Consider the following 72,089-nt stretch of genomic DNA (forward strand, 5'->3'; position numbering starts at 1 on the left):
ATATAATGCACTTATAGGCCGTCATTGTCCATCTTTAGTCGACTGAGAAGAACCCTAATCGGTTGTGGGCATCTAGAGCAAGATTGAAGGCCATTGGTGACCTTGAAGAAATTGTTGTGCAAGGAGGAGAGGAGTTTTGGCTAAAGGAACAACAAGGGAATCGAGTTCTGAGGATTGGGGACACAGAGAGTGCATTATTCAGGTAATATTTCGGATCATTTCTGCGATGTTGATGTGTGCATGGATTTAGGGTTTATGGAACCCTTTTGGTGATTAGATTGATTGTTACCTTGTTACCCAAACGACTATAACCATGTATTAGGACCTTTAGAGGTCCAGAAGGTCCCATGCCTGTGTATTTCGGGACAATACTTATCTCAGGAAGCAGTTTGATCAACTGCATGGCGTGGACTCGCCGAGTCCAATGAGCAGACTCGGTGAGTAGCTTGGAGATTGACTGGGACTCGTCGAGCTGTTCTTCAGACTCGACGAGTGGAGTCGGGGTGGCCCCGCGATTCTTCCATGAAGATCTCGTCGAGCCAAGAGGGATACTCGACGAGTAGAAAGGGAACATCAGGGAATTGGGGAGGACGTCTAGACTCCCCGAGTCGCCTTTGCACTCGCCGAGTCCGGTCAAGTTGACCGTTGACCGTTGACCAGAGTTGACCTACATGTAATTTCTTAGGGTCAGTTGTCTTGAAAGATAAAAGTATTAATAAGGGATATATGATATTATAGGGAGTCTGTAGCTCGGCGGATCGAGTGCGAGTGATTTCAGGAGTCGCTAGCTTTTATTACCCGCGAGGTGAGTCTTCTCACTATACCGTACCCAGAAGGGTTTGACTGTGTGACCGGAAGGTCGGATATGATTTGTGTTATACGTGCTATAAATGGTAAGGTATTTGCGATGCGTGCTATGTATGATTATACACGCCGGAAGGCAATATGTTATGTGACTGAAAGGTCGGATATGATATATGATATATGTGCTATATGTGTTAGGATTAATGTATTAATTATTGTGTATGTTTATGGGCCGGAAGGCAATATGTTATGGGCCGGAAGGCAATATGTTATGGGCCGGAAGGCAATATGTTATGGGCCGGAAGGCGATTATCTCAAGGCCTGGAAAGGCGTATATGCGTAAGTAGTATACTGGGGAACTCACTAAGCATTTATGCTTACAGTTGTCATGTATGTGTTTCAGGTACTAGCGAGGACCGTGGGAAGGCGCCGGCATGACGCGTACACACTGTTGACGTTGAGATCTTGGGTATTTTATGATTGTATTTTGATATGAAATTTGGAATAATTATATTTGGTTGAAATAATTCACTTTATTTTAAATGAAAAAAATTGTTTGAAAATTTGCGTTGTTACATTCATATTCATGTTCTTGTTCTTATGATGTTTTAGATGATCATAGGAATTATTTGTAACCTATGTGGTAGATTAATTCTTGATCATAATGTGTTTTAATGGAGTCCATAACTTGTCCTCAAGTTATCGAAAACCAAGAGTCACACTTGAATTAAAACCATTAAAACAAACACAAGAGTTAGAAAAATGAAGAGTCTTCATTTTATTACTCTATTAAACTCATAAGTTACAAGAAATGAAAAGTTTTGAAAGTTACAAAACTTGCCCTCAAGTTTTGGAACTAGTAAAGTTAAGTTAAAACTTTAAGTTCCAACCCCTAGAATTTTAAAAGTTAAAATTCAACCCTTATACTTATATTATGATGATTTAATAATTATATATATATATATATATATATATATATATATATATATATATATATATATATATATATATATATATGTATGTATAAGAATAAAGTCGTCTTACCGCTAGTACGCCTCATTCACGAAGCTGGTCTATAAGGTGGGTATAAGGTTGTTGCCTATAAAATGGTGACTTAATGGGTGTCTACTCTCACCTACCGCTTGCTTGACTGGTGGAGGGTCGTTAGCCGAACAGGTAAGACAAGGACTTATAAACTCTCATTCAAAGTATGATGTATATTGTAAAGTAACTAAATGTTTTATTAAATTCCCAATCTTAGTTACTTTAGGAAAATGTGAATAAGGTGCTAATCCATGAAATTACATTTTAAACTTTGTCTAAGTCGTTGGTGGAGCGTGTGTGGTTAACCGGCACACTAACTTGGACTTAACAAGGTAGGTAAAGGGTGACTTAAGGTTTATTATAGTATCAGTGGAGCGTGTGTGGTTTATCGGCACATCAATTGAGTGATAAACTTTAAGGGTACCAAGTGATTTGCATGGTTACTTCACACCTCGTTTTGTGATCCTCGGTATCCCAGTCACAAAACTTGGAGGGCACTCTCGAGATTGAAACATGCCTTTGAAAAGTTCATTGAATCTCAAAGAATCTAGGAATTTCTAAAAACCAATAAAACCTAATATCTAATATTTCGGTTTTCGTGGTGGAAATTGGTGAATCGTCATTCACCTACCTTTCAAATATGGTATAGCTTAGATTACGGCATACCTCTTCTAAGTTATATTATATTGTGATTGGATCCTAGCCTTAATATTACATTTGGGTGTTTTATTAAGGACTCTCTTAAATCTATACTAAACTTGTTCTCCTCTTTCAGATGTCTTCAAATAATGCTTCTGGCTTAAATCCTAATGGCTCCTTTACTCTTATGAGTTTGTGTGGCAAAGTCACCTTTGATGGATCCAACTTCAATGAATGGATCAGAAACATCAGGATGATTACCCGCTACGAGGACAAAGAATATGTCCTTGACAAGGAGCTTAAGGAGATTGATGAGACCACTGCAACTCCTCAGGAGATCGCTGACTTTCAGGCACATGAAAGGGATGCTACGAAAGTAGCATGCATCATGATGGCCTCAATGACAGCAGAACTCCAAAAGTCCTATGAGGATTTCTACCCTTATGAAATGCACCAAGATTTGATGGAAAGATACCATCAAAGTGCACGACAAGAGAGGTACGAAATCATCTGCTCCATGATAACAACCAGGATGAAGGACGGGGATTCCGTCACGAGCCACATGCAGAAAATGCAAAGGTATGTGGATCGATTGCTGAAACTTAATGTGAACCTCCCTGAGGAGCTAGCAATAGATATAATTTTGCGCTCCTTACCATCGTGCTATGATCAATTCCGCATGACATATCACATGAATAAGGAAGAGGTCACTCTCAGCAAACTTCAGGGACTTCTCAAGACTGCAGAAACAGGTCTTAAGGGGAAGTCAGTTGCTATCACTCCTACTCCAAACTCAACTCCGGTTTTGGCAATCGGGAAAAGTCGAGGGAAGAAGAGAAAGAGATCTTCAAAGGGTACCAAGGCTCGGACCCTTGATGGCTCTTCTTCAAGTGGAACCAAGAAAGGTTTCATTACTCCTTCTTCTGACCCAAAAGAGGCTGAATGCTTCTATTGCCATGAAAAAGCTCATTGGAAGCAGAACTGCCCAAAGTACCAGCAGGATGTGAAGGATGGGAAAGTCAAACCCAACCATGCAGGTATTTACACTATCATTTCTAATAACTCACCCCATTCGAAATCTTGGGTCCTTGATATCGATTGTGGTATTCATATTTGTTGTGACTTGCAGGGACTAAGAAGACGTGAGGATGTGGAGCAAGGAAGAATAAACTTGATCATGGGGAACAGGAAAGCTTCACCTGTCACCAAGATTGGAGTTTATACTTTATCGCTAAGTAGTGGGTTTAGTTTAGATTTGGATAAGTGTTGTTACTCGCCAGGAATGGCAAGAAATATTATTTCCTTTCATGCTTTGTACAAACAAGGGTTTACCTTTTCGTTTAATAATGAAGTTGGTTCTATTGATGCTTTCTTTAATAATGTTCTTTATTTTAAAGCATTACCTTGTGATGGTGTGTATGAAGCTGTGTCTGTTGTAGATAACATAGGAAATAATGTTTTGTGTATTGATTCTACTAATAATAATAACTTGGATAAAGCATCATTATGGCATTGTCGTCTTGGACATATAAGCAAGAAACGCATAGGCCAACTCCAAAAGGATGGAGTCTTGGAGTCGTTTGACCTAAAGTCAAATGATAGTTCCGAATCATGCTTACTTGGAAAAATGACAAAGTCACCCTTCACAGGCTCGTGTGAAAGGGGTGAAGGTTTGTTGGACCTTATACACACGGATGTGTGTGGACCATTCAAACATGCCACAAGGGATGCTAATCGTTGTTATTTGACTTTTATTGATGATTACCGTAGATATGGATATGTCTACTTAATCAAGCATAAGTCAGAGACTTTCGAGAAGTTTAAGGAATTTAAACAGGAAGTCGAGAATCAATTGGGCAGGAACATTAAGATGCTTCGATCCGATCGGGGTGGTGAGTATCTTAGTTCAGAGTTCCTCGACTATCTAAGGGAATGTGGGATTGTCTCACAATTGACACCTCCCAGGACACCGCAGTTGAATGGTGTGGCTGAGAGGCATAATCGAACCTTGTTGGACATGGTTCGTTCCATGATGAGTCGAGCTTCGCTACCAATCTCATTATGGGGTTATGCCTTAGAGACTGCCGCCCATATCCTTAATCTAGTCCCTACAAAGAAAGTTGCCAAAACTCCTCACGAGATGTGGACTGGTAAAGTACCTAAACTAGACCACATCAAGATTTGGGGTTGCGAGGCTTTCGTGAGACGCGAGACTCATGATAAGCTCGAACCTCGAAGCGAGAGGTGTATTTTCATCGGCTACCCACAACAATCCTTTGGTTACCTCTTCTACAGACCTAGTAACAATGTGGTCTTTGTAGCAAGAAGAGGAGTCTTTCGAGAAAGAGAGTTTATAAGCCAAGGAGACAGTGGGAGGCAAATTGATCTTGAAGAAATTCAAGAGTCAAGTGGTGATGGAACTTCAAACTCTAGCCCTCAACTTGAGGAGGAAACTCCTGTTGAGCCAATTGACGAATCTGTACCTCTGAGGCGTTCCACGAGAGTTAGGAGTGCACCTGAGCATTACTATGGATTCCATATTACTGTAGAAGGTGAGACACTTATTAGTGATGGAACACTAGTAAGTCAAGATGACCCTAACAGCTACGAGGAAGCCATGGCAGGCCCCGAGTCTGCTAAATGGAAAGAGGCTATGGATAGCGAGATACAATCCATGTATGACAATCAAGTTTGGAACTTGGTTGAGAATGTACCAGGTCGAAAGACTGTAGGGTGCAAATGGGTCTTCAAGAAGAAGACTGACATGGATGGTAAAGTACACACTTATAAGGCTAGACTGGTTGCAAAGGGCTTCTCTCAAATTCCTGGAGTGGATTATGATGAGACCTTTTCTCTGGTAGCCAAGATTAAGTCTATTCGGGTTCTGTTAGCCATAGCCGCATTTCATGACTATGAAATTTGGCAAATGGATGTCAAAACTGCTTTCCTTAATGGAAAGTTGGCTGAAGATGTTTACATGAGTCAGCCAGAGAGTTTTGTCAGCAACAAGTACCCCAATAGAGTGTGTAAGCTTGAGAAATCCATTTATGGGTTAAAGCAAGCACCTCGCAGATGGAATCTTTGCTTTGATGAAAAGGTCAAGGAATTTGGCTTTTCTAGGAGTGAAGATGAATCTTGTGTGTATGTCAAGGCTAGTGGGAGTATAGTTAGCTTCTTGGTATTGTATGTGGATGACATACTACTCATAGGAAACGACATTCCAACCCTGCAGGAAGTAAAGTCCTAGCTTGGAAAGTGTTTCGCTATGAAGGATCTTGGTGAAGCTGCCTATATTTTAGGGATAAGGATCTTGAGAGATCGGAGTAAAAGACTAATTGGACTTAGTCAAAGTACCTACTTGGATAAGGTGCTGAAAAGATTCAGAATGCAAGACTCCAAGAAAGGAGAGTTGCCCATCCAGAGTAACGCCAAACTGAGTAAGACACAAAGCCCTAGCACTGAGGCTGAGATAGCACAAATGAGTCGAGTACCTTATGCTTCAGTTGTAGGATCGATCATGTATGCTATGACGTGTACCCGACCTGATGTAGCTTTTGCCCTGAGCATGGTTAGCAGGTTTCAGGGGAACCCTGGCAAGGCACACTAGACTGCGGTAAAGAATATTCTCAAGTACCTACGAAGGACTAAGGACTGGGTCCTTACCCTCGGTGGGAGTGATGACTTGAGAGTTGTAGGGTATAGTGATGCTAGCTTCCAGACTGATAGGGATAATTTCCGCTCTCAGTCGGGCTGGGTCTTTACCCTAAATGGAGGAGAAATTTCTTGGAAGAGTTCCAAGCAAGAGACAGTGGCAAATTCTACTTGTGAATCAGAGTATATTGCAGCTAGCAAGGCGACAAAGGAGGCGTTATGGCTGAGGAAATTCATTGGAGACCTTGGAGTTGTATCAGCTATTAAAGAGCCAATGGAAATTTTCTGTGATAGTGAAAGTGCTGTTGCCTTAGCCAAGGAACCAAGGGATCACGGGAGATCCAGACACATCGACAGAAAATACCATTTCATCAGACATCGGATCGAAGAAGGACTCCTCGTGGCATAGAGGGTATCATCAGATGAGAATCCGGAAGATCCCCTCACGAAGGGACTGACTCGGGTTAAGCATCTCCAGCATGCTCGGAGCATAGGGCTGAAGGATGATATTAGATTTAGTAGTTAGATAACCTCGAAATTTGTAAAGTGTATGTAACAGCCCGGAAATTCAGGTATTACTTTAAATTATTTTTGGGCACATTTAAGAGGGAACTCGGCGAGTAGGTGCATGACTCGCCGAGTAGGGCCATGTCTCGGTCACAGTCGCAGATACGCGACTGGACTCGACGAGTCCAAGTAAGGACTCGGCGAGTCGACGCTGTTTCAGCTGAACCCTAGCCGTTTCATTTCTGATCGTATATAACGATCTTATAGTCGTCATGTCGCGTCTTTTGGCCGGTTGACGATTCTCTGGGAGTGTGTGAGCATCTAAGGCAATAGAGGGGACTTGAGAAGGCTTAAAGGGATTGTTAAGCAAGGAGGAGCAAGGTGGTGATCAAAGGAATCGAGTACTGGAGGTTTGGAGACACAGGGAGCACGTTTCCAGGTAATCTTCGGATCGAAATTCTGTAACTTTTACGTTGTATGCGGGTTTAGGGTTTAGGAAACCCATTTAAGGATTTGTTGGATTATATTGTTGTGTAAGTGTTAAAAACCCCTGTATTAGTATATGTGAAAGTCCAGAAAGCCTTGTATCTATATACTTCGATATCATGCGAAATACAGGAGGCAGCGGATTGACTGCATGGCGAGGACTCGCCGAGTCCTATGATCAGACTCGGCGAGTAGCTTGAAGATTCATTAGAACTCGCCGAGTTGTTCTTCAGACTCGGCGAGTAGCTTGAAGGTTCACTAGGACTCGTCGAGTTGTTCTTCAGACTCGGCGAGTAGTTGAAGATCTACTGGAACTCGTCGAGTCGTTCTTCAGACTCGGCGAGTGGTGTCAGGGTGTCCATACTCGTCGAGTTACCCTTTGCACTCGACGAGTCTGGTCAAGATGGACCGTTGACTTATATAACTTAGTAGGGTCAGTTGTCCTGTTTGATAAGATTATTAACACAGGATGTGGTATTATAGGGAACCTGCGGATTAGCGGATCGTGTGCGAGTAGCTCGAAGGGTTTATAACTTGCACACTACGAGGTGAGTCTTCTCACTATACTTCACCCGGAAGGGGTTTGACTGTGAGACCGTAAGGTCGTATGTGTTATATTTATGCTATGTCTAGAGAGGTAAATGCGTTATATGTGTTGTGTGCTTATACGTGATGTATGTTTATACGGGCCGGAAGGCGGGACTCTATGTGATAGAAAGAATGGTATGATGTATGATTTATGTGTTTGTGTATTACGTTACATGTATTATGTTTTATACTGTCATGGGCCGGAAGGCAAAATACTATGGGCCGGAAGGCAATCTAATACGGGCCGGAAGGCGATATATATTATGGGCCGGAAGGCGATTATACTATGGGCCGGAAGGCAATGTTATGTGGACCGCAAGGTCCGGGCCGGAAGGCGTATGTGGGTAAGTCGTATACTGGGGAACTCACTAAGCATTTATGCTTACTAGTTGTGGTTATGTTTTCAGGTACTAGTGATGACCGCGGAAAGGCACCGGCGTGACACGTACACACTGCCACTGTTGAAGATCCTGAAGATTTATTATCTATATTTTGAATTAAACTTGGAATAAACCCTTTTGTTGAATAACGATGATTTGTTTTTAATGAAAAATTTATTTGAAAATTTGAGCTGTTACAATTGGTATCAGAGCCTTGGTTTGAGGGATTCGGGTGTACTTTCGGGTGCAACTGAACTCAGACCGGGGATTTGAGGAAAACTTTTTCTTAAAAATAATAAAGACATAACATTTCATAAAGGGTAAGGCGGTAAGAACAAGGGTGGAACAGTGTGTACGAGCAGCCAGCATCCGAACGGTAAAGATCCCCAGAATACCTTACGATGTTAAGTTATGCACTGAATTATGAATTGTTATGCATGCTAGAAGACTAGGTATACATGATAGGTCTAGAATTGCCTGTTTTGTGATGCCTTAGTCTAGAGAGATTATTTATATGAGATATTTGGTAGCGTGCAAGTAGATAGTGCATATTAGAGGTAGAGTACTCATTATCCGGGATTTGGGGAGGAAGATTTGGGACGAATACTGATACGGTGTGGTCGGTAGTATTGGGCCCGTACTATCGAAGGCACCGGATCAGTGGAAGACTCAAATAAGAATCCCTGGAAATCGGAGACTGGGTAGGGCGCGTATCGAGTACAATTGTACTTGGTGGAGTCTCTGATGATTTTATGTTGTATTTCAGAGACATCATGGCTATCACACGCAATGGGGCGAGTTCGAGCGGTGCGAGTGACGAGGAGATTCGTCGGATTATTCAGGAGGAGGTAGCTGCGGCGGTCCGGGCTGAGATCCCGGAGATGTTTGGGTCTATTAAGACCACGTTGATGGAGGAGTTTGAGGAGCGGTACGCCGCACTTACGGAAGCTGCAGTTGCTGCCGCTACCGCAGCGGTGGCTGCTGCCAGGCCGCAAGGGGGTGATTCATTGCTATTCAGGGAATTCAGCAACACGAAACCCCCTGAATTTGATGGGACGCAGGATCCGATTGCAGCTATGAGGTGGATCGCCGACATCGAGGGATGTTTCTATACTTGCTCATGCCCAGAGCACTTGAGGGTACGGTTCGCCTTGAACCAGCTCCGTCTGGGAGCGAAGGATTGGTGGAAGTTCGTGACAGCGAACTTCACTCAGACAGAGATTTCGGCGGTGACATGGGAGAGGTTTACGGGGATGTTCAGGGATGAGTACGTTCCCCCGGTAGAGAGGGAGCGATTGATTCAGGAGTTCTTGACCCTTAAGCAGGGTACTGATTCCGTGGCGGTGATCACACGGAAATTTCATGAGAGGGCAATGTTCTGTCCCGAGCTGGTATCTACGGAGCAGTCGCGGATGAGCCGCTATTTGGGTGTCTTGAAGAGGGAGATCCGGGAGTTTGTGTCAAACTCCACCTATCGTACTTTCACAGAGCTTCAGGCGAACGCCAGGAAGCGCGAGATTGAGTTGGAGACTCAAGCGAGGGAGGAGGCTGAGATTCGGCAGGTGGACCGACGGCCGGCCCAGTCTCAGCCGGCAGCCAAGGGGACTAAGTTCGCTGATTCGAGGACGGGAGGTTCGAAGGGTCGCACTTGCGCGAAGTGCGGCAAGAGTCACGAGGGGGTGTGTCGAGCTGGTGGTTGCTACAAGTGTGGCAAAGAGGGACATATTGCCAGGGATTGCCCTAAGGGGTTTATGGTTTGCTTTCACTGCAACCAGACAGGCCATCGGAAGGCCGAGTGCCCGCAACTTCGTCAGGGAGCTACACCTACTACCCGGACTACTGAGACCCGACCGGCGAAGGTCGAGGCCCCGAGGGCTCGCGGGAGAGCCTTTCAGCTGACTGCGGAGGAGGTCCGCGCTGCGCCCGATGTTGTGGCAGGTATGTTATCATTCACGTATTTAATTAAAGGTCGAAATGTTATGCTTATGTTAATGTATGTGTAGGTACTTTCCTTGTGAACTCTATGCCTGCTCTAGTATTATTTGATTCGGGTGCGAGTAGATCGTTTGTATCGTTAGCTTTTAGCCAGCACATCGGCATTAGTCGTGAGCCGTTAAGTCGGCCCTTGAGCGTTTCTATTGCGGCTGAGAGGGTGGTTTGTGCTACGGAGGTCCTTAGGGGATGCGTGCTAGAGATCTTCGGGGTCGCATTTCCGATTGACCTAATTCCTATTGCAATGGGTGATGTCTGTGTCATCGTAGGCATGGACTGGTTGAGCCGATTCAGCGCTGTCATCGACTGCGAGCGTCAGCTGGTGACTATACAAGACCCTAATGGGGGAGTTCTTACGGTATACGGGGAGGGTACCCGTTCGGGATCAGCTTTTTGTTCGGCCGCTAGGGCGAGGCAATGCCTACAGCAGGGATGTAACGGTTTTGTGGCGTACGTGATGGATACGCGGGAGAGTTCCGAGAGACCGAAGACATTGAAGGAGGTTCCAGTGGTGCGCGAGTTCCCAGATGTTTTTCCCGAGGATTTGCCGGGAATACCTCCTGCGAGGCAAGTGGAGTTTGGTATCGATCTAGTTCCAGGGGCTGCGCCTATTGCGAAGGTGCCTTATCGTCTTGCACCTCCAGAGATGCAAGAATTGTCCTCGCAACTTCAGGAGTTGTTGGGAAAGGGATTTATTCGGCCGAGTAGCTCGCCGTGGGGAGCACCGATTCTGTTCGTCAAGAAGAAGGATGGTTCACACCGGATGTGTATCGATTACCGGGAGTTGAACAAGGTGACAGTGAAGAACCGCTATCCGTTACCGAGGATCGATGATCTTTTTGATCAGTTGCAAGGGGCATCTTGGTTTTCCAAGATTGATTTGAGATCAGGGTACCATCAGGTAAGAGTGCAGGATGAGGACGTCCAGAAGACAGCCTTTAGGACGCGGTATGGGCATTACGAGTTCGTGGTGATGCCTTTTGGGCTCACCAATGCCCCAGCAGTGTTCATGGATCTCATGAACAGGGTATGCAGGCCGATGCTGGATCGGTCTGTGATTGTATTCATCGACGACATTCTGGTGTATTCGCGGTCTAGGGAGCAGCATGAGGGACATTTGAGGGAGGTCCTTGAGGTACTGAGGTCGGAGAAGCTATATGCAAAATTCTCCAAATGTGACTTCTGGTTACGGGAGGTTCAATTTCTGGGGCACGTTGTAAATCAGGCAGGGATATTGGTCGATCCGGCCAAGGTGGAAGCGGTGATGAGATGGGAGGCACCGAAGTCACCTTCGGAGATCAGGAGTTTCCTTGGGTTGGCGGGGTATTATCGAAGGTTCATTAGGGACTTCTCCAAGATCGCGGTACCACTTACCAAATTGACCCGAAAGGGTGTTACATTCTCATGGGGACCCGAGCAGCAGACTTCGTTCGAGACACTTCGTCAGAAACTGTGCGAAGCACCAGTGTTAGCTCTTCCGGAGGGGATGGAGGACTTTGTCGTATACTGCGACGCGTCGATTTCCGGACTGGGTGCAGTGTTGATGCAGAGGGGCCATGTGATAGCCTATGCATCGAGGCAGCTGAAGCCTCACGAAGCGAGATATCCCACGCATGACCTAGAGTTGGGGGCAGTAGTGTTCGCCCTCAAAATTTGGCGTCACTACTTGTACGGGGTTCTTAGTACCATATACACGGACCATAAGAGTTTGAAGTATTTGATGGATCAACCTAACCTAAACATGCGTCAGAGGAGATGGTTAGACGTGGTTAAGGATTATGACTGTGAGATCCTATACCACCCAGGCAAGGCTAATGTGGTAGCCGATGCATTGAGTCGTAGGGCGGAGGGTACTCCGTTGCGGGACGTATGTTTGAGATTGACGGTGATGACTCTGGTATTAGACACTATTCGTGGGGCACAGGCCGAGGTGGTGAAGTCTGGGATGCAGAAACAGGAGCGGGTCGTCGGGTTGATTTCAGAGTTCGTTATGGATGGGCGGGGACTTCTGACATTTCAGGGTCGGATCTGGGTGCCATTCGTGGGCGGTACGCGTGTTATTTTGATGGAGGAGGCACATAGATCGAAATTCTCGATCCATCCCGGTGCTACGAAAATGTATCTGGATTTGAAAAAGGAGTACTGGTGGCCTTGCATGAAGAGAGACGTTGCCTGGTTCGTGGAGAGGTGTTTGACCTGCCGTAAAGTTAAGGCCGAGCACCAGAGACCGCACGGTAAGTTGCAACCCTTGGAGATCCCTGAGTGGAAGTGGGATCAGATCACGATGGATTTCATCACCAAATTGCCGAAAATTGCCAGGGGAGTCGATGCGATTTGGGTGATTGTGGATAGGCTAACAAAGAGTGCACATTTTCTCGCCATTAGTGAAAGTTCATCAGCAGAGAAGTTGGCGGAGTTGTACGTGAAAGAGATAGTATCTCGGCATGGAGTGCCGACTTCGATTGTTTCGGATCGCGATGTACGTTTCACTTCCAGGTTCTGGAAGAAATTTCATGAGGAGTTGGGTACTAAGCTGCATTTTAGTACCGCATACCATCCCCAGACCGACGGTCAGAGCGAGCGAACGATTCAGACATTGGAAGACATGCTTAGAGCGTGTGTGTTAGACTTCGGGGGTAGCTGGGACGCGCATCTTCCGTTGGCTGAGTTTTCCTACAACAACAGCCATCATTCGAGCATTGGTATGCCACCTTTTGAGTTGTTGTATGGTAGGAGGTGTCGGACTCCCATTTGCTGGGGAGAAGTGGGACAGAGAGTGATGGGCAGTACAGAGATTGTACTTCAGACGACCGAGCAGATTCAGCGAGTGAGGCAGAGGTTATTGACCGCCCAGAGCCGACAGAAAAGTTACGCGGACAGACGCCGATCCGAGCTCGAATTCCAGGTCGGCGACTTTGTACTCCTAAAGGTTTCTCCTTGGAAAGGGGTAATTCGGTTCAGGAAGAGGGGCAAATTGGGGCCCCGGTTCATAGGTCCATTTTGGGTAATTGCAAGGGTAGGTCGGGTAGCTTATCGGTTGGAGTTACCGGTGGAGCTGAGTCAGATTCACAATACCTTCCACGTATCGCAGTTGAGGAAGTGTATAGCCGATGAGGCAGCAGTGGTTCCATTAGAAGACATTCAGGTGGATGCGGGCTTGAATTACGCCGAGAGACCAGTAGCTATCAGGGATCGGAAGATCAAGGTTCTACGGAACAAGGAGATACCTCTGGTGTTGGTTCAGTGGCAACATCGGAAAGGATCGGAGATGACTTGGGAGCCGGAAAGAGAAATGCGGGAACAACATCCGGAGTTGTTCGCAGAATGAGAGACTTCGAGGGCGAAGTCTAGTTCTAGTGGGGGAGAGTTGTAACAGCCCGGAAATTCAGGTATTACTTTAAATTATTTTTGGGCACATTTAAGAGGGAACTCGGCGAGTAGGTGCATGACTCGCCGAGTAGGGCCATGTCTCGGTCACAGTCGCAGATACGCGACTGGACTCGACGAGTCCAAGTAAGGACTCGGCGAGTCGACGCTGTTTCAGCTGAACCCTAGCCGTTTCATTTCTGATCGTATATAACGATCTTATAGCCGTCATGTCGCGTCTTTTGGCCGGTTGACGATTCTCTGGGAGTGTGTGAGCATCTAAGGCAATAGAGGGGACTTGAGAAGGCTTAAAGGGATTGTTAAGCAAGGAGGAGCAAGGTGGTGATCAAAGGAATCGAGTACTGGAGGTTTGGAGACACAGGGAGCACGTTTCCAGGTAATCTTCGGATCGAAATTCTGTAACTTTTACGTTGTATGCGGGTTTAGGGTTTAGGAAACCCATTTAAGGATTTGTTGGATTATATTGTTGTGTAAGTGTTAAAAACCCCTGTATTAGTATATGTGAAAGTCCAGAAAGCCTTGTATCTATATACTTCGATATCATGCGAAATACAGGAGGCAACGGATTGACTGCATGGCGAGGACTCGCCGAGTCCTATGATCAGACTCGGCGAGTAGCTTGAAGATTCATTAGAACTCGCCGAGTTGTTCTTCAGACTCGGCGAGTAGCTTGAAGGTTCACTAGGACTCGTCGAGTTGTTCTTCAGACTCGGCGAGTAGTTGAAGATCTACTGGAACTCGTCGAGTCGTTCTTCAGACTCGGCGAGTGGTGTCAGGGTGTCCATACTCGTCGAGTTACCCTTTGCACTCGACGAGTCTGGTCAAGATGGACCGTTGACTTATATAACTTAGTAGGGTCAGTTGTCCTGTTTGATAAGATTATTAACACAGGATGTGGTATTATAGGGAACCTGCGGATTAGCGGATCGTGTGCGAGTAGCTCGAAGGGTTTATAACTTGCACACTACGAGGTAAGTCTTCTCACTATACTTCACCCGGAAGGGGTTTGACTGTGAGACCGTAAGGTCGTATGTGTTATATTTATGCTATGTCTAGAGAGGTAAATGCGTTATATGTGTTGTGTGCTTATACGTGATGTATGTTTATACGGGCCGGAAGGCGGGACTCTATGTGATAGAAAGAATGGTATGATGTATGATTTATGTGTTTGTGTATTACGTTACATGTATTATGTTTTATACTGTCATGGGCCGGAAGGCAAAATACTATGGGCCGGAAGGCAATCTAATACGGGCCGGAAGGCGATATATATTATGGGCCGGAAGGCGATTATACTATGGGCCGGAAGGCAATGTTATGTGGACCGCAAGGTCCGGGCCGGAAGGCGTATGTGGGTAAGTCGTATACTGGGGAACTCACTAAGCATTTATGCTTACTAGTTGTGGTTATGTTTTCAGGTACTAGTGATGACCGCGGAAAGGCGCCGGCGTGACACGTACACACTGCCACTGTTGAAGATCCTGAAGATTTATTATCTATATTTTGAATTAAACTTGGAATAAACCCTTTTGTTGAATAACGATGATTTGTTTTTAATGAAAAATTTATTTGAAAATTTGAGCTGTTACAGTGTAATTGACATCTGAGGATGAATAAAAATGTTTTATTTATGAGTAAAGTGTTGCTATCTCTTGTCGATCATTTACTATATTTCTTTTGCATGTTTTGACTTCCAGAATAATTTTTGTTTGGTATAACATATTATTCAAACCTCCACAGTCGGTCATATGTCGGAAGTAGGTATGAATCAAGACTATCATGTTTGGTTGTAGAGGTCTTGGACAAGGCTACAGCAATCATGAGTGCTCATAAGTTCTGAGCATTGGACTCAACCCATGCTCACTGGAATCACTTCATGGAATTCAATCTCGAGTGATCGTGAGACGGTAATATCGTATAAGTCTTCAAACCTAGAGATATGATTTGTTACTTACAAGTTGGTTCTGCATTGATTGTACGAAAAATGCATTGGTAACTCGATGTTATAAATCGCGCTCTTGTGTGTAATTCAATGAGTGGTAGAACAAACATATGAGTCGAAGTTTATCTGTTCCTTCTTGGATTAGAAGCTGATATCTGGGCCCCTCGATGACTTTGTTTTGACCTATGTACCGGGCCCGGTCAGAACTAAATTGATGTGTTCAATGAAGTTCTTTGTCAAACAAATCGGAAATCGGGAAACAAACTGTTGGACAATAAGTAAGACATTGTTCCGTGTATTTGTCCGACTGATATCTAGAACAGAGGTTTATATGATCACTTATCTTAAATGGCTTACCATCATCTTCTCAGTTCCGAGAAACCTTGTAAAGAGCTACGATTGCCGATCGGTTCCTGAAGTCATACTTGCAGTAATAGTTATGAGACTTATCCAAGTTGGAGACTGTTGGATAAGGTGTCTAAGTCCATAACTATTTCTGGTATGTACTTGACCCGACCCGGCATGGTCCATTTGGGTTGCATGGCACCGTGCAATTGGATAGACTAAATGAGAGAAATAACACTTGGAGATTATTAATATATTATAAGTTCTAATATATTAATAATATCATTTGATTAGTTTGATCAAGAATTAATTTAGAATTAATTATGTGATCAATAGATAACTAATTAAATATATGGGTTGATTATGTAAATCATCCATATCTTGTATAGTGGGCTAAGAGGCTCCATGGATTATCAAGTTGGGTTCCACCCATAGGATGCTCCATGGATGCTCCATGGGAGTTACAAACCCATGGGTCATGGAAATGAAGAGTCATGACACATTAGGGTTTAACCCTAGATGTGTCAACACTATATAAGAAACATGTTCTCCACCTAAAATCGGCTACACTACGAAACAAGAGGGCTTGGCCGATTTTTGAGAAGTGTGTGTTCTCTCATAAGTTCTACCAAGAGCATTTGGTGTTGTGTGAAGCATTTGAGGCATCACACTTGGGGTGCTAGGCTCACAAGGTTTCAAGGAACACAAACAACAACAAGGTAAGTTATTCTATCTATACTTTAAGTTAAAATTGTTCCCCATGTATGCTAGATAGGAATATAACCTTAGAATTCAACTTTGCATGATAATTACACAAACATAGATCCAAGGTTATTAGGGTTGCATGTACACTTAGGAAATGTTAGAATGCTCAAAACCCATCAATATTTTGGTGTATTCGAGGTCTAGGGAGCAGCATGAGGAACATTTGAGGGAAATTCTTGGGGTATTGGGATCGGAGAGGCTCTATGCCAAATTCTCCAAGTGTGATTTCTGGTTACGAGAGGTCCAGTTCCTCGGGCATCTTGTTAACCAAAAAGGGATATTGGTCGACCCGGCCGAGATTGAGGCGGTGTTGAGGTGGGAGGTGTCGAGATCACCCACTAAGATCAGGAGTTTTCTGGGTTTGGCTGTATATTATCACACGTTTATCAAGGATTTCTCCAAGATTGTCGTGCCACTTACTAGGATCACCTGGAAGGGTGCTGCGTTTTCATGGGGACCGGAGCAGCAGTCATCATTCAAGATGCTTCGTCAGAAATTGTGTGAGGCTCCGGTGCTTGCCCTCTCGGAAGGGATGGAGGATTTTGTGGTGTACTGTGATGCATCTATATCGGGTTTGGGGGCGATGCTTATGCAGAGGGGTCATGTGATAGCGTATGCTTCGAGGCAGTTGAAGCCTCATGAGTCGAGATATCCCACCCACGACCTGGAATTAGGGGCTGTGGTGTTTGCCCTCAAGATCTGGTGGCATTATCTTTATGGGGTTCGGTGTACCATCTACACGGACCACAAGAGCCTGAAGTACTTGATGGATCAGCCAAATCTGAATATGCGATAGAGGAGGTGGTTGGATGTGGTGAAGGATTACGATTGTGAGATCCTGTACCACCCGCGCAAGGCTAATGTGGTAGCCGACGCGTTGAGCCGTAGGGCGGAAAGCACCCCGATCCGAGATATTTGTATGAGGTTGACGGTAATGATCCCGATTTTGGATACTATTCGTGGAGCTCAGGCTGAGGCTGCGAAAGCAGAAAACCAGAAGACGGAGCGGGTTGTAGGTCAGGTATCAGGATTCATCACGGATGGTCGAGGGCTTATGAATTTTCAAGGTCAGATTTAGGTACCGTTTGTGGGCGGTGCGCGTGCTATTTTGATGGAGGAAGCACATCGATCGAAATTCTCGATTCATCCCGGGGGTACGAAAATGTATTTGGATCTAAGGAAGGAGTATTGGTGGCCCTGTATGAAAAGGGATGTTGCATGGTTTGTTGAGAGATGGTTGACTTGCCAACAGGTTAAGGCCGAGCACCAGCGACCGCGCGGTAAATTGCAGCCGCTAGATATTCCCGAATGGAAGTGGGAACAGATTACCATGGATTTTATCACCAAATTGCTACGGACTGCGAGGGGAGTCAATGCGATTTGGGTGATCGTGGATAGATTGACGAAGAGCGCTCATTTTCTAGCCATCAGCGAGAGCTCTTCTGCGGAGAAGTTGGCGGAATTATACATGAGGGAGGTGGTATCGTGGCATGGGGTGCCGATCTCGATGGTTTCAAACTGTGATATGCGTTTCACTTCCAGGTTCTGGAAGACGTTTCATGAGGATTTGGGTACTAGACTGCATTTTAGTACCACATATCATCCCCAGACAGACGGTCAGAGTGAGCGGACGATTCAGACGCTCGAGGACATGCTCCAGGCATGTGTGTTGGATTTCGGGGGTAGCTGGGATGCATATTTACCCTTGGCAGAGTTTTCCTACAACAACAGCCATCATTCGAGCATTGGTATACCACCCTTTGAGTTGTTGTATGGGAGGAGGTGTCGGACCCCCATTTGTTGGGGAGAGGTTGGACAGAGGGTGATGGGCAGTACAGAGATAGTGCTTCAGACGACAGAGCAGATCTAGCTGGTCAGACAGAGGTTGTTGACCGCTCAGAGCCGACAGAAGAGTTATGCAGACAGACGCCGGTCCGAGCTTGAGTTTCAGGTCGGCGACCTTGTACTCCTGAAGGTCTCTCCTTGGAAAGGAATGATTCGATTCAGGAAGAGGGGAAAGTTGGGGCCCCGATATATTGGTCATTTTCCGTGTGCTCGTGAGGGTAGGCCAACTAGCCTATCGTTTGGATTTGCCAACAGAGTTGGGGAAGATTCACGACACTTTTCATGTGTCGCAGCTGAGGAAGTGTATAGCCGACGAAACGGCAGTGGTTCCCTTAGAGTATATTCAGGTAGATGCGAGCTTGGATTATTGTAACAGCCCAAAATCTCAAGTGTTGTTAAAGTGCATTTTGGGGTGTTTTAAAGGGGAGACTCGGCGAGTTGGAGCTAGACTCGCCGAGTAGGGTCGCAGACTTGGTCGCGGGTTCGCGACTGGACTCGACGAGTCCAGATATGGACTCGGCGAGTCGACGCTGTTCAGCGAAAAACCCTAGCCGTTCAGTTTTGGGTCGTATATAAGGGATCTTATGCCGTCATTGCTCGTCTTTTGGTCGATTGAGAAGAACCCTAAGCGGCTGTGGCATCTAGAGCAAGCTTGTAGGCCATTGGTGACCTTGGAGGAATTGTTGTGCAAGGAGGAGAAGGGTTTTGGCTAAAGTAACTGCAAGGAATTCGAGTTTTGAAGTTTGGGGACACAGAAGGTACAGCATTCAGGTAATAGCTCGGATTACATTCTTCTGTGATTGATGTGTATATGGATTTAGGGTTTATGAAACCCATTTGATGAGTAGATGGATTATTACCTTGTTACCCAAACGAATATAACCCTGTATTAGGACCCTTAGAGGTCCAGAAGGTCCCATGTTTGTGTATTCGGAAAAATACGTATCTCAGGAAGCAGTTTGATCGACTGCATGGCATGGACTCGCCGAGTCCGATGAGCAGACTCGGCTAGTAGCTTGAAGAATAACTGGGACTCGTCGAGTTGTTCTTCAGACTCGACGAGTGGAGTCGGGGTGGCCCCGCGATTCTTCCAGGAGTAACTCATCGAGTCAAGGAGGATACTCGACGAGTAGAAGGGGAAACTTAGAGGATTGGAGGACGACTAGACTCGCCGAGTCGCCAGAGTACTCGACGAGTCCGGCCGAGTTGACTGTGGACTGTTGACCAGAGTTGACCTGTGTGACTTCTTAGGGTCAGTTAACGTGGAAGATAAAAGTATTAATAAGAGATATATTGTTATAGGGAGCTTGTAGCTCGGTGGATCAGGTGCAAGTGATTTCAGGGGTTGCTAACTTCCAGCATCCACGAGGTGAGTCTTCTCACTATACTGTACCCGGAAGGGTTTGACTGTGTGACCGGAAGGTCGAATATGTTATGTGTTATGTATATATGCTATAAATGGAAAGTTAGTTGCTACGCGTGATATGCATGTTTATATGGGCCGGAAGGCAAAGTATTATGTGACAGAAAGGTCAGGTATGATATATGATATATGTGCTTTATATGTTAGAGTAAATGTATTATGTGCCGTATATGTTTTTGGGCCGGAAGGCAATATGTTATGGGCCGGAAGGCAATATGTTATGGGCCGGAAGGCAATGTACTATGGGCCGGAAGGCAACACGTTATGGGCCGGAAGGCAACACGTTATGGGCCGGAAGGCATTGTGCAGTGGACCGGAAGGTCAGAGCCTGGAAAGGCGTATGTGCGTAAGGTGTATATTGGGGAACTCACTAAGCTTCGTGCTTACAGTGTTTTATGTATGTTGTTTCAGGTTCTTTCAGTAACGCGGGATGGCACCGGCTTGATTGTACACACCAAAGAAAGAGTTGTATTCTGGAGGATCCTGGTTTTCTACTAAGTGAAAATGGAACTATGTTTTTGTAATTCAAATGTGTATAAGATTTTAAACAAGTGATTTAATATTAATTTGATTAATTAAATGAAAATTTTGCCTTGAAAATCATGTTGTTACAAATTGGTATCAGAGCCTTGGTTTGAGGGATTCGGATGCGCCTTCGGGTAAATCTGGACTCAAACTGAGGAAATAAGAAAAAGATTTCAAATAAATAGTTTTCTAAAAGTGGATAAGAGTTCAAAGAGAAAGCAAGAAAGAACAGTGTGTACAATCAGCCAGAGCCAAACGGTGATTTCCTAAAATACCCTTACTTTTGTGTTATGAAATATCTATTATGCACTTTATGAGATATTATTGCATGCTAGAGACAGGCTAGGTGTTTCATATCTTAGGACTAGAATGGCCTGATTTGTGATGCCTTAGCCTAGGATTTGTTGTCATATGTGCGTTATGCTTTTGAATATGTGATGAGCGAGAATATCCAGTTAGGAGGCACGAGGGGTAGAGCTACAGAGTTCAGTGGTACTTCCGAGGATGAGCCGAGAAGGTGGAGCTATCACAGATAAGGAGTCCTATATATTCTTCGATGCTCGAATGCTGCTTGCTTTGTGCTTTGTGGAATTCTCGATGATGGGAGTCAGCTACTACGTTAGTATGACGATACTCAGGAGGTAGATGGTTGGCATCATTAGGAGCTCTTCAGCAGCTGATAGCAAAGAAGTGGGAGGACGGCGTAAGGGACTAGGGAGTAAACCTAGCCAGATGAGTGCACTGGTAGAGTAGAGGATTTCGCTGGTGAGCGAGTATACACGATGGATTGGTAAAAGAGGAGGTCGATCAGCTACTTAGGAACTCTGGGATGGTCCGTGTGGAAAGTATGGGTAGATGTGGAAGGTAGTATGGGCCCGTACTACTGAAAGCAGAGGACCCATACTTGATACAAGGAGCATTCTGAAGATCCTAAGGAACGGAATGCGGAGTGATGTTATGGTCAGGGTACCATACATCGGAACAGATTGAGGATAGATGCTGTGGTTCGAGTACCATACATCGGAGCGGATTGCGGAGTGATGTTATGGTCAGGGTACCATACATCAGAACAGCTTGAGGATAGATGTTATGGTTCGAGTATCATACATCGGAGTAGATTGAGGAGTGATGTTATGGTTCGGGTACCATACACTCGAACAGATTGAGAAGGGACGTCATGGGATGAGTACCGGGGTTTGTAGCGGATGATGCTTGTGACTATCTTGCTATCGGGTCATGATCGATGAGGTAGAGATCGGATGCTATGGGTTTTAGGCCTGTAGACCATGGTTGAGTATGGGGAGGCGTTCCCTGAGAGGAAAGGCGAGTGCCCATCGGAGTATTTTGGTAAGAAGTTAAAAACAAAGGAAAATTTCGGTTGAGTCAAACAATCAGGCGATAAGGGGGAGGCCATCTTCTAGAAGGGTGGTGCCATTTATGTTTGTGAGCAATACACAAGGGGCTTGATGTTTCAGTGGTGGATTTGGGAGTACACCCTACAGGTAGTTATCGACAATGTTTTCCCTCAGAGTATCAGGTAGCAGGTGTGCCGTGAGGCAGAGACTTATCGTGAGCAGACAGTCAGTTGGGACTGAGGTAGTCGAAAACTACACTACACCTAAGTAAGGGTAGTAGGATACGTCATAGTGGTAGCAGCGGAGAGTTCAGTCGAGCTTTGCAGTGCAGAGAGTTTTCGTCTATGTTGGGAGTGGGTCCTTGTCCTTGGGACAATTCCGGTGTTGGGACATTGGTTGATGAGTTGAGGTGAGAGGAACGATGATTTGGCGGTGCATTATATGAGCCAGGGATGTCATTGGATAGTTTAGATGCTTAGTGCCAGTTTGGCATGGGATTTGGATCGATTAGAGGCGGTTGTGATGAGAAGTTCTTGGAGAGTTAATCAGAGGTTCAGAGTATAGAGGGTTGATTGATTTCCTTAAGGGGGAATTACCGGGCGTTGCGTAGCACTTTCCTGGAGCAGATGCGATTTCACTGGTGAAAAATAGTTGTGGGTTGGGTGTGTGCTAATTGGTGATGGTTCGAACCCTAGTGGGGGAGAACCGGGTGCAGTATGTAGGAAAGCAAGGATTTTCCAAGAGTGGTTATAAGTGATGTATAGAGATATGCTATAAGAAATCATGAGACCAGAGGTGTCAGTGATTGAGGAAGAGGGTCAGAGTGAGTTAATGCAGGAAGTACTCGAGGAGGAGAACGAATGTATCCATGGCAGGTGTCTGGTGTCGTTACAAGTAGATAGAGAATGTTTGGGTCAGTATGCGCATCCTTGTTTGGATTTTGAACGTCGGAAGAAGGGTTTCGGGGAATTATCAGCATATTTCGTAGCGTCAGCGTTTTCTCGTATTCCAATCGGGAAATTATATGCATCGGAGTTGTAATGTGGGAAAATGTAGATCTATTTATGGGATTCCGAGGAGATGTATTATTGTATATACGTGATGTTTGGGGCAAGAGATCAGTGGTTGTGGCAGTATTCTGGGCTATTCCGGTATGATATTTCTATTTCGGAGTTACTCGTGAATCATGAATTGAATCGACGTGTGGCATATCAAGTATCTGTGGATCTAGTGGGAGCCCTTCGAGTATGGGTATTCAGGGAGATTATTTGAGAGAGTGGATATTCGCAGAGATGGACAGTTGTTATGTTGATTGTCTCCATAGTCTGTGGTGGATATTCGAGTCGCAGTACTCACTATTCAGAAGATGTTGTGATACCGCGTGGAGTCGCAGTACTCATTAAATGGCAAGAGAATACGATGTTGGAATGTTTTCCGAGCAGTTTATGGTGTGGAAGAGTTTTGGGTTTGAGTAGTCCTATTATTGAGTTTTGGAGCCTAGATGTTGAGTCGGGGGCAAGACGGGGGTATCCGTCCCTGTCGTGAGATGCGGAAGAAATACGCGACGAATATGCGCAGCAGAACCCAGAGATTAGAGTTGAGACGATCCTCGGTTGGATTGTATTGCTCGCTCGAGGAAAAGAGAATTTTGTGACTTGCGCGTCACTGGGTCGGGATAGTGGTTACGGGGAGAAAGTTAGTGGAATATTTGGGTCATGAGATGGGTGACAGTTGGGGGCTCAGATGTGAAGCCAAAAGCTGATCCAGTACTCAGTCTTGAGGAGGAATATGGGAAAGCAGCTTAGCATGATGATATCTGAGGACACTTTAGAGAGAGTAAACGATCCAGACGCTCGAAGACATGCTTCGGGCATGTGCATTAGATTTTTGAGAAAGCCGCGGTACGTATTGATCCTTGGTTGAGTTGTCTCATATCAACAGCCATCATTAGTGCATTAGTATGCCGCCCTATGAGCTGTTGCATAGGAGGTGGTGTCGGATTCTCATTTGCTGAGGAAAGGTAACGCATGGACCCGAGAGTCCTTGCGAGCAGATCCAGAGCATGTGCGATACATGGAGTAGTGACAAGGTCGTCAAGCGGATTTCCCTAAGTAAGGGAAGAGGAAGGTATGTTGGGGGCTAGTGCAGCATGTGTATACGATTGCAAGCGGAGAACTCGTGAGAGTTGCTCTGAGAGTGAGAATGGGTCTCTCAGTCGTTCCGAAATGGATAAAGTGGGCTTTGGATCGGGGACCCGGTGATTCAGGGTTTCACAACCCTTATGGGTCGAGTGATCATTGAGATTTAGAGCAAAGTTGCATCTTGGGTAATCCTCGGTTGCAGGTAGTGGCGGACAGTACAGAGATCATGCTTTAGTCGACAGAGCAGATGCGGCAGGTTAATCAGAGAGTAATGATCGTCTAGAGTTGACAGGAAGGTTAAGCAGACAAACGCCGTTACGAGCATGTGTTTCAGGTCGGCGACTTCATACTTCTAACGGTCTCTCCTTGGGAAGGGGTGATTCGGTTCAGGAAGAGGGGCAAGTTGGGGCCCCGATATGTTGGGTTTTTTTTTCGTGAGAATGCGAGGGTAGGACGGGTGGCCTACCGTTTGGAGCCGCCAACGGAATTAGGATGGATCCATGACAATTTTTATGTGTCGCAATTGAAGAAGTGTATAGCAGATGAGTCAGCAGTGGTTCCACTAGAGAACAATTAGGTGGATGCGAGCTTGTGTTACGCCGAGAGGCCAGTGGCCATAAGGGATCGGAAGATTAAGGTTCTGAGGAACAAGGAGGTACCTCTGGTATTGATTCAGTGGCAACCTCGGAAGAGATCGGAAGTGACTAGGGAAGCCGAAACGTGAGATTATTTTCAGAGTGAGACTTCGAGGGCGAAGTCTGATTCTAGTGGGGGAGAATTGTAACAGCCCAAAATCTCAAGTATTGTTAAAGTGCATTTTGGGGTGTTTTAAAGGGGAGACTCGGCGAGTTGGAGCCAGACTCGCCGAGTAGGGTCACAGACTTGGTCGCGGGTTCGCGACTGGACTCGACGAGACCAGATATGGACTCGGCGAGTCGACGTTGTTCAGCGAAAAACCCTAGCCATTCAGTTTTGGGTCGTATATAAGGGATCTTATGCCGTCATTGCTCATCTTTTGGTCGATTGAGAAGAACCCTAAGCGGCTGTGGCATCTAAAGCAAGCTTGTAGGCCATTGGTGACCTTGGAGGAATTGTTGTGCAAGGAGGAGAAGGGTTTTGGCTAAAGTAACTGCAAGGGATTCGAGTTCTGAAGTTTGGGGACACAGAAGGTACAACATTCAGGTAATAGCTCGGATTACATTCTTCTGTGATTGATGTGTATATGGATTTAGGGTTTATGAAACCCATTTGATGAGTATATGGATTATTACCTTGTTACCCAAATGAATATAACCCTGTATTAGGACCCTTAGAGGTCCAGAAGGTCCCATGTTTGTGTATTCGGAAAAATACGTATCTCAGGAAGCAGTTTGATCGACTGCATGGCATGGACTCGCCGAGTCCGATGAGCAGACTCGGCGAGTAGCTTGAAGAATAACTGGGACTCGTCGAGTTGTTCTTCAGACTCGACGAGTGGAGTCGGGGTGGCCCCGCGATTCTTCCAGGAGTAACTCGTCGAGTCAAGGAGGATACTCGACGAGTAGAAGGGGAAACTTAGAGGATTGGAGGACGACTAGACTCGCCGAGTCGCCAGAGTACTCGACGAGTCCGGCCGAGTTGACCGTGGACTGTTGACCAGAGTTGACCTGTGTGACTTCTTAGGGTCAGTTAACGTGGAAGATAAAAGTATTAATAAGAGATATATTGTTATGGGGAGCTTGTAGCTCGGCGGATCAGGTGCAAGTGATTTCAGGGGTTGCTAACTTCCAGCATCCACGAGGTGAGTCTTCTCACTATACTGTACCCGGAAGGGTTTGACTGTGTGACCGGAAGGTCGAATATGTTATGTGTTATGTATATATGCTATAAATGGAAAGTTAGTTGCTACGCGTGATATGCATGTTTATATGGGCCGGAAGGCAAAGTATTATGTGACAGAAAGGTCAGGTATGATATATGATATATGTGCTTTATATGTTAGAGTAAATGTATTATGTGCCGTATATGTTTTTGGGCCGGAAGGCAATATGTTATGGGCCAGAAGGCAATATGTTATGGGCCGGAAGGCAATATGTTATGGGCCGGAAGGCAATGTACTATGGGCCGGAAGGCAACACGTTATGGGCCGGAAGGCGATTATCTCATGGGCCGGAAGGCATTGTGCAGTGGACCGGAAGGTCAGGGCCTGGAAAGGCGTATGTGCGTAAGGTGTATATTGGGGAACTCACTAAGCTTCGTGCTTACAGTGTTTTATGTATGTTGTTTCAGGTTCTTTCGGTAACGCGAGATGGCACCGGCTTGATTGTACACACCAAAGAAAGAGTTGTATTCTGGAGGATCCTGGTTTTCTACTAAGTGAAAATGGAACTATGTTTTTGTAATTCAAATGTGTATGAGATTTTAAACAAGTGATTTAATATTAGTTTGATTAATTAAATGAAAATTTTGCCTTGAAAATCATGGTGTTACAATTATGCCAAGAGACCAGTGGCCATCAGAGATCGGAAGATCAAGGTTTTGAGGAACAAGGAGGTACCCCTGGTGTTGGTTCAGTGGCAGCATCGGAAGAGATCAAAGATGACCTGGGAGCCGGGGCGTGCGATGCGTAAGACTTCGAGGGTGAAGTCTAGTTCTAGTGGGGGAGAATTTTAACAGCCCGGATTTCCAGGTATCTTTTATTCATATATTTTTTTTGGTGTTTTGTGAGGGGACTCGGCAAGTTGGAGCTTAAACTCGCCGAGTAGGATCGCGGTTTTGGATGCGGGTTCACGCCTGGACTCAGCGAGTCCAAGGAATGGACTCGACGAGTCCGCACTGTTTATTGAAACGCTAATTTCCTGGTCCTAAGCCCTATCTAAAGGACCTGATGGCCCTTCATTGCGGCTACCTTGATCCTTGAGAGCACCAAAGCAGCTAAGGGTTCCTGTGAGTTAGATAAGAGGCCATTGTTCACCAAATTTGTGTGTATTTGCAATAAAGGAAGGGGAAAGTCAAGCTAGAAGAGTTGAGGAGCTTGGATCTACTTCCATTTCGCCAGGGGAAGCTTCTTGAGGTATCATTCAGAGCTTATTTCCGTATTCTTGTTGATATGGTCAAATCTAGGGTTTCTTCTTGCCTTGTTTGCTTTGTAATTGAAGTGTGAGAGGTCCCATGGGGATATGGTACCTAGATTTGGACCTTAGCAGGTCCAGAAAATCCCTAATGCTATGCTTTATGTCCTTCCTTTTGGGTTGGAGACTAGGGTTGCCATCTTAGAGGTCATTTCTCCAAAAAAGAGCCTTGTAGGTGTTGCATGGTAGCCAAGACTGTGACTTTACGTGATGAATGAGCTTAGGAGGGCCAGATCTATGAGTGGATGGAGCGGATCTGACCTCCGAAGTGAGATTGAGTTGATGCATGGCATGGACTCGCCGAGTCTAAAGAACAGACTCGGCGAGTAGCATGAAGATTGTCCTTAACCACTCAGTGAGTGGTCCTGCCGAGTTATGGTTGACTCAGTGAGTCATGGAGAGTTAGAGAGGGTTGACAGGTGGACTGAGTCGAGCTGGAACTCACTAAGTTGTCCTTGTGACTCGGCGAGTTGAGTCGTCGTGGCCCCGCGATTCAAGGCAGGTGGAACTCGTCGAGTCAGGGGAGTACTCGACGTATCAAAAGAGAATCCTAGAGAGTTGGTGAAAACGCTTAGACTCGCCGAGTCGCTCTAGTGCACTCGCCGAGTCCGGTCAAGTTGACCGTTGACCAGAGTTGACCAATGTTGACTTGATAGGGGTAGTCAACCTTACTGCTAAAAGTATTAATTAGAGATATATGATGTTATAGGAGGACTATAGCTCGGGGGATCGAGCACGAGTGATTTCCAGGATTTGCGAGTTATCGAGATATACGAGGTGAGTCTTCTCACTATACTGTACCCGGAAGGGTTTGACTGTGTAACCGGAAGGTCGAATATGATATGAGATATGTGTATTATGTGTGATAAGTTAATCGTTATATGTGTCATGTATGATATGCTTGATATGGGCCGGAAGGCATTATGTTATGGGCCGGAAGGCGAATATGTTATGGGCCGGAAAGCGTTGTAATATGGACCGTAAGATTGGCGTGGGTAGGACCGGAAGGTTTACCCAGTCGGGACGGAAGTCCCCTGAGACAAATGGACCATAAGGTCAGGGCCTGGAAAGGCGTATGTGCGTAGGTTGTATTTTTGGGGAACTTACTAAGGAATTATGCTTACAGTTGTTGTGCTATGTGTTTCAGGTACTAGTGAGGACCGTGGTAAGGCGCCGGCGTGATCGTACACATTATTGGGGAAAACTATTTTTATGATCTTTCTGATGTATTCGGTTGTGACAATACTATTTACATTTGAATTTAAAATATTAATCGATGTTTTGATGTTAGCAAAAATGAAAAATTGGTTTCAAAATTTACGTCGTTACAACCCGTTACTTGAGTATGCTTACCCAACACTATGGTACCTTTTCAAAGATGTAGGAGGCTACAAGAGGGTGTGAGATTGAGATTGATTTATAGACAAGGGGGCTAAGACCGCCCCAACACAGTCGCAACATGTATCAAATCAGTTTAAGGCCATTGATTCTAGGTCGGGGAGTTACAGAGGACGTACTTGTGGGAAGTGAGGTAAGGTGCGTGATGGAGCTTGTCGATATTCTTCGGGATGCCAAAAATAAGGGAATCACGGCCACATTCCGAGGGACTGTTGTAACACCCCGTTCTTCAAGTGTGTAATTATAAGTCCCTGAAGTTTAAGTGAAAGGTAATTCTGGTCCTTTTTGGGAAATGAGTTTCATCCGAGAAGGGTTCGGACGAGTGTATGTGTTAGAAGTGTTGGGCTTCTTGTCACCCTCGTATGAAAGTAAGTTATTTGGGAGTCGGTTTAGATCAGAGGACTTGCGGTACCTCGAAGTTGATAATTCTTTATAGTCCTTTGCGGAATAAGAAGGAAAGGGTCCCATGCATGCATGGCATGCATGCATGCTTTCAGATTTTTAAAGGTGGCTGGGTACGCCCAGCGTAATGGCTTGAATAGTTGCGGGTGGCCGGAGAGTACACCCCGCGTACTCACAGGAATCCCAAACCCTATTTTTAGGGTCAGCCACTATATAAGGAAGATGATGGTTCACCCCTCAACCCCCTTATGCTCATCTTCAACCTCAGAGAAACCCTAATCTCATATTCCCTCCATATTTGAGGGTGTTTGACCTTTAAAAGCTTGGATTGGCAAAAGAAAGGCTTGAAGGAGAAAAGGGAAGTTGTCAAAGAAGAAGAAGAACGTGTGGAGCTTGTAGATCTATTGAAATATCACCCCTTTGGAACTGGTTTAAGGTATAAAGCTTCTTTCTTGACCATCATATGGCATAGATCTATGTATTTTGAAGCTTTGTTATCATTCTTGTCCCAAAGTCTTCACCTTGTTGCATAGTTCGATTTGGTCAAGTGTATCTGTCCTTTCAGGCCTTTGGAGAGGTCTTGAGTGATAAAAATGAGGTCCCAAGGGGTGTAGTTATCCCATGTATGAGTTATGTGGGTCTTAATGGATTAAGACCTTGGATTAAGAGCTTAAGGACGTCCCAAGTGATAAAGTCTGAGACTTTATGATTTCTAATCATATTTGGCCTATGGATCTAATGTTTGGGCTTAAGAGCTTAAGCCATTAAGTTGTAAGAAAGACTTTTTGAGTAGCGAAGATACGCCTCGCGTAGCGGGCCAGTGGTCCGTTTCAGTTTAGCGATCATGGCATTACGCCCCATGTACCAAGGAGAGTACCCCCAGCGTACTCCTCCTGTGGACTTCCTTTTGGGCCTTTGTGTTGGGTCATTTGTGGGTTGTTGGTGTTTGGGCCAAGTCTGGAAATTATGAATAGAGTGTTTTGGGCCCAATTAATATTATGAATATTGGATCTAGGCCCATTTGGTGAGGTGGGCCCAATTTGGTAAATTGGGCCAATGTTGGACTTTGTGTGAGATTGGGACTTTGGTCTTGGCCCAATAAGTGGAAGTATGTTGACCTAATGCTTATGCTTGTTATGTTGGTTAGTTCGGGATTTGCGGCGAGTTGGTGGTTCGGGAGTCTGCTTCTTCCATTCAGAGTATCGGCATTCGCGAGGTGAGTTATCCTTACTATATCGATAGGGTCTACGGCACCAAGGCTGACCCTTTTACCGGATGGAAATCCGGGTAGTTGTTTGTTATGGTATTGCTTGATGTGGGCTGGAAGGCATTATGATATGGGCCGGAAGGCATTATGATATTGGCCGGAAGGCATTCTACGTTATGTGGACCGGAAGGTCATGGCCTGGAAAGGCGTATGTGTGTAAGTAGTATTTTGACTAAGACGTAGGGTGATATATGCTCGTGATCGGCTAGGTCGGTATCCTGGTTACGGTGATGATATGTTATGTGATCTGTTTGATCGATTGTTGACTGTGAACTGTTATATGATTGAATGTTATGTGCACAGGGTTGTTTAGACTGGAGATTGACCTGTTATGCATGACTGTTCTATGTTCTGTTATGTTATGTATGCTTTATATGTTATGGGCCGGAAGGCAATATGTTATGGGCCGGAAGGCAATACGTCATGGGCCGGAAGGCGATATGTTATGGGCCGGAAGGCAATATGTTTTTGGACCGGAAGGTCGTGGCCTGGAAGGGCGCATATGTGGTTGGTATTTTGGGGGTATCTCACTAAGATTTCGGGCTTACAGTTGTAGTTTAATGTTTTTCAGGTTCTTCCGGAGACTGTGGCAAGGCAAAGGCGTGATCGTACCGTTCCTCGCATTTATGTTTTATGAAATGAACCTGGGAATACTCTGATAAATAATGTATTGAAAACATTTTTGTAATAATGTTATTAAAATGGATTGTTTTGAAAAGTTTAAATTATGTTGAAATTTTTGGTCGTTACAAGTTGGTATCAGAGCCTTGGTTTGAGTGAATTGGAGGAACACTCGTGTGACTCCAGTCTCAAATCGAGGAGGGTTTAAAAAAAAGGAGAAATTTAAAATGGTTCTCAAAATTAAGTAAAAGGAGGACGTGGAGGTATGATTAGTCGGAGCCAGTAAGTAACCCCAAAATACCCTGCATGATATTTGTTTTATTGAGCTTGATAGAACAGCATGCTAGAGTTAGGCTAGGGATCTTCAGGATTTCATGATGATGTTGCCTGTTTTATGATTCCTGCTAGCCTAGGGTTTTCCTCTATTGAGATTTCCAGTGTTCCTCTAGGAGTGGGGATCGAGCGCTTGCTCTGTATATTTGTCGCTAGGGTGTTGTGCTAGTACTACATACAAATATGGGTAGGTGTAGAAGGTAGTATGGGCCCGTACTACTGAAAGCACAGGACCCATACGCGTATCAGGGAAACCATGACCTCTAGTGTTGGGTTGAGAGTTGGTTCCAGGGATAGTTGGAAGTGTCCGAGGTTTTGTGGTTTATTTTCAGTATGGATATTTCGAGGCATGCTGGGAGTGGATCCGGGTCAGGATCGGGTGCAGGAGAAGGAGTTGCGTACGGATCAGTACCGCCCGAGGTTATCGGTTAGATTAGTACGCACGAGTTGGATGCGAGGATTCAGGAAATCCTGCATGATGAGGTTGCTGCATTGCTCCGGGCTGAGCTGCCGAAACTGTTTGGGTCGATCAAGACCGCCATGGTGGAGTATTTTGATAAGCGTTATGCGGCTCTCACGGAGACGGCTACCGCGGTGGCTACAACGGCTGTAGCAGCGGCAGGGGGAGGAGCTAGTAGGGATTTTCAGTATCAGGACTACGATAATACGGAGCCTCCCACCTTTAATGGAATTCAGGATCCGATCGTTGCTAAGAGATGGTTATCAGACGTGGAGGGGTGCTACTTCACATGTTCATGCCCTGCTGATCAGAGGGTGAGGTGTGCTCTAAACCTGTTAATGCTCGGGGCAAAGGATTGGTGGAGATTAACCACGGGGTCATACTTGGATGAGCAGAGGGCTGTGATTTCATGGGATCAGTTCAGAGAGATGTTCAGCACTCGCTATGTTCCGCAGGTCGAGAGGGAGAGGTTGGCTCGGGAGTTCCTGGAGCTGAAGCAGGATACGGAGCCGGTGATGGAAATCACCAGATTGTTTACTGAGAGGGCGATGTTTTCCCCTGAGTTTGCTTCATAGTAGGCTCAGACGTCCCGATATCTGAGTATGCTAAAGGAAGATATCAGACAATTTGTGTCCACGCAGAGGTGCGAGACCTTGTTGGAGTTGTAGGAGGCCGCCATGCGACGTGAGTTAGAGATTGAGTTGTAGTTGCGTGAGCTGAGGCAAGCTCCGGTTCAGTCGCGGCTAGCAACGAAATGGTCTAAGATCGTTGATTCCAGGATGGGAGATCAGGGTAGCCACGTCTGTGGAAAGTATGGGAGGGGTCACGCCGGAGTTTGTCGGTCCGGTGGTGCATGCAGCAAGTCCTAAAAGGAGGGGCACTATGCGAGGGATTGTCGGCAGTCAGTGCCGGTTCGGGATTTGAGGATCTGTTATCATTGTCATCAGGTTGGGCACTTAAGGGTCAACTGCCCACAGCTTGTTGCAACACCGGTGCAGGCTCCAGCACTGGCCATTTTGAGGATCACAGGTAGAGGTTAGGGTGGAGCGGAGCCCCAAGGGCTTAGGGTCTTGCTTTTCAGCTTGCAGCGGAGGAGGTTAGAGCAGTGTCGGATGCAGCTACGGGTATGTTTCGTCCTTGTTGTCTTGTTTAATTATGATTATTGTGGAGTATCGTCTATCTGCTAGTCTCGATGGTTGGATGTGGATTTGTTTTTGGTTTTCGCTTGGTATCCGTTGTTTCTTGAGGGTTTGGCATGTGTATGGATTTGTGTTTCGGGTTTTCGCTTGGTATCCATTGTTCCTTGAGGGTTTGGCATGGTTATGGATTGTGATTCGGGTTCTCATTTTGGTATCCGTTGTTCCCTGAAGGTTGGTATGGTTATATTTTAGTGTTTCGTGCTATCATTGGTTATCATTCGTGAGAGTTATTAATGTAGATGCAGCGTTGGTTTGATTGTCAGATAGCATTTTCAGTCTGAGGAGTGGTTAGCTGAGGAATGAGTACTTTTGGAACGGATTGATCAGTGTGGAAATGTGTTTTGTGAAGGTTGCTAGTGTTAGTGGGAATGAGTTGCGTGTAAGCGTTGGGTTTTGTGCATGGTTACTTTGGGAGGCTAGTGTTAGCGGCCGGGGGTTGATAGTCAGTGCCCTAAGTGGGGGAGAATTGGAAATTCTCTGGGTGATCGATAGACTTGAGAGGTTGTTTAGCTGCTTGGGTTTCGGCGGTATTCCTTTCAGCCGAGGGTAGGCTGGTTTAGGTAAGTAGTAGGCGTACGGGGCGGATTACAGACCTATGGCATTGATTGTGTAGAACCTGGGATCAGGTTGGGTTCGAGTATGTATGATAGAGATAGAGTTCGGAACCCCTGAGGGGCTACAACAGTATGCAGGGGAGGATTCCCCGGAGGGATAACTCGGAATGATGAATGCTAGTTGAGCGGTTAGATAGACTGAAGGCTGGAAGGCGGTCCAGCCAGACGAAAAGCCCTGTAAGGTGGCCCAGATTGGCTGAAGGTTTTGAGAGTGGTCCAGCTTGACTGAAGACCTGGTGAGGTGGACCAATCGTGCTGAAGACTCTGTAGGTATTCTCGGATCGGTTCGAGGAAATGGGTTGGGTATGTTGTGATGTGCTAGCATTTGAAGGTCTGGCCCCGGGTATTGATCTTGATTAATGGAGATGGCGCATGGACTCGAGAGTCCCTGTAAGTAGATTCAGAGCATGTGTCTTGCATGGATAGCGGTTATGCTATATCGGGGTGGTGCAGCGTTAGGTGAGCACCATGCCACTTGTCGTGGTGACAAGGCAGCCAAGTGGATTTCCTTGGAAAGGAAGGAGAGAGAGGAGTGTAGCTCCGAGAGTGAAAGTAAATTCACAGAAGTGAAGGCGGAAATGTAGAGTTATGATCGGAGTGGTCCGACGGTGGTCACTGAGCAGCATGGTTGCGGTGGTGGTATGGAATGACATTATGATGGGATGTCTGCTGGGGACGCGGGAGGGATTCCACGGGTGTAGGGCCAAGAGTCTCAGGATGGATGTCGGGATGGAGTCTGGGACTCCTATCTTGATCCTGATCAAGGAGTTATGTATGTAGGGGTGATTCCTCCTGGGGATGTTGGAAATTTCGGAATTTCTAATAGAGTTGTTTATGCAGTAAAAGGCATCCGGAAGGGTGTTTGGAAGTGTCATCAGTGAATGGAGAACTCGTGGGAGTTGCTCTAGGAAATTTCGGAATTTCCTAACCCGAGTACACTAGAGCCAGTTTGGTGCGGTTATGGGATTGCAATGGAGAACTCGTGGGAGTTGCTCTAGGACTGAAGCTCGTATCATTCGGCCGACAAGAAAGGTAAGTTGGGTTTCAGATCTCAATGGTCGAGTCTTGGGAAGCTTGGTCCGGTGAGTGCCAGGCGGAGCACTGCAAGATTAGTTCGGAGTAGAGTTGTCGCAGGCTTCGAGGGCGAAGCCTAATTTAAGTGGGGGAGAATTGTAACACCCCATTCTTCAAGTGTGTAATTATGAGTCCCTGAAGTTTAAGAGAAAGGTAATTCTGGTCCTTTTCCGGAAATGAGTTTCATCCGAGAAGGGTTCGGACGAGTGTATGTGTTAGAAGTGTTGGGCTTCTCGTCACCCTCGTATGAAAGTAAGTCATTTGGGAGTGGGTTTAGATCATAAGAGCTGCGGTGCCTCGAAGTTGATCATTGTTTATAGTCCTTTGCGGAATAAGAAGGAAAGGGTTCCATGCATGCATGGCATGCATGCATGCTTTTGGATTTTTAAAGGTGGTTGGGTACGCCCAGCGTAAGTTGGACGTACGCCCAGCGTAATGGCTCGAATAGTTGCGGGTAGCCGGGAGAGTACACCCTGCGTACCAGGGAGGTACGCCCCGCGTACTCACAAGAATCCCAAACCCTATTTTTAGGGTCAGCCACTATATAAGGAATATGATGGTTCACCCCTCAGCCCCCTTATGCTCATCTTCAACCTCAGAGAAACCCTAATCTCGTATTCCCTCCATATTTGAGTGTGTTTGACCTTGAAAAGCTTGGATTGGCAAAAGAAAGGCTTGAAGGAGAAAAAGGAAGTTGTCAAAGAAGAAGAAGAACGTGTTGAGCTTGTAGATCTGTTGAAATATCACCCCTTTGGAGCTGGTTTAAGGTATAAAGCTTCTTGCTTGACTTTCATATGGCATAGATCTATGTATTTTGAAGCTTTGTTATCATTCTTGTCCCAAAAGTCTTCACCTTGTTGCATAGTTTGATTTGGTCAAGTGTATCTGTGCTTTTAGGCCTTTGGAGAGGTCTTGAGTGATAAAAATGAGGTCACAAGGGGTGTAGTTATGCCATGTATGAGTTATGTGGGTCTTAATGGATTAAGACCTTGGATTAAGAGCTTAAGGACGTCCCAAGTGATAAAGTCTGAGACTTTATGATTTCTAATCATATTTAGCCTATGGATCTAAACTTTGGGCTTACGAGCTTAAGCCATTAAGCTGTAAGAAAGACTTTTTGAGTAGCGAAGTTACGCCCCGCGTAACCTGCAACTACGCCCCGCGTAGCGGGCCAGTGCCCCATTTCAGTTTAGCGATCATGGCAGTACGCCCCGCGTACCAAGGAGAGTACGCCCAGCGTACTCCTCCTGTGGACTTCCTTTTGGGCCTTTGTGTTGGGTCATTTGTGGGTTGTTGTGTTTGGGCCAAGTCTGGAAATTATGAATAGAGTGTTTTGAGCCCAATTAATATTATGAATATTGGATCTAGGCCCATTTGGTGAGGTGGGCCCAATTTGGTAAATTGGGCCAATGTTGGACTTTGTGTGAGATTAGGACTTTAGTCTTGGCCCAATAAGTGGAAGTATGTTGACCTAATGCTTATTCGTGTTATGTTGGTTAGTTCGGGATTTGCGGCAAGTTGGTGGTTCGAGAGTCTACCTCTTTCATTCAAAGTATCGGCGTTTGCGAGGTGAGTTATCCTCACTATATCGATAGGGTCTAAGGCACCAAGGCCAACCCTTTACCGGATGGAAGTCCGGGTACTTGTTTGTTATGGTATTGCTTGATGTGGCCGGAAGGCATTATGATATGGGCCGGAAGGAATTATTATATTGGCCGGAAGGCATTCTACGTTATGTGGACCGGAAGGTCATGGCCTGGTAAGGCGTATGCGTGTAAGTAGTATTTTGACTAAGATGTAGGGTGATATATGCTCGTGATCGGCTAGGTCGGTATCCTGGTTACGGTGATGATATGTTATGTGATCTGTTTGATCGATTGTTGACTGTGAACTGTTATATGATTAAATGTTATGTGCACAGGGTTGTTTAGACTGGAGATTGACCTGTTATGCATGACTGTTCTATGTTCTGTTATGTTATGTATGCTTTATATGTTATGGGCCGGAAGGCAATACGTCATGGGCCGGAAGGCGATATGTTATGGGCCGGAAGGCAATATGTTTTTGGACCGGAAGGTCATGGCCTGGAAGGGCGCATATGTGGTTGGTATTTTGGGGGTATCTCACGAAGCTTTCGGGCTTACAATTGTGGTTTAATGTTTTTCAGGCTCTTCCGGAGACTGCAGCAAGGCAAAGGCGTGATCGTACTGTTCCTCGCGTTTATGTTTTATGAAATGAACCTGGGAATACTCTGATAAATAATGTATTGAAAACCTTTTTGTAATAATGTTATTAAAATGAATTGTTTTGAAAAGTTTAAATTATGTTGAAATTTTTGGTCGTTACAACTGTCGGCAACAGACTCCAGCTTCTGGCATCAGACTTTGTTACCATTGTGCTCAGGTGGGCCATATCAAGCCCAATGTCCCTTGCTTGTTGCTAGGCTAGTGCAAGTTAGGGCGTCAGGTTAGGGCAGAGCCCTCGAGGGCTCGAGATCGCACTTTCCAGCTTACTGCCAAGGAGGCCAGAGCAGCTCCAATTGTTGTGACTGATATTTTTCTATTCCTTATTATGTTGATTGTGTTTTGTGTTATTCTTATGTTTGTACCTATGTTAGGTAAGTTCCTAGTGAACTCTTTGCCTTCTCTAGTGTTGTTTGACTTGGGTGCTAGTCAGTCTTTTGTATCTCGATCGTTCAATAGGGAGTTTGATATGCCCATTGGGGAGTTAGAGTGTCCGTTGAGATTCTCTATCGTCAATCAACACAGGGTTTGTGCATCATTAGTATATCAGGGTTGCATTCTGGAGATCTTCGGGGTACCTTATCTGATTCATTTGATCCCTATCCCCATAAGGGATGGCTGATTGATTGTGGGTATGGATTAGCTGATCTGTTTCGGTGCTATGATAGATTGTGAAGGTCAGCGCGTTGTCATTTGAAACCCCAAGTGGGGGAGAACTGGTTATCTATGGAGAGGGCACCAAGATGGGTTCAGGGTTTCGTTCTCCAGCCAAAGATCGGTAGTATATTCAGCACGGGTGTGTGGGCTATTTTGCTTATATGGTGGATACACATGTTGGGGGTTAGGTTTCAGTTTCATATGTCCCAGTTGTCAGGGAGTTTGTGAATGTATTTCTGGAAGATTTACGTGATCTGCCTCCTGTGAGGCAGGCCGAGTTGAAAATTAACCTTGTGCCAGGTGCGGCCCTGATTGCCAAGGAGTTGTATCTCTTAGCACCGCTTGAGATGCAGGAGTTGTCATCTTTATTGCAGGAGCTACTAGGCAAGAAGTTCATTAGACCGAGTAGTTCTCTGTGGGGAGCGTTGATTTTGTTTGTCAAGAAGAAGGATGGTTCACATCAGATGTGTATTGATTACAAAGAGTTGAACAAGCTAACGATGAAGAACCTTTATCCCCTTCCATGAATTGATGACCTCTTTGTTTGAAGGATGCATCTTGGTTCTCCAAGATAGATCTGAGGTTTAGATATCATCAGGTCAGGGTGAGAGAGGAGGATATAGAGAAGACCACATTACAGAATCGTTATCGACATTATGTGTTCGTGGTGATGCCATTTGGGCCCACCAATGCGCCTGTACTATTTATAGATTTGATGAATAGAGTATCTAGGCTGATGCTCGATTGTTTAATTATCATATGTTTTCATGATATCTTGGTATATTCCAAGACCATACAGTAGCATGAGGAGCATCTTCATGAGATTTTAAGGGTGTTGAGGCGAGAAGGGCTTTATGCCAAGTTCTCAAAGTGATAGTTTTGGTTACGAGAGGTTTAGTTCCTTGGACACCTCATTAACCAGGATGGAATACTGGTCATTCTGGCCAAGATCAAGGTTGTGATGCAGCGGGAGGTTCCGAAATATCCCTCGGATATCGTGAGTTTCTTGAGATTGATAGGGTACTATCATAAATTCATTTAGGATTTCTTCAAGATTACAGTACCCCTCGCTCGTCTGACGAGGAAAGGGGTGGATTTCCGATGCGGCCCTGAGCAGCATAAAACATTTGAGACCATTCGACAGAGTTTGAAACATATTATGGGGTCTAATGTACTATCTACACAGACCACAAGAGTTTCAAACATATTATAGATCAGTCGAACCTGAACATGAGGCGGTACAGGTGGCTATACGTACTCAAGGATTATGAATACGAGATCCTTTACCATCCGGGTAAAGCGAATGGTGTAGCAGATGCTTTAAGCCACAAGTCGGTTGGGTCTTCAGATGGGGTATCGTGTATTAGGATATTGTTGTATTACGTGTCTAAGCCCATAACTATAGTTGGTAGGATGGTCCATTTCAGGTTGCCTGCACCCGGACAATTTGTTAGGATGAATATTTGAGAAAGAGGTTATTTAAGATTTAGTAATATATTATAAGTATAATATATTAATTGAGAAATCATATTATTTAATTAGTATTGATGAAGAACTAATTTGGAATTAATTTAGTGATCAAAAGAGACTAATTAAATTAACAAGGACTAATTATGTAAATTAGTGATACATATGGTTTGGGCTATTGATCCATGATGGGCTAAGTTTATGTAAGAATCCATAAATAGTTATTCCACATGAGTTATGGATCATAAGCCTAAGTGTAAGAATTAGGGTTACATGTGACTCTTGGATTCTACACTATATATGTAACCCTTTTATGCACAAAATGGACACACTAGTGATCTTGGAGATACTATAGTCGATTTTTGGTGCCTAGAAACTCTCTCTCAAAGTCCTCCTTTGTTCATGGTGTTTGTGACTTGTTTGAGGCATCACATTTGAGGTGCTAAGTTCTTAAAGGCCAAATACATCAAGCTACAACAAAGAAGTAATCATCTAATCTATTTTATGATTGAAATATCAAATTAAATGCTAGTTGTAGGCTTCATGATTTGGATATTTTATTGCATGTATAACTATAGAAAACTTAGATCCAAAGCATTAGGGTTGTATGTGAACCATAGGAGTATTGTAGTATATAAAACCCAACAAAGGTATTAGAGCCATGGGTAGTTTTCTGTTATATAGTTGCATCGGTGACTTGTTCAAAGTTAAAAAAATGAAATTTTGCACTCTGCCAAGATGAACTCGACGAGTCCACTCATGAACTCAACGAGTTCATCATGAACTCTACGAGTCCATTATCTGAATCGGCGAGTTCAGCAGTCTGTTGGTAGATTTTTGGGTTTTTGTTTTGCTAGAATTGGATTTGGATCATTACCTTAAGTTGTTTTGTATCATAAAATATGTTTTTTTTTCTGATATGGTAATGATTATCCATATCTAATTAGAAGATAAATTGTCAAATCATGAAATTATTACTAGTTTATATGATAAGCTAATTGTTTGTGATATTTTGATTTGAAGTTATCTTGCTTTAAGAGTTGCATTAAGTCAATTTTGTAAAAGATAAAATTATGATTATTTTATTGAGTTTAAATTTTGATCTAAATATTTTTAGGAGTTACAAAACTGGTTACCAAGTTTTGGAACCCAAAAGTTTTTTATGGAGTTACAAAATATTATCATCAAGTTTGGAACTCAAAAGTTTTTCAAGAGTTCCAAAACTTGCCATCAAGTTTTGAAAGCTGAAAAATCACATTTATGGAACATTAAAAAGTTTTCAAAAGGTGCAACTTTTGGGTTCATAACTTAAAAATTAATTAAATAGCTATAAGGGGGTATAAGGATACTGCCTATAAAATGGTGGTTTAATGGGTATCCACTCTGACCCACCGCTTCCTTGATTAGTGGATGCTCGTTAGCTGAACGGGTACGATAGAACATTCATTCCTATTAAAATTATAATGATAATTATAAAGTAACTAAACATTTTATTCCCAATCTTAGTTACTTTAGGAAAAATGTGAATTTGATGCTAATCCATGAAATTGCACTTTGCACCTTTCCAAGTTGTTAGTGGAGCATGTGTAGTTAACCGGCACACTAACTTGGACTAGTAAGGGTGGAAAAGGATAGCTCAATGTTTATCATAGATCAATGGAGCGTGCGTGGTTAACCGACACATTGATTAGGTGATAAATGACATCGAGAGTACCAAGCTAATTTGCGTGGTTATTCACACCTTGTTTATGATCCTAGGTATCCCAGTCATAAACTTGAAGAGCATAATCGAAATTAAACATGTCATTGAAAAGTTTAATGAATCTCAAAAGATCTAGGAATTTCAATTCATTTAATACCTAATGTTCATTTTAGTTTTCTCATGGTGGAAATTGGTAAATCGTCATTTACTTACGTTCAAATATTTTGCAATTGGATTACGGCATCCCTTTTCCAAATTGTAAAATATTGTGTTGGGTCCTACCCTTAATATTTCATTTTGGGTGTTATATTAAGGTCGTGAATCAACTCACTTGAAATTCTCCCTTATAGATGTCTAGTTCTGACAACTATGGTCTTCCTTGTCCTTTTATAAAAAGCTTTCATAATGAAGATGATATCCCACATGGAGATCAAGGTGAAAGATTAATCCTTATGTCATGCATTAGTGGGACTGGAAATCATACTTCACTTCCTCCTCCTCCTCTAGTTATTCTCCCCAATCCACAAGTTCAAACATTTGAAAAGTTCAACGTCACTCAAGCCCTATTGGCTAGAAAACACCAAGATGGAAGGTCTGTGTGTGAACATGTCTTGGAGATGAAGTCACGCATTGACAGGCTATGAATGTTGGGAGTTGTTGTGTCGAGGAACTTGGATGTTGACTTGGTTCTTCAGTCACTTCCCAAGTCGTATAGTTAGTTTGTTAAAGACTACTGTAAGACATATCATGACGTGACCCTTATTGATCTTAGCTATTTGCTAATTTTTGAATCATAAATGATTTGGCGCACTGGTCAAGAAAATTTGATTGGAAGACCTACCTCCCAAACTTCCATGGACATTGACAATGGAAACATTGGAAGTCCAGAAAAAGTATTCTCTTCCCAATGGAAAGAGAATGGCCATGGTCAAGTCGTTCGACCAAATGGTAAAGAAAAAATCTAAGTCTGAGATTGTCCTGTGTGCCATTCCAAAACAATCTGTTTGCTTCTACTTCTAAGAGAAAGGGCATTGGATGAGAATATGCTATATCTACATGAAGGACCATAAAGATGGTAAAGTCAGAGTGTATGACTCTGCTTTAGCTAAGTCCTCTATGTAAATCTATTAAGTTTCTAATTGTTGATTCTTAATACATGATGTAATAAGATTGCATTTTGATGTTTCGTAAGATCAAAGAAAAGAAAGGAAGCTTAAAGGAAGAGCAGACTGATTCTGGTCGTTAAGAGATGGATTTCAATCTCATGGTTCGATGATCGGATTTTTGAGCTGCTGCTTAAGAGTTATGATAGATTTCTTATAAATATTTAGAAACATAGTTTTCATTTGTAATTGCATTATAAGGAAAAGTTTTTCCGCATTTTTATAAATAAATAAAAATTTGATTTTGTCTTATTATATATCTCCTTGCAATGGCATTTGTGAAAATTGATAGTATATCTTAGCAATGCTAAAAATAGATTTGATTCTTTCATTTGTGGTAATGTTAAAATTTACCAAATAAGGAAAGATTGTCATCACCCAAGTTTCAAGTTGGATAGAAACTTGAAATCATGCGACTAGTATTCTGTGATGAACGAGAATTTATAATTTTGGGAAATGAAGACTAATTCCTTGTTCACATATAGACGTGAATCAAGTGAAGGACTAGGGGATCTAGTACACATTGTTGTGCACTATCCAGGTCCACCGCAAAGAATGATTGGATTATTCATCATGATTTACTAAAAGCTTAGTAATATGGTTATGCTTACAACATTAAGTATGATTATGAATAATTGAAAAACTTTCAATGTATAGCAGAATGAATAAGAATAATTAATTAGGCAGAAAGATAAAAGTTTCTCCAATCTGAAACGAAAGGAGAGTACTTTAGTATCGTGTTTTATGATCATCTTAATGATTATGAAAACCATATCACAACTGATCCTCTAAGGACACCTTAGTGCATTTGTATGGCTAAGAAGAGGAATCAAGAATTGTTGAAATGGTTAAATTAATTAAGGTGAGTCATACTTCGTTAGAAAATCGAGTCTTAGAGTCATTCTCCAAGATTGTACATTGTCTAACATATCTTAAGTAGGTTTAGAACACATCATGAAACGTGGAGTAAGAACTGGATCTTTCTCATGCACATTTGAAATTGGTAATTGTGATGTTTTGGATAAACAAAGAGCAAGTCCATTTACATGAAGTGTCATTCTTGATAAGAATCTACACTTACTCTTGAATATTTGTTTATCAAGGAATGTTTCCTGACAAGAGAATATTATATGTGAAGAGGTCGGTGGGAGTCTTAAAGACCTTGAAAAGCTTCAAGAACTAAACAAGAATAAACTTGTTATTGATCACTAGCACACAACTTGAGGTTTGTAACCTATCGTGTTGACATATTCTTCTTTCTGTGCCCATTTGTCACACCCCGCTAAAGCGGAAACGCAAGGTATGACAGCGATAATGGTTTCAATGCAAAAGATAAAGATACATCACCATAGCAGTATTTAAAAGTTTACAACCCATAGCTTCAAAACAAACAAAATACAAGTTTTTCAAAATAACATTGTTCAAAATATAGCTTCATAATAGCTTCAACATGATGCAGCATGCTCTATGATGATGAATCTTTACATCCACTTACTAATTACCTCCTGAAAAAGCATGTAAAACGAGCGTCAACTATGAAAATAGTTGGTGAGTATCACAAGTTTATAAATCGAGGGTACAATAATGCTTTTCGTAAGTACAAGTACATTGCTTTAATGATAAAACAAAGTTGATTGCTATTAAGGTATACAAGTTTATTGCTAGAACGGGAAACGCGTTTGTATGTGTATGAGCAAACAATGAGTCTCAACCAAACCTATGATTGAAGCCCTATCGAGATCTATGCTTATCGTTCCATAGATGAATATGGTATCATGCACTCCAGCGATTCGGGCGAGTGAGGAGTTGTCAATTCCTAATAGCGCTATCCATAACGACCATTGGCTCAAAGAGTTAATGGTTAGAGATAAGGGAAGGGCCTTAGTACGATAAGTTCTCATGTTCCGTGTTGCATAGACATACATAAAGAAACATAGCAATACAATAGCAATCATGTTTGATACAATTCAATTTAAATACAACATGCAAACAGTAGTTTTTCTGGACATGCTTTTCCACCCCAAAACATAAAAACCGAAAATAGGGGAGTGCGTGAATACTCACGATGTTTTGTGTAGACACAAGCGGTACTTCGGGATGCACCAACGTCTTACTACCGGGATCCTACGACATCAAACACACGCACTAGTGAGTTTCCATGTCGATATCTAATGCTAATATACTAAACTCTACATATAGGGAAATGCCAATTTATGTTTTAGATCAATTAGTTACATTTTTTCTGAAGTAATGAAATTCTATATATCGGGCGATTAATTACAACCTTGGAATATAAACTTTACAAATTTTTAAGTCCTTATTACAACATAAATTCACGAAAATAGCATTCGAGGGATAAAAATTCTCAAACTTTTTATTTAACAGTTATTACACAATACTAAGCTGGGAAAATTATAAAAATGGATTTCCAAGCTGTTTAATTATATTTTATGATTTTTGAGCATTTATTTCAATAAAAATTGAAATAAATAGAAAACAGTTTCCAAAATTACCCAAACTTTTTATTTAATTGTTATTATACATAAATAGGCTGGGAAATATATAAAAGATATTTTTCAGTGGGTATTTCTATTTTTCCTTGCTTTATTTCTTTAAATAGTCATTAATTAAAGAAATAATATTAAACAGTTAAAATAAATCACCATAAATTTTTGTAACATCATTTACAGTATAAATATCCTGGGAAAAATATCAAAAGTGGTTTTCATAATGTATAAACTGGTTTTGGGTATTTATGTATATTTAAGTGTATTTTAGTGCAATTAACTTTAGAAAATAAGAGAAAAATAGTTTACAGTAGAGAAAAATATTCAAAATTTTTATGTAACCTCCTACTCTATAATATTATATCCTGGTAAATGTTCATGAATTTTGGATAATCAGAACTATTTCTCCCATTTTTAGACCATTATAATTACCAAAAATTGGGAAAAATAGTAAAACATGATGTAAAATCTTGAAATTATTTTCTGGAGTCACCCATCACAGGTAAGGTATGCGGAAATTGTTAGATACAATTTTCACATCCTATAAAGTGGTTTTGTAATTTATCATGTCCTAAATTAAAGAAAATTAGAAATCATATGAAACAGTAACAAAAATTGCTGAAATTTAGTGAGGGGTCATTGTTCCCCATAAGGATCATCCATGAATTTATTTAGGATTTATTGACCTTTGGAAGTATTTTATATGATTTATGCCCTTGGTTTTAGCAATAATTCTAATAAATCAAAGAAATAACAAAAGCTCTTGAAATTTTCCAGATTATCTCATGCATGCAAGGGCTTTCAAAAGGAAAAATGTAAAAAAAATGTATTCAAAAGAGAAATGAGGGTAATGATTTCAAACAATTTAAGAAAAGTTGCATGCAATAATGCATGAAGTGTAAATGTGGCTGAAGTTCATGAATTTGTGTAGCCCATTCAGTGAGGTTTTAAGCCACGAAATTTCAACCATAATTCACTAGATGTGTTAAGTTTCTAAGGTATTTTTCCTCAGATTTATGGTTGGGTTTAAGGCCATTGTTTAAGCAAGATAAAAATAGTGATCACAGAAAAAGAGCTGTATGCGCAACCTTTTTGTAAAATCTGCTAAAAATCGGATATTTAATATTTTACACTGAGACCAGTTGGGTTTGAAATTTAACTCGTGGAACTAACCAATACAAAAAGAATATCATGATTTGGTTAAGAAATGACTGAGTTATGACTGTTCAAAGTCGAACAAAGTAATCTGGCAGATTGCATGTTTGCTTGTGTGCATTATTAGGGTATTTCAACAAGAACATCATGCATGTCTTTGGTAAGGCCCGATTTCTAACACATGCATGGAATGAATGAGCATCCAAGATGTACTAGAAATGGTTTAAATGCTTTTGTTCATGCATGAACACAAAAGAAATGGAGAAGAACATGAAATATTAGGTTTTGATGTCACATGATCATATGTGCATCTTTTCCACTCCTTGCATGGGTTTGATCCCGGATTTTCACCATCTCTAACACATGAATTGTTTTATGGTGAGAATCTACAAACCACAAGGGGAGAATAAAGATTTCTAGCCATGGAAAGGCATAGAATCCGAAAAGTAGAGAAGACTAAGAAAAAAAAGAGGTTTAACCATGAAACTATGGAAGAAGATGTTGTTGTTTACCTTGGTTTTGACCTTGAGAGAAGTAAGAACACTTCAAGGGCTTCACAATCTAGAAATTTTGCAGAGAAATGAGAGGATTTTCGTGAGTTTAGAGAGAGGGAAGAAGAGAGTGAAGTGTGTGAAGAGAGTGAAGTGAGAGAGTGAAGAAAGAAGAGGTAGAGTGAGGGAATGAGCTTAATGATTGAGTTTTGGGAAGAGAGAGGGCATGGGGAGGGGAGAATGGCCAGATTTTTGAGTGGATTAGGGCCTTCTCTCTCCTCAATTCAAATTTTATAAAATATCCCTCCTTAATTTTTATAAAACCCAAGAATTTTTATAAAATTTCTTCTTTATATAGTTTTTGATTTATTTAAAAATCTTTGTATTTAACCAATAGTTTATGATTAACACTTGATAATTTAATTTCTATTTCATTGATTATAATTCATAATTTGATTTATAAAAATTTGATATTAGGAAGTTTATAGCCAACTTTTGTAAAGTTTTTAAGCTTTATAATTTATAAGTTTGGATTTTTGGCTCTTTAGGGTTTTTGGAATATTGTTTGATGTTCATCATCATAATTGTAACACCGTGATTTTCAAGACAAAAATTTTTATTTAAGTAATGAATTTAATATTAATACACCTGTTTAAAATCTTATTCCCATTCGAATTACAAAACATAGTTTCATTTTTATTATAATAGAAGACCAGGATCCTCCAAAACACAACTCTTTCTTCGGTGTGTACAATCGAACCGTTGCCATCCCGCGTTACTGTAAGAACCTGAAACCACATAATATAAACAACGTAAGCACGAAGCTTAGTGAGTTCCCCAATATACACCTTACGCACGTACGCCTTCCGGCCCGGACCTTTCGGTCCACGTGACATTGCCTTCCGGCCCGGACCTTTCGGTCCACATAACGTTGCCTTCCGGCCCGGACCTTTCGGTCCACATAACATTGCCTTCCGGCCCGGACCTTTCGGTCCACATAACATTGCCTTCCGGCCCGGACCTTTCGGTCCACATAATATATATCGCCTTCCGGCCCATACAATAATTGCCTTCCGGCCCATACACGTATATAGCACATAATACAATTTCTCTAACACATAAAGCACATATATCATATATCAACCTATCTTCTGGCCCGAAACATACTTTAGCACATAAAGCACATATTCCACATATCATACCTGGCCTGTCCGTCACATAATAATTTGCCTTCCGGCCCATATATAAACTTGTATATCACGCGTAGCGGCTAACTTTCCATTTACAGCAAATAACATAACATATAACATACTTGACCTTCCGGTCACACAATCAAACCCTTCCGGGTACAGTATAGTGAGAAAACTCACCTCGCGGATGCTGGAAGATAGCAACTCCTGAAATCCCTTGCACTTGATCCTCCGAGCTACAAGCTCCCTGTAACATCATATATCTCTTCATTAATACTTCTATCTTCCATGTTAACCGACCCTAAGAATTCACACCGGTCAACTCTGGTCAACGGCTATCTCGACTGGACTCGGCGAGTACCCTGGCGACTCGGCGAGTCTAGTCATTGTCACAACTGTAAATTTTGAGCTATGTAATCTATGCATTCAACCTAATGTGAATCAAAAACTTCAATCAAATACAAGATACAAGTACTATAAGTAGTCATCAAACAATTGGAGACCCTAGAAGTTCTTGTTAAGTCCATTTAGGACTAGGACTTCCTTATTGGATCCAAATGGACCAATGAACTTCCAATTGGACTATCATGGGTTTAGGACCCTAATTGGGCTCTAATTGGACCCACACTCGTTTATTTCAATATTTTGGGCTAGGTAGAACCTAGAATGGAATAAAACACAAGTTTTGATCCATAATTTAACCTAACCTAGCTTAATAAAGCATAAAAATCACAATTTTATTTATTAAGTCCAATAAATACCCTAAACTACCTCTAATGTTGGGCTTAGGGGCAAAAGCCCAAATTTTTCCTTCTCCTCTCTCTATTCTCGGCCCAAGCCCAAGGAAGTGGGAGAGTTGACCTTGGGTTGACACCTCACCTTTACATGATGGATATCCATGCATGTAACCCATGTTTCCAAGCAAATATCATATCAAAATCACTTCTTCTCCCTCTTCTCTCCTTGTTCGGCCGAGAGCATCACCACACACACACAAAATATTCTCATTTCTCTCTAGACTCACTCAAGAAGCTCTCTCCTTCCCCTCTCCAAAGATCTCGAAATTTAGAGGCTTTCCAAAGGGATTTTGCAAGTAAATCACCTCCTAAGGTAAGATTATACATAGATCTATGGTTTAAATTCTTTTGTTATCAAAATCCTTCCCTAATCTATGCAAAAATCGTGATCTAACATCCTAGAACCATCTCAAACTCGAGATCTTCATCAAAGGGAGCCAAGGCCAAAAACACTTCATTTTTCCTTCCATTTCCTTGCAAAAACCGAACCAACACCCCAAGGTGAGCTTCATACCCCCTATTTTCTGTTTTCACTTGTTTTTGGGGGGAGAATACAAGTCATATGTGTAGATCTATATGTATTTGTGTGCCTTGTATGATTTTATGCTTATATGTATGCTTTTATGTGTTTTTATGTTGGATCTAGCCTCAAAACTCATCAAAACCGAGATATAACTTGTACTACATGATTTTAACTTCAAACATATTTCTAAACACAAAGTGTTTCAATAAAAATTGGCTAAGTAGCTTAGTAATAATTTCTTTGTGTTAAAAACACAAATTTTGGGCCAAAAATGTGAAAAATGCAAAAATAAGGGTCCAAAACGACATTTCACAGATTCTGATGGATGAAGTGTGCCAAAACAGTTTTCATAAGTAAATTTCTAGAAATATACTCATTTAGTGGACTAAAATCATAAATTTTAAGCTTAATGGGCTAAAAATGTAATTTTCGGCCCAATAAGGCCCATTATGCGAATTTTTCTGTTTTGGAGGGCCAAAACTGTAACTTTCCGTAAAACAGTGGACTATAAGTGTTCCAACTCCTTTTCAAAGGTTAAAAATGCTTTTTAAATTTAAAAAGGACCAAAGTTGCAAAACTTTTTCAAATTGGGCCAAAATTGTAAAAATTGCGAAAAGAAGGGGTTAAAACCGTAAAAATTGCACTTTCAGGAACTTAAGCTGTTTTTATGAAAAATATGTTGAAAAATATTAATTTCAATAATTTTTGGTGTTAAAATGTCAAGAAAAATAGTTTAAGGACTAAACCGGGAAGTATTTTATATAAAGGGTTAAAAATGTAATTTTTACAAATGATGAGGGGCTGAAAACAGAAATATTTCAAGGCTAGTTCAATATACCCAATTTGATCAAAGAATGGCATCGCGGCTATCAACGAAATACAAAACATTACAATACCAAAAGTCGTTGTTAAACGAATTGGCTCGGTCTCGAGCCAATAAAAATCTACAACTACTAACACTACAACTCATACAAGTAACGTTTGGTTATACATACACATACGAGTGTGCGCAGACGTCTATGCACCATCTTTGGGCCCCACAAGTGTAAAATCTTGTTCGTTGAGCCTAGCTAGCCCAATGACCTGATCTTAAGGCCCGAAGACATTTTTTTTTACGGAGTGTTGGGTTTTACCGATCCGACACAACGTAAATGGACTTTCAATGGCTTGTTTACCACCGGTCCCCAAGGGTCCCTTGGTCTTGCTAGTAAGGTCTACATTTTATGCGAGGCGGGTCTCGGACCCCTCGTACATTTTATCCCCAACCGACTAATGGAGTTACCGGGGTCTTCGTGACCTCTTTCTCTTCGGATGTGGGACCACTCATAGTCAGGGCGATTGGATAACGTGATTAGTACTGACGACACCTTCGGAGTCGTTAGTATAACTACAAACTGGGTGTTTGTGTAACGCGGGTTTGTAGTAAATAATCAATGCTCGAGAACCTTCCAACGTCGCCCGGGACTGACACTCTACGCTATGCAATGGTTTCAATGTAACTTCGTGTAACTCAAAGTACTAGGAGAACATCGGGTTTTCCTAGGATTTTCAACACATACAATTTGAAAGGCATACAACTTGAATGAACATTTTTTTCAAGTATAGAAACAAACAAAGCATACCTATGGATCTTCACAAACCTTTTTCGAAAGCTTTTCTTTTTCAGAAAATATCGGATTTTCTGGTGGTTTCTCAAACAATACAAACATTCGATTTTAAACACTACTTATGAACTCACCAACATTTCATATGTTGACGTTTTCAAAATACTTGTATTCTCAGGGAACCAGTGAATCAAGGAAAATTACATTCAGTGGCGGTTGCAGTTTATTTGTATGAATCAAACAATTTAATTTTTTTGGAAATGTAATGTTTAAACAATGTTGGATATGTAAACACTACTGGTTGTATTATGTTGATGAATGGTAACGAATGTTGTTATGTTTCATATATATTCAATGTTATGGTATACAATTGAGTCACGGCAAGCCCTCGGACGCTTCCGCCGTCTGGTTCGGGGGTGTGACAGGTTGGTATCAGAGCTTTGTTTATAGTGAACTAGCATGTCGAGCCATACATTGATATGCAACTATAAACCAAAAAGAGGGACTAACATAACTCTGAACGAAACAAGTAAATAAAACATTCTTGCTTGCATTAGGAATAAAGATCCAACGCTGAATCAAACACAATAATACTGGTATCTTGGTTAAATCGGGACTGTTCTTAGGGATACCGAGGAGTGAATGTAGCCTGATCAACTACATTCTCTCCAAGGTAAAACTAACACACGTCTTTATGAGATCGGGATGGCCAGGTAACCAAAAACTATACCCTTATCACCCAACAAGAGAATATTGCTTAGTATGTATGATAGACATAGCATCCTAGGATAATGTAGTATATTTACGTACTCGCGCAGACAACATGGCTGCCTTTCATCACCCGGGAGACCCCTACTTCCCTAATCAGGGAAACAACGGGTGGCTAGAGGAGGAGCAGCAGGGTATTCAGTTTTATCAGGCCTTAGTAGCTCACGGGATGCTTGTGGATGAGCCAGGAGGGAATCCAGGCGAAGCACACGATGCCGGACCCGACGAATACATAGACACTGACTACGAATTTAGCGAGCTCGACGATGACGAAGAAGACGGTCGGGTCGGGGACCAGAACCCCATCCCGTCATGCGAGGACGAGGCCCAACCCGATCACCCTGCTCCACCAGTGAACACCCCAGGAGAGAACCGTTCCCTCGAAGCTGAGATCGCTGCACTGCGACAACAGCTGTATGCGATGGAGGCTCGGGCAGTGCAAGCAGAGCATGAGAGGGATGAGGTTATAGGAGACATGGCAGAGATGGCGCAGCTACTGACACAACATTTCGGCATATGATTTCGGCACCACCTCCTGACACAGCTCATCGCGGTTAGGAATAGACTTATCATAGTAGGTTATTAGGAACTATGTTATGTACTCCGGCTCTATGTTTAAGTGACTACACTACTCATGGAGCCGTTATGTTGTTAGATTAGCACTATCTATGTATGCTCCTGCGAGCAAATTTTCTTGTACTAAATGCGGATAATATTAATGAACTTTTGTGTGTTTTGCTAAATTATTCTTAGTTGCTATGTGTTGAGACATTATGATTGCATGCTTGATGATGGTAATGTTTAGGTTCGCACCATACACCTAGATAGTAGGGTCACAATCTCTCAGAAACCACAAACACTCAACATCTTTCCGTTTCATGACAGAAAGATGCCTCGCCCAACTACTCGAGGAAACCCAGGACCAACCCCGCCCAAAGCTGATTCCACTGCTTTCCAGGCAGCCGTGTCTGCTGCAGTCACAACAGCGATGGCACAACTTCACCGAGGGAACAACGGAGGAGGTAACGGGCAAGGATCTGGAAGTTCGAACAACGGGACGAACCAAGGACTCACTAGAACGTGCACCTACAAGGATTTTGCGAACGCTAAACCCCGAACTTTCAACGGTACCGGAGGAGTGATCGCCCTAAAGCGATGGATCGAGAAGGTAGAATCGGTATTCGGGATATGCGAGTGCCCCGAACAGATGAAAGTGAAGTTCGCGGCCTGCACTTTGGTGGACCAAGCACTCACTTGGTGGAATGGTCATGTGGAAGCTATGACACTCCCGGTCGCCAACTCTATTCCCTGGGCAGAAATGAAGGAGATGTTGACAGCTTTGTACTGCCCCCGAGGCGAAATACAGAAGATGGAGCAGGAACTATGGAATCTCACGGTGCAGAATGGGAACATCGATGCTTACATATCGAGATTCAGCGAACTATCTCTTTTGTGCCCGGGTATGATCACATCAGAGGGAAAGAAGATTGAACGATTCATTTGGGGACTGACATCCCCCATCCAAGGAAATGTGATAGCTGCGAATCCTGAAACCTTTGACAGTGCGAAGAGACTGGCAAAGAGGCTATATGACCATAACCACAAGAAGGGCGAGAAACCGGTAGAGACTGAGAGGAAAAAGGAGGGTGATGGTAAGAAAGGATGGAACAACAAGAGAAAGGGGCGTCAGGGCCCCGAGACCTCTAAAAAGCAGCAAACAGTGGCAGTTAACGCTGTCACTGCACCGGTTCCAGCCACACCACATGCTCCAGCCCCAGCTGCTACGAATACTTCAAGACCCTATTCTGGTACTCATCCCAAATGCAACAAGTGCGGTTTCCATCACCAAGGAGAATGTAGGGAGTTCCATTGCACCAGTTGCAACCGAAGGGGACACACTGCAAAGTACTGCAGGACTTATCCTTCTCAGAACCAGAGTCAGGGAAACAACCAGAACAACAATAACCCTCGCTACGACAACAACCCTCATGCCGGCGGCAACAGCACAGGACCTAGTTACACCTGCTACGGATGCGGGAAAACTGGACACGTCCGCCGAGATTGCCCTAACAACAACAACTCAGGAAACAGAGGAGCAGGAAGAATGCTGACTATGGGTCAAAGTGATGCAGTTCAGGACCCCGCAGTTGTGACCGGTACGTTCCTCCTAAACCACACTTATGCATGCATCTTATTTGATACCGGAGCGGAGCGGAGTTTCGTTAGCAAGAAGTTTAAACACTTATTAAAACAACAACCCCTAAAGCTAAATGAAACCTATACGGTGGAAATGGCCAACGGGAAGACCGAATCCACTAGGGAAATCTACACTGGATGTACCCTAACCCTTAACCAACACATCTTACGAATAGATCTGATGCCAGTGTCAATTAGGAGTATCGATGTGATTATCGGCATGGATTGGTTAAGTCCCCACCATGCTGAGGTTTTGTGCCACGAGAAGGCCGTTCGCCTTCGTCTCCCGAATCACGAAACCCTAGTAATTTACGGAGACAAACCTAGCACGAATCTTCGTCTTATCTCGTGCATCAAAGCGCAAAAACAACTGCGAAAGAACAACCTAGCGTTCTTGGCCCACATAGTGGACAAGGCCAAAGAAGAAATTAACATCCAAGACATTCCGGTAGCGTGTGAATTCCCGGACGTGTTTCCTGAAGATCTTCCAGGAGTACCCCCAGAGAGACATGTTGAGTTCCGAATAGACCTCGTCCCAGAAGCAACTCCTCTCGCTAAGTCACCATATCGATTGGCACCTGCTGAAATGCAGGAATTGTCCAGCCAACTCAGTGAGCTTCTGGACAAGGGATTTATCCGACCTAGTTACTCGCCATGGGGAGCTCCGGTACTCTTTGTCAAAAAGAAGGACGGATCTTTCAGAATGTGCATCGATTACAGAGAGTTGAATAAACTCACTGTTAAAAACCGCTACCCACTCCCACGAATCGATGATCTATTCGACCAGCTCCAAGGAGCTAGCTATTTTTCTAAAATCGATCTACGGTCCGGATACCATCAACTCAAGGTCCGAGAAGATGATATCCCAAAAACCGCTTTCCGAACCCGCTATGGACATTATGAATTCGTCGTAATGCCCTTCGGTCTAACAAATGCACCCGCCGCATTTATGGACCTAATGAACCGAATCTGTAGACCGTTCTTGGACAACTTCGTCATTGTGTTTATCGATGACATCCTCGTCTACTCTCGAAGCAAAGAGGAGCATGGCCAACATCTCCGACAAATCCTAGAGACCCTGCGAACGGAAAAGCTGTACGCCAAACTCTCCAAGTGCGAGTTCTGGCTCCGGAGTGTGAATTTCCTAGGCCACGTAGTGAGCCAAGACGGAATTCATGTGGATCCTTCTAAGGTCAAAGCGGTGGAAGGATGGGCAACTCCGACTACGCCCACAGAGATTCGTCAGTTCTTAGGCCTAGCAGGCTACTATAGGAGATTCATCCAAAACTTCTCAAAAATCGCCAAGCCACTTACCTTGCTCACGCAAAAGAGTGTGCCATTCAAGTGGACAGACCGGCAAGAGTTTGCGTTTCGAGCCCTGAAGCAAGCTCTTTGTAGCGCTCCTGTATTATCTCTACCCGAAGGAACGGAAGATTTTGTAGTTTACTGCGACGCGTCGAACCAAGGCTTAGGTTGCGTTCTCATGCAACGTGGAAAAGTGATAGCATATGCGTCCCGCCAACTAAAGACGCACGAAGTAAATTACACCACCCACGACCTAGAACTGGGAGCTGTGGTCTTCGCTCTAAAAATTTGGAGGCACTACCTGTATGGTACGAAGTGCACCATCTTCACAGACCACAAAAGCCTCCAGCACATCTTGAATCAGAAGGAGCTAAACATGAGACAACGAAGATGGGTGGAGTTGTTAAATGACTACGAATGCGAGATCAAGTACCATCCAGGCAAGGCCAACGTGGTAGCTGACGCATTAAGTCGGAAGGAGTACACCAATCGCCGTACGAAAACGCACTCGATAACCATTCAGTCTCATCTGACCACTCAAATTGCATCAGTCCAGGCAGAGGCTATGAAAGCGGAAAATAGAACTAGTGAGGCATTACGCGGTATGGAGAAGAACCTGGAAGTCAAAGAGAATGGGGTATACTACTTCATGAACCGTATTTGGGTTCCAAAAATCGGAGGATTCAGGGAGATCGTTATGAAGGAAGCCCACAGGACACGATACTCCATTCATCCTGGTTCGGACAAGATGTATTTGGACATTAAGCAGCACTATTGGTGGCCTAACATGAAGGCGGGAATCGCAACTTATGTTAGTAAGTGCCTTACGTGTGCAAAAGTAAAAGTGGAATACCAGAAACCTTCTGGATTGTTACAGCAACCGGAAATCCCTGAGTGGAAATGGGAGGGGATTTCTATGGACTTCGTGACCAAGCTGCCTAAGACGTCGGACGGTTTGGACACCATATGGGTAATAATCGACCGACTGATGAAATCTGCCCATTTCCTGCCGATCAAAGAGTCTTACAAGATGGAAAGACTGACGCGGTTGTACCTACGAGAGATTGTAAGACTTCATGGAGTGCCAAAATCTATCATCTCGGATAGGGACAGTAGATTCACGTCACGCTTTTGGCAGTCGCTCCACAAGGCAATGGGAACTCATCTCGATATGAGCACGGCGTATCACCCACAAACGGACGGGCAAAGCGAACGAACCATTCAGACGCTTGAAGACATGCTTCGTGCATGTGTGATAGACTTCGGAAAGTCTTGGGATACCCACCTACCGTTGATCGAGTTTTCATATAACAATAGTTATCATTCGAGCATTAAGGTGGCCCCTTTCGAAGCACTGTACGGGCGTAAATGTAGGTCACCGTTATGTTGGGCTGAAGTAGGTGACACCCAGCTAGCAGGAACACATACGTCGAACAGAGCATTAACGGGACCGGAAATTATTCGCGAGACCACAGAAAAGATTGTCCAGATCAAAGCTCGATTACAGGCATCGCGTGACCGGCAAAAGAGCTACGCTGATAAACGGCGAAAGCTCTTAGAGTTCCAGGTCGGTGATCGAGTAATGTTGAAGGTCTCACCCTGGAAAGGAGTAATACGTTTTGGAAAACGGGGAAAGCTGAACCCACGATACGTTGGACCTTTCGAAATCGTCGCCCGAATAGGTCCAGTAGCATACAGACTACAACTACCCGCAGAGCTAAACGGTGTACACCCCGTGTTTCATGTTTCTAATCTGAAAAAGTGCCTGTCAGATGAAACCCTTGTCATCCCTCTCGACGAAATCGAAATCAATGAGAATCTCCTGTTCGTCGAAGAACCAATCGAGATTATGGACAGGGAGGTGAAGCGTACTAAGCAGAGTCGCATCCCGATAGTGAAGGTACGGTGGAACGCAAAGCGTGGGCCAGAATTCACGTGGGAACGCGAAGATCAAATGAAGCAAAAGTACCCTCACCTATTCTAGTCTTCGCAAATCTAGTTTTCAAACAGAATTTCGGGACGAAATTCCCTCTAACGGGGGGATGATGTCACAACTGTAAATTTTGAGCTATGTAATCTATGCATTCAACCTAATGTGAATCAAAAACTTCAATCAAATACAAGATACAAGTACTATAAGTAGTCATCAAACAATTGGAGACCCTAGAAGTTCTTGTTAAGTCCATTTAGGACTAGGACTTCCTTATTGGATCCAAATGGACCAATGAACTTCCAATTGGACTATCATGGGTTTAGGACCCTAATTGGGCTCTAATTGGACCCACACTCGTTTATTTCAATATTTTGGGCTAGGTAGAACCTAGAATGGAATAAAACACAAATTTTGATCCATAATTTAACCTAACCTAGCTTAATAAAGCATAAAAATCACAATTTTATTTATTAAGTCCAATAAATACCCTAAACTACCTCTAATGTTGGGCTTAGGGGCAAAAGCCCAAATTTTTCCTTCTCCTCTCTCTATTCTCGGCCCAAGCCCAAGGAAGTGGGAGAGTTGACCTTGGGTTGACACCTCACCTTTACATGATGGATATCCATGCATGTAACCCATGTTTCCAAGCAAATATCATATCAAAATCACTTCTTCTCCCTCTTCTCTCCTTGTTCGGCCGAGAGCATCACCACACACACACAAAATATTCTCATTTCTCTCTAGACTCACTCAAGAAGCTCTCTCCTTCCCCTCTCCAAAGATCTCGAAATTTAGAGGCTTTCCAAAGGGATTTTGCAAGTAAATCACCTCCTAAGGTAAGATTATACATAGATCTATGGTTTAAATTCTTTTGTTATCAAAATCCTTCCCTAATCTATGCAAAAATCGTGATCTAACATCCTAGAACCATCTCAAACTCGAGATCTTCATCAAAGGGAGCCAAGACCAAAAACACTTCATTTTTCCTTCCATTTCCTTGCAAAAACCGAACCAACACCCCAAGGTGAGCTTCATACCCCCTATTTTCTGTTTTCACTTGTTTTTGGGGGGAGAATACAAGTCATATGTGTAGATCTATATGTATTTGTGTGCCTTGTATGATTTTATGCTTATATGTATGCTTTTATGTGTTTTTATGTTGGATCTAGCCTCAAAACTCATCAAAACCGAGATATAACTTGTACTACATGATTTTAACTTCAAACATATTTCTAAACACAAAGTGTTTCAAGAAAAATTGGCTAAGTAGCTTAGTAATAATTTCTTTGTGTTAAAAACACAAATTTTGGGCCAAAAATGTGAAAAATGCAAAAATAAGGGTCCAAAACGACATTTCACAGATTCTGATGGATGAAGTGTGCCAAAACAGTTTTCATAAGTAAATTTCTAGAAATATACTCATTTAGTGGACTAAAATCATAAATTTTAAGCTTAATGGGCTAAAAATGTAATTTTCGGCCCAATAAGGCCCATTATGCGAATTTTTCTGTTTTGGAGGGCCAAAACTGTAACTTTCCGTAAAACAGTGGACTATAAGTGTTCCAACTCCTTTTCAAAGGTTAAAAATGCTTTTTAAATTTAAAAAGGACCAAAGTTGCAAAACTTTTTCAAATTGGGCCAAAATTGTAAAAATTGCGAAAAGAAGGGGTTAAAACCGTAAAAATTGCACTTTCAGGAACTTAAGCTGTTTTTATGAAAAATATGTTGAAAAATATTAATTTCAATAATTTTTGGTGTTAAAATGTCAAGAAAAATAGTTTAAGGACTAAACCGGGAAGTATTTTATATAAAGGGTTAAAAATGTAATTTTTACAAATGATGAGGGGCTGAAAACAGAAATATTTCAAGGCTAGTTCAATATACCCAATTTGATCAAAGAATGGCATCGCGGCTATCAACGAAATACAAAACATTACAATACCAAAAGTCGTTGTTAAACGAATTGGCTCGGTCTCGAGCCAATAAAAATCTACAACTACTAACACTACAACTCATACAAGTAACGTTTGGTTATACATACACATACGAGTGTGCGCAGACGTCTATGCACCATCTTTGGGCCCCACAAGTGTAAAATCTTGTTCGTTGAGCCTAGCTAGCCCAATGACCTGATCTTAAGGCCCGAAGACATTTTTTTTTACGGAGTGTTGGGTTTTACCGATCCGACACAACGTAAATGGACTTTCAATGGCTTGTTTACCACCGGTCCCCAAGGGTCCCTTGGTCTTGCTAGTAAGGTCTACATTTTATGCGAGGCGGGTCTCGGACCCCTCGTACATTTTATCCCCAACCGACTAATGGAGTTACCGGGGTCTTCGTGACCTCTTTCTCTTCGGATGTGGGACCACTCATAGTCAGGGCGATTGGATAACGTGATTAGTACTGACGACACCTTCGGAGTCGTTAGTATAACTACAAACTGGGTGTTTGTGTAACGCGGGTTTGTAGTAAATAATCAATGCTCGAGAACCTTCCAACGTCGCCCGGGACTGACACTCTACGCTATGCAATGGTTTCAATGTAACTTCGTGTAACTCAAAGTACTAGGAGAACATCGGGTTTTCCTAGGATTTTCAACACATACAATTTGAAAGGCATACAACTTGAATGAACATTTTTTTCAAGTATAGAAACAAACAAAGCATACCTATGGATCTTCACAAACCTTTTTCGAAAGCTTTTCTTTTTCAGAAAATATCGGATTTTCTGGTGGTTTCTCAAACAATACAAACATTCGATTTTAAACACTACTTATGAACTCACCAACATTTCATATGTTGACGTTTTCAAAATACTTGTATTCTCAGGGAACCAGTGAATCAAGGAAAATTACATTCAGTGGCGGTTGCAGTTTATTTGTATGAATCAAACAATTTAATTTTTTTGGAAATGTAATGTTTAAACAATGTTGGATATGTAAACACTACTGGTTGTATTATGTTGATGAATGGTAACGAATGTTGTTATGTTTCATATATATTCAATGTTATGGTATACAATTGAGTCACGGCAAGCCCTCGGACGCTTCCGCCGTCTGGTTCGGGGGTGTGACAGGTTGGTATCAGAGCTTTGTTTATAGTGAACTAGCATGTCGAGCCATACATTGATATGCAACTATAAACCAAAAAGAGGGACTAACATAACTCTGAACGAAACAAGTAAATAAAACATTCTTGCTTGCATTAGGAATAAAGATCCAATGCTGAATCAAACACAATAATACTGGTATCTTGGTTAAATCGGGACTGTTCTTAGGGATACCGAGGAGTGAATGTAGCCTGATCAACTACATTCTCTCCAAGGTAAAACTAACACACGTCTTTATGAGATCGGGATGGCCAGGTAACCAAAAACTATACCCTTATCACCCAACAAGAGAATATTGCTTAGTATGTATGATAGACATAGCATCCTAGGATAATGTAGTATATTTACGTACTCGCGCAGACAACATGGCTGCCTTTCATCACCCGGGAGACCCCTACTTCCCTAATCAGGGAAACAACGGGTGGCTAGAGGAGGAGCAGCAGGGTATTCAGTTTTATCAGGCCTTAGTAGCTCACGGGATGCTTGTGGATGAGCCAGGAGGGAATCCAGGCGAAGCACACGATGCCGGACCCGACGAATACATAGACACTGACTACGAATTTAGCGAGCTCGACGATGACGAAGAAGACGGTCGGGTCGGGGACCAGAACCCCATCCCGTCATGCGAGGACGAGGCCCAACCCGATCACCCTGCTCCACCAGTGAACACCCCAGGAGAGAACCGTTCCCTCGAAGCTGAGATCGCTGCACTGCGACAACAGCTGTATGCGATGGAGGCTCGGGCAGTGCAAGCAGAGCATGAGAGGGATGAGGTTATAGGAGACATGGCAGAGATGGCGCAGCTACTGACACAACATTTCGGCATATGATTTCGGCACCACCTCCTGACACAGCTCATCGCGGTTAGGAATAGACTTATCATAGTAGGTTATTAGGAACTATGTTATGTACTCCGGCTCTATGTTTAAGTGACTACACTACTCATGGAGCCGTTATGTTGTTAGATTAGCACTATCTATGTATGCTCCTGCGAGCAAATTTTCTTGTACTAAATGCGGATAATATTAATGAACTTTTGTGTGTTTTGCTAAATTATTCTTAGTTGCTATGTGTTGAGACATTATGATTGCATGCTTGATGATGGTAATGTTTAGGTTCGCACCATACACCTAGATAGTAGGGTCACAATCTCTCAGAAACCACAAACACTCAACATCTTTCCGTTTCATGACAGAAAGATGCCTCGCCCAACTACTCGAGGAAACCCAGGACCAACCCCGCCCGAAGCTGATTCCACTGCTTTCCAGGGAGCCGTGTCTGCTGCAGTCACAACAGCGATGGCACAACTTCACCGAGGGCACAACAGCCGGCCCATACACGTATATAGCACATAATACAATTTCTCTAACACATAAAGCACATATATCATATATCAACCTATCTTCTGGCCCGAAACATACTTTAACACATAAAGCACATATTCCACATATCATACCTGGCCTGTCCGTCACATAATAATTTGCCTTCCGGCCCATATATAAACTTGTATATCACGCGTAGCGGCTAACTTTCCATTTACAGCAAATAACATAACATATAACATACTTGACCTTCCGGTCACACAATGAAACCCTTCCGGGTACAGTATAGTGAGAAAACTCACCTCGCGGACGCTGGAAGATAGCAACTCCTGAAATCCCTTGCACTTGATCCTCCGAGCTACAAGCTCCCTGTAACATCATATATCTCTTCATTAATACTTCTATCTTCCATGTTAACCGACCCTAAGAATTCACACCGGTCAACTCTGGTCAACGGCTATCTCGACTGGACTCGGCGAGTACCCTGGCGACTCGGCGAGTCTAGTCATCCTCACAAATTCTTTAATGTTCCCTTTCTACTCGTCGAGTATCCCTCTTGACTCGACGAGGTCCTCGTGGAAGAATCGCGGGGCCACCCCGACTCTACTCGCCGAGTCTGAAGAACAAACTCGGCGAGTCCCAGTGAATCTTCAAGCTACTCGCCGAGTCTGCTCATCCGACTCGGCGAGTCCACGCCATGCAGTCGATCGAACTGCTTCCTGAGATACATATATTCCCGAATATACAATCATGGGACCTTCTGGACCTCTAAGGGTCCTAATACAAGGTTATAAACATTGGGTAACGACACAACAATCCATCTAATCTCCAAATGGGTTTCATAAACCCTAAATTCGTGCACATATTCACATAACAGAAAATAATCCGAAAGGTTACCTGAATCATGCACTCTCAGTGTCCCCAAGCCTCAAAACGTGATTCCCTTGCTGTCCCATTAGCCAAAACCTTCCCCTTCTTGGACAATAACTTCCTCAAATCACCAATGATCTTCAATCCTCGTTCTGGATGCCCACAACCGATTTAGGATCCTTCTCAGTCGGCCAAAAGACGTGAAATGACGACATAACAACCCTTATATACGACCCAATACGAAACGGCTAGGGTTTCCGCTGAACAGCGTCGACTCGCCGAGTCCATACCTGGACTCGTCGAGTCCAGTCGCGAACCCGCAACCAAATCTGCGACCCTACTCGGCGAGTCTGGCTCCAACTCGCCGAGTCTCCCCTTTAAAACATCCCAAAATGCAAATTTAACAATACTTGAGATTTTGGGCTGTTACAATAATGAAGTATAATTAGAATATTTTAATTTTTTTTTTAGGGTTTTATACCCTTTTTCAATTATAACAAAGCTTGAAGCTTTATTCTAATTATAGTGTTGGCATTTCCTATTGTAGCTAAGCAACTTACTAGAATTGTAAGTATCAAGTATATTAGTCCTAGACCTTAGTTGGATCCTAGTTTATGCAAGATTTTTGACCTAATTTATACTACTAGGTCATGGTATGTTGTGCATGAATGGTTATTATAAAGATGCATGAGTCCAAGAATGAACTGAATTGGCAGTTGTCACAGTATCCCCCACTTAAAAAGAATTTCGTCCCGAAATTCATTCTATGTCATCGCTTGTCATCGCAAGGGAAAAGTTGCGGATACTTTTCCTTTATGAAGTCCTCGCGCTCCCAGGTGTACTCCGGCCCTCGTTTTAAGTTCCATCGAACTTTCACAATCGGGATCTTACTCCGCTTAAGTTGTTTTACCTCCCTGTCAAGGATTTCTATCGGTTCCTCAACGAAGCTCAGCTTATCATTGATCTTAATTTCCTCTAGGGGTACTATCAATGTTTCGTTGGCTAGACATTTCTTAAGGTTGGAGACATGGAATGTGTTGTTAATGGCGCTTAACTCTTGGGGAAATTGGAGTTTATACGCTACTGGACCAATCCTTTCAAGGATTTCAAAGGGTCCAACATATCTCGGGCTTAGTTTTCCTTTCTTACCAAAACGCACAAGCCCTTTTCAAGGCGACACTTTTAAAATTACCTTGTCTCCTACTTGGAATTCTAATGGTTTTCGACGATTATCCGCATAACTTTTCTGACGATCTCTAGCAGCTTTAAGCTTATCCTTGATGATAGCAATCTTGTCGAATGTTTCCTGGATAAGTTCGACTCTAGTCAACTGTCTGTCTCCGATTTCTGTCCAGCATAAGGGTGAACGACACTTGCGTCCATACAATGCTTCATATGGAGCACATTGGATACTCGTGTGGTAACTTTTATTGTAGGAAAACTTAATTAGGGGTAAATGAGTATCCCAATTTCCTTTGAACTCAATGACACACGCTCGTAGCATGTCTTCCAATGTTTGTATTGTTCTCTCTGTTTGCCCATCTGTCTGAGGGTGGTAAGCTGTGCTCAAATCTATCTTGGTTCCTAGTGCCCTATGTAACATCCACCAAAATCGATATGTAAAACGACTATCTCTATCAGAAATGATAGATAAGGGTACACCATGCAGAGAAACAATTTTGTCGATGTAGATTTGGGCCAATTTTTCCATCTTGAAATCTTCTCGAATGGGGAGAAAGTGTGCAGATTTCGTCAGTCGATCCACTATGATCCAAATTGAGTCATGACCTTTAGCAGTTCTAGGAAGTTTGGTAACAAAGTCCATAGATATTTGCTCCCATTTCCATTGGGGAATTTCAGGTTCTTGCAACAACCCGGATGGTTTCTGATGTTCAACTTTGACTATTGAGCATGTCAAACACTTCCCAACGTACAAGGCAATATCCTTTTTCATTCCAGGCCACCAATAGTACTCTTTAAGATCCTTGTACATCTTATCTGCTCCAGGGTGGATGGAGTATTTAGATCGATGAGACTCCTCTAGTACCATGTCTCTCAGGTTTTTAACCTTGGAATCCAGACCCTGTCTTTAAAATAACGAACTCCATCAGCTTTGGTTTCAAATCTTTCTTCCAAACCATGTAAAGTTTCGCCTGGAAGATTTTCCTTGCATAACGCTTTCTCCTTGGCATTAATGATTTGAGATTTCAAGCTTGTCTGAATTACCATTCCCAAAGCTCTCACATGGGAAGGTTTCACTCTTTCTTTCCTACCAAGAGCGTCGGCAACTACGTTAGCCTTCCCTGGGTGATATCGTATCTCACAATCATAATCACTAAACAACTCTACCCATCTTCTCTGCCGCATGTTTAACATTTTCTGATCTAGGATATGCTGAAGGCTTTTGTGATCGGTATAAATGGTGCACTTGGTTCCGTACAAATAATGCCTCCATATCTTAAGGGCGAAAACTATTGCTCCTAGTTTCTAGATCATGGGTGGTATAATTCTTCTCGTGCGGTTTGAGTTGTCTGGAAGCATATGCAATGACCTTATCTTTTTGCATTAGCACACATCCTAATCCTTGATGAGACGCATCACAATACACCACAAAGTTCTCTAATCCTTCTGGTAAAGCCAGAATTGGTGCATTGCACAGCTTGTTTTTCAGGATTTGAAACGCCACTTCGTGTTTCTCTTCCCAGAGAAATTTTCTATCCTTTTGGGTCAAAGATGTTAATGGTTGAGCAATCCTAGAGAAATTCTCAATGAAGCGTCTGTAGTACCCAGCTAATCCTAGGAATTGTCGTATTTCTGTCGGGGTTTTGGGGGCCTCCCATTTCTTGATTGCCTCTATCTTAGCTGGATCTACATGGATTCCTCTTTCACCGATCACATGACCAAGAAAATGTACTTCCCGAATCCAAAATTCACACTTAGTGAACTTGGCATACAATTTCTGTTCCTTCAACAGCTCCAACACTAGCCTTAGATGTCTATTGTGATCTTCTTTGGTCCGCGAGTAAACAAGTATGTCATCGATAAATACAATTACAAACCTGTCTAGGTATGGTCTACAGACCCTATTCATCAAATCCATGAATACAGTGGGTGCGTTCGTTAGTCCAAAAGGCATGACTAAGAACTCATAATGTCCATAACGGGTTCTAAATGTTGTTTTGTGAATGTCCTCTTCGTGAATTCTTAGCTGATGATACCCTGACCGAAGGTCGATTTTTGAGAAGTAGGAAGCGCCCTGCAACTGATCGAACAAGTCATCTATTCTAGGGAGGGGATATCGATTCTTGATTGTCAACTTGTTCAATTCTCTGTAATGAATGCACATTCGGAACGAACCATCTTTCTTTTTGACGAATAACACTGGGGCTTCCCAAGGTGAAGAACTTGGTCGAATAAACCCTTTGTCTAGAAGTTCTTGAAGTTGTCCGGATAGTTCTTGCATCTCGGATGGTGCAAGGCGATATGGTGCTTTTGCTACCGGTGCCGCTCCGGGAATTAAGTCTATCCGAAATTCGACCAATCTATAAGGGGGTAGACCGGGCAATTCCTCCGGAAATACTTCGGGATAGTTTTGAACCACTGGAATCTCCTTGAGTTGCTTAGCTTCAGGTTCTCTTTCTAGCACGTGGGCCATGAATGCAATACAATTCTTCTTCAGGTACTTGTGAACCTTCACGCTTGATACTATGTTTAAACTTCTTCCTGGCTTCTCACCGTGTATGATAAGGGTTTTTCCATTAGGGAGAGGCAATCTGATGACTTTCTCATAACAACCAATGTCCGCTCTATTTTTGGATAACCAATCCATCCCTACTATCACATCAAAACTACCTAGCTCTATAGGAATTAGGTCAATGCTAAAGAGTTTATCAGCTAAATTCAAAGTACAACCAGGAATTATATCACTAGCCCTAATTTCATACCCATCAGCAAGTTCAATAGCATAAGCATTCCTCATCTTTACCGATTTCAAGCCAATTAACGGTCTAAATGCTAAAGAAACAAAACTCCTATCTGCTCCCGCATCGAATATTACTGATGCAAAATGGTTGTTCAGGAGGAACGTACCTGTTATCACTTCAGGTTTCTGACGAGCTTCTTCTGCACCAATCACAAAGGCTACACCTCTTGGCTGTCCAACTTGATTTCCTTGAAAGTTTTGCCTGGCTTGGCCTTGTCCATTGTTACCAGGTCCATTGTTCAGTTTAGGACATGCTCTACGGAGATGATCCGTACTCCCGCACTCGTAACATGCCCTCCAAGCACATAATATGCTGTCATCGCATGACCTGCCTATCGTCTAGCAGCACTAGCAGTGTTAGCAGTCTCCATCGAATGCTGATACAGGATTTGCATTCCTGCCAAGACTTCATCCAAAACTTCTCGATGCCCAGCTATCACAGCGAGACTGTGACGTAGGCCCGCTGTTATCGACTGCAATCTCCGGGACTCCTCCGGGGTCATACCTGGCTGTCTGACAGGTATCCCTATGACTTGCTGAGGTGAGGGTGCTCTCGGTCCTGCATCGCTGGGTTCTGCTCCGCTAGGTCCTGCCGTTCCATGTCCTGCTGTGTTGGCGGGTATCCTTCCTGGAATGGGAACACTTTTCCTCGCTGTCCTCCGAATGCGAAGTCCATAGAGCGGTGGCTGTGGTAACACCGATGTCGGTGATGCCTCGCGTCGTTGACTCGGGGCATTGTCATTGCTGATCTCCACCGAGTTCCCAGTATCTTCCGTATCCTCTGATGGGTCTTCTTCTACCGAGGCGGGGGGATTACGTCGAGGGATAACAGTGACGTAGCCGGATTCATCGGCTGAGGCGGTAGCGCGGGAAGATGACGATGTTGACATAGTGGACTGTGACATAGTTTCAATGAGATATGAAATAAATGACAATGCATGCCTATAATATGCAATGCTTACACACACCAAAATTAACCTTTTGAAATTTTGAAATAAAGTTTTCTCAAATATTTTTGTTGAACATATTCCCATTATAATTAGCTCAAGCTTTGTATAAATCTTTTCTTAATTAAACATAGGTGATCAGGCTATGTTTAATCAAGGTCCAATAATACAACTCCCGACCTAATTATACTAGTAATATGTTTGATGTAAAAAGAATTTATTTGTAAGTTTTAGTTATAGGTTGTGTTTTCTTAAAGAAAAACCGATGTTCTCTATAACTTTAGCTCTGCTACCACTTCTGTCACACCCCGCTAAAGCGGAAACGCAAGGTATGACAGCGATAATGGTTTCAATGCAAAAGATAAAGATACATCACCATAGCAGTATTTAAAAGTTTACAACCCATAGCTTCAAAAGAAACAAAATACAAGTTTTTCAAAATAACATTGTTCAAAATATAGCTTCATAATAGCTTCAACACGATGCAGCATGCTCTATGATGATGAATCTTTACATCCACTTACTAATTACCTCCTGAAAAAGCATGTAAAACGAGCGTCAACTATGAAAATAGTTGGTGAGTATCACAAGTTTATAAATCGAGGGTACAATAATGCTTTTCGTAAGTACAAGTACATTGCTTTAATGATAAAACAAAGTTGATTGCTATTAAGGTATACAAGTTTATTGCTAGAACGGGAAATGCGTTTGTATGTGTATGAGCAAACAATGAGTCTCAACCAAACCTATGACTGAAGCCCTATCGAGATCTATGCTTATCGTTCCATAGATGAATATGGTATCATGCACTCCAGCGATTCGGGCGAGTGAGGAGTTGTCAATTCCTAATAGCGCTATCCATAACGACCGTTGGCTCAAAGAGTTAATGGTTAGAGATAAGGGAAGGGCCTTAGTACGATAAGTTCTCATGTTCCGTGTTGCATAGACATACATAAAGAAACATAGCAATACAATAGCAATCATGTTTGATACAATTCAATTTAAATACAACATGCAAACAATAGTTTTTCTGGACATGCTTTTCCACCCCAAAACATAAAAACCGAAAATAGGGGAGTGCGTGAATACTCACGATGTTTTGTGTAGACACAAGCGGTACTTCGGGATGCACCAACGTCTTACTACCGGGATCCTACGACATCAAACACACGCACTAGTGAGTTTCCATGTCGATATCTAATGCTAATATACTAAACTCTACATATAGGGAAATGCCAATTTATGTTTTAGTATTGGATTTTATATCAATTAGTTATACTTTTTCTGAAGTAATGAAATTCTATATATCGGGCGATTAATTACAACCTTCGAATATAAACTTTCCAAATTTTTAAGTCTTTATTACAACATAAATTCACGAAAATAGCATTCGAGGGATAAAAATTCTCAAACTTTTTATTTAACAGTTATTATACAATACTAAGCTGGGAAAATTATAAAAATGGATTTCCAAGCTGTTTAATTATATTTTATGATTTTTGAGCATTTATTTCAATAAAAATTGAAATAAATAGAAAACAGTTTCCAAAATTACCCAAACTTTTTATTTAATTGTTATTATACATAAATAGGCTGGGAAAAATATAAAAGATATTTTTCAGTGGGTATTTTTATTTTCCTTGCTTTATTCCTTTAAATAGTCATTAATTAAAGAAATAATATTAAACAGTTAAAATAAATCACCATTTTGTAACATCATTTACTGTATAAATATCCTGGGAAAAATATCAAAAGTGGTTTTCATAATGTATAAACTGGTTTTGGGTATTTATGTATATTTAAGTGTATTTTAGTGCAATTAACTTTAGAAAATAAGAGAAAAACAGTTTACAGTAGAGAAAAATATTCAAAATTTTTATGTAACCTCCTACTCTATAATATTATATCCTGGTAAATTTTCATGAATTTTGGATAATCAGAACTATTTCTCCCATTTTTAGACCATTATAATTACCAAAAATTGGGAAAAATAGTAAAACATGACGGAAAATCTTGAAATTATTTTCTGGAGTCACCCATCACAGGTAAGGTATGCGAAAATTGTTAGATATAATTTTCACATCTTATAAAGTGGTTTTGTAATTTATCATGTCCTAAATTAAAGAAAATTAGAAATCATATGAAATAGTAACAAAAATTGCTGAAATTTAGTGAGGGGTCATTGTTCCCCATAAGGATCATCCATGAATTTATTTAGGATTTATTGACCTTTGGAAGTATTTTATATGATTTATGCCCTTGGTTTTAGCAATAATTCTAATAAATCAAAGAAATAACAAAAGCTCTTGAAATTTTCCAGATTATCTCATGCATGCAAGGGCTTTCAAAAGAAAAAATGTAAAAAAAATGTATTCAAAAGAGAAATGAGGGTAATGATTTCAAACAATTTAAGAAAAGTTGCATGCAATAATGCATGAAGTGTAAATGTGGCTGAAGTTCATGAATTTGTGTAGCCCATTCAGTGAGGTTTTAAGCCACGAAATTTCAACCATAATTCACTAGATGTGTTAAGTTTCTAAGGTATTTTTCCTCAGATTTATGGTTGGGTTTAAGGCCATTGTTTAAGCAAGATAAAAATAGTGATCACAGAAAAAGAGCTGTATGCGCAACCTTTTTGTAAAATCTGCTAAAAATCGGATATTTAATATTTTACACTGAGACCAGTTGGGTTTGAAATTTACCTCGTGGAACTAACCAATACAAAAAGAATATCATGATTTGGTTAAGAAATGACTGAGTTATGACTGTTCAAAGTCGAACAAAGTAATCTGGCAGATTGCATGTTTGCTTGTGTGCATTATTAGGGTATTTCAACAAGAACATCATGCATGTCTTTGGTAAGGCCCGATTTCTAACACATGCATGGAATGAATGAGCATCCAATATGTACTAGAAATGGTTTAAATGCTTTTGTTCATGCATGAACACAAAAGAAATGGAGAAGAACATGAAATATTAGGTTTTGATGTCACATGATCATATGTGCATCTTTTCCACTCCTTGCATGGGTTTGTTCCCGGATTTTCACCATCTCTAACACATGCATTGTGTTATGGTGAGAATCTACAAACCACAAGGGGAGAACAAAGATTTCTAGCCATGGAAAGGCATAGAATCCAAAAAGTAGAGAAGACTAAGAAGAAAAAGAGGTTTAACCATGAAACTATGGAAGAAGATGTTGTTGTTTACCTTGGTTTTGACCTTGAGAGAAGTAAGAACACTTCAAGGGCTTCACAATCTCGAAATTTTGCAGAGAAATGAGAGGATTTTCGTGAGTTTAGAGAGAGGGAAGAAGAGAGTGAAGTGTGTGAAGAGAGTGAAGTGAGAGAGTGAAGAAAGAAGAGGTAGAGTGAGGGAATGAGCTTAATGATTGAGTTTTGGGAAGAGAGAGGGCATAGGGAGGGGAGAATGGCAGATTTTTGAGTGGATTAGGGCCTTCTCTCTCCTCAATTCAAATTTTATAAAATATCCCTCCTTAATTTTTATAAAACCCAAGAATTTTTATAAAATTTCTTCTTTATATAGTTTTTGATTTATTTAAAAATCTTTGTATTTAACCAATAGTTTATGATTAACACTTGATAATTTAATTTCTATTTCATTGATTATAATTCATAATTTGATTAATAAAAATTTGATATTAGGAAGTTTATAGCCAAATTTTATAAAGTTTTTAAGCTTTATAATTTATAAGTTTGGATTTTTGGCTCTTTAGGGTTTTTGGAATATTGTTTGATGTTCATCATCATAATGAAGTATAATTAGAATATTTTAATTTTTTTTTTAGGGTTTTATACCCTTTTTCAATTATAACAAAGCTTGAAGCTTTATTCTAATTATAGTATTGGCATTTCCTATTGTAGCTAAGCAACTTACTAGAATTGTAAGTATCAAGTATATTAGTCCTAGACCTTAGTTGGATCCTAGTTTATGCAAGATTTTTGACCTAATTTATACTACTAGGTCATGGCATGTTGTGCATGAATGGTTATTATAAAGATGCATGAGTCCAAGAATGACCTGAATTGGCAGTTGTAACACCATTCTAGTTAAAGATAACTATGCATGTGAGTTCTATAAGTTCTCAATTGTTTGCTTAAGGTAAAGCACCTTGATCAATGAAAGTTCATTGATCAGTAAGGGTGATCTACTCAACAACTTGGAAGATATGGTAGGCCCTTGTGCTACAAAGTGGAAAAAAAATTAATATTGAACAGGTTTAATCCATATAAATTTGAATTTATCATAAAACTTGTCTTATGATAGATTCACATGGATAGGAGCACACACACCATTAAATCAAAGTGACATAAGGTTTATCGACAATTCATGAAAATGATTGTGAGGAAACACTTTCACTAAGTAGATTTAAGGAGATAGCAGTTGTGTTAATTGCATTCTCAAATTCGATTATGATTACGGCATCCCTCTTCATAGTTCGAATTGTGAGAAATGGAAAATAGTTTGATCATTCAGAACTTATTTTTGTAAGTTATGAAATAGTGTAGACACACATATGAGCTTTCTTATAAAAGGTGCATGAACTTATATAAAGGCTTATCGAAGCATCTCATATCAGAAATCTAAACTTTGGAAAGAAATGCAATTAGTATTGATTTCTAGAAGTCCATTTGATTTCTGGGTACATGTCAAAGGTAGTGGGAGCATAAGTGTTATGTTGGTAAGAATATAATTATCATGATAGTGGGAGCATGATTATTATATGAAGTGTTGCAAGTTAGCAATACTTGTTATAGGAAACAAAGGTTATAAATATGCAAAGTTGCAAAATATGATAAGTTGTTTCGCTATAATAAGGGAGAGGGTACTTATACTTTATTTCGAATCTAAAAGTTTAGATTGAAGTATTAATCAAACTTAGTCATGGATATATGAATACCATGTTGAAATATTTCAACATTGGAAATTCTATATATGGAAATATTATAGCAAAAGACTGGTCAAGTATCATGCCTTTATGTAAGACATTATGAATTGTGTCCTATATGCTTTAGATCTAGGATCGATTTCATATGCTATAATATTCACATGTTCTAATTTTTCAAATCCGTAGGGCATTAAGAGGGAAAAGGACTAGAACCAGATATGACTTAAGTGGTTAATCAATTGTCAAGGACAATCCAAGGTTCGTTAAGGATTAGTCACTTATAGGCAGTTGGAAGTATAGTAACGGATGGACCATATTGACATTTTTATTAATAGATGCGATTCTATTTATAATGAATTGTCATATGGAAAATATGGAAAAATTTTCTTAATGGGAGTTGGATATTAAGAATCTATGTGTAGGTTAGAAAACGTTTGTGCAAGAAGGATGTTCAAAGGAATGTACTCTGAATGTGCGATTTCACTTCCATGGAATTGTTTTGTTATCAATCTCCAGTGGAATACTTTGTAATTTCATTGTCCAAGTCTCTATGACTTTGGTGCATTGACATTACAAAAGGGTCATTACAGAAAAGTTAGAAGCTAACACATTCTAATAGTGGCAAATATTGGTATTCTTACACTAGGGATAAAGATTTGGAATTGTGAAATTAGCATCATTGAAATGTTTTCAATTGATCTATTTCACAAAAAAAGGACCATAGGCAAACATAGTGTGCATGCATGGAGCATGGCATAACTATTGTTTTAATTCAAGTATTAAGTTGATTAGTCAAAACATTATACAATGAATAATGTGTAATCAATATGGTGATTATGTAAAAGGTGTTTTATTTATATTCAACAATGTTGAGACCATATTAGATTCCATTATTCTTGTGTTTCACTTTGCATGTTTTACTTCCCGAATAACTAGGTTATTCAAACATCCCC

The sequence above is a fragment of the Lactuca saligna genome, chromosome 5, assembly GCF_052625555.1.
Source record: "Lactuca saligna cultivar CGN05327 chromosome 5, ASM5262555v1, whole genome shotgun sequence".
Classification (NCBI taxonomy): Eukaryota; Viridiplantae; Streptophyta; class Magnoliopsida; order Asterales; family Asteraceae; genus Lactuca; species Lactuca saligna.